General features: G+C 37.3%; 7 protein-coding genes and 1 pseudogene across 8 annotated transcripts; 7 read left to right on the top strand and 1 right to left on the bottom strand.

Annotated features, from left to right (window-relative positions):
* Positions 1-4,262: 4,262 nt before the first annotated feature.
* On the bottom strand, positions 4,263-7,045 carry LOC125467849 (pollen-specific leucine-rich repeat extensin-like protein 3). The gene has a single exon (XM_048591413.1). It carries the CDS (start codon positions 7,006-7,008, stop codon positions 4,432-4,434), a length of 2,577 nt encoding a protein of 858 aa, XP_048447370.1. The 5' UTR covers positions 7,009-7,045; the 3' UTR covers positions 4,263-4,431.
* A 1,468-nt stretch (positions 7,046-8,513) lies between these two features.
* LOC103943323 (MACPF domain-containing protein CAD1) lies at positions 8,514-13,086 on the top strand. The gene is made up of 6 exons (XM_009353606.3): positions 8,514-9,055; positions 10,233-10,471; positions 11,094-11,289; positions 11,466-11,649; positions 11,856-12,010; positions 12,155-13,086. The coding sequence occupies exons 1-6, from the start codon at positions 8,771-8,773 to the stop codon at positions 12,779-12,781; spliced, it is 1,686 nt and encodes a 561-aa protein (XP_009351881.2). The 5' UTR covers positions 8,514-8,770; the 3' UTR covers positions 12,782-13,086.
* Positions 13,087-18,123: 5,037 nt separating this feature from the next.
* LOC125480499 lies at positions 18,124-20,472 on the top strand (annotated as a pseudogene).
* A 2,153-nt stretch (positions 20,473-22,625) lies between these two features.
* Positions 22,626-24,008, top strand: LOC103951208 (oil body-associated protein 2A-like). Its single transcript, XM_018648414.2, is given in 5 exon segments — positions 22,626-22,773; positions 22,775-22,976; positions 23,104-23,301; positions 23,495-23,578; positions 23,581-24,008. Coding segments are annotated over 5 exon segments (744 nt in total). The 5' UTR covers positions 22,626-22,683; the 3' UTR covers positions 23,751-24,008.
* Positions 24,009-26,805: 2,797 nt separating this feature from the next.
* Positions 26,806-29,011, top strand: LOC103951326 (cyclic phosphodiesterase-like). Its single transcript, XM_048591443.1, has 2 exons — positions 26,806-27,385; positions 27,488-29,011. The coding sequence occupies exons 1-2, from the start codon at positions 27,076-27,078 to the stop codon at positions 27,499-27,501; spliced, it is 324 nt and encodes a 107-aa protein (XP_048447400.1). The 5' UTR covers positions 26,806-27,075; the 3' UTR covers positions 27,502-29,011.
* A 586-nt stretch (positions 29,012-29,597) lies between these two features.
* Positions 29,598-31,190, top strand: LOC103951210 (cyclic phosphodiesterase). Its single transcript, XM_009362517.3, has 3 exons — positions 29,598-30,021; positions 30,119-30,173; positions 30,780-31,190. The coding sequence occupies exons 1-3, from the start codon at positions 29,710-29,712 to the stop codon at positions 30,983-30,985; spliced, it is 573 nt and encodes a 190-aa protein (XP_009360792.2). The 5' UTR covers positions 29,598-29,709; the 3' UTR covers positions 30,986-31,190.
* Positions 31,191-32,836: 1,646 nt separating this feature from the next.
* LOC103951209 (integrin-linked protein kinase 1) lies at positions 32,837-36,972 on the top strand. Its single transcript, XM_009362516.3, has 12 exons — positions 32,837-33,304; positions 33,431-33,505; positions 33,660-33,755; positions 33,975-34,060; positions 34,154-34,274; positions 34,728-34,807; positions 35,012-35,074; positions 35,330-35,439; positions 35,619-35,704; positions 35,913-36,034; positions 36,324-36,435; positions 36,554-36,972. Exons 1-12 carry the CDS (start codon positions 32,978-32,980, stop codon positions 36,656-36,658), a joined length of 1,383 nt encoding a protein of 460 aa, XP_009360791.2. The 5' UTR covers positions 32,837-32,977; the 3' UTR covers positions 36,659-36,972.
* Positions 36,973-50,716: 13,744 nt separating this feature from the next.
* LOC103951212 (floral homeotic protein AGAMOUS) lies at positions 50,717-59,022 on the top strand. Of its 2 annotated transcripts, none has more exons than XM_048591173.1 (9): positions 50,717-50,941; positions 51,395-51,633; positions 55,827-55,908; positions 56,743-56,804; positions 56,889-56,988; positions 57,143-57,184; positions 58,229-58,270; positions 58,405-58,574; positions 58,734-59,022. In XM_048591173.1, the coding sequence occupies exons 2-9, from the start codon at positions 51,404-51,406 to the stop codon at positions 58,735-58,737; spliced, it is 732 nt and encodes a 243-aa protein (XP_048447130.1). In that variant the 5' UTR covers positions 50,717-50,941; positions 51,395-51,403; the 3' UTR covers positions 58,738-59,022. The 2 variants fall into 2 exon arrangements, with proteins under 2 accessions (XP_048447130.1, XP_018503931.2); XM_018648415.2 differs by having other exon boundaries at positions 50,719-50,941; positions 58,661-59,022.
* Positions 59,023-64,471: the final 5,449 nt, after the last annotated feature.

Raw genomic sequence — 64,471 nt, 5'->3', positions numbered from 1 at the left:
TATGTATATTCTCATCCCTACCTAACACGAGGCCTTTTGGGAGCTCACTGGCTTCGGGTTCCGTAGGAACTCCGAAGTTAAGCGAGAAGGGGGCTAGAACAATCCCATGATGGGTGACCCACTGAGAAGTTGCTCGTGAGTTCCCAAAAACAAAACCGTGAGGGAATGGTAAGCCCAAAGTGGACAATATCGTGCTACGGTGGTGAAGCGGCCCAGGGAGTGGTCCCTGCCTGGGCTGGGATGTGATAATTTGGTATTAGAGCCTAACCTTGGCCGCGTGAACAATATCGTGCCGGGCTGGGATATGACAATTGGTATCAGAGCCTAACCTTGGCTGCGTGTGTGCCGACGAGGACGTCGGACCCCTAAGGGGGGTGGATTGTGACATCCCACATCGCCCAGGGGAGTGATCCTTATATGTATATTCTCATCTCTACCTAACACGAGGCCTTTTGGGAGCTCACTGGCTTCGGGTTCCGTAGGAACTCCGAAGTTAAGCGAGAAGGGGGTTAGAGCAATCCTATGATGGGTGACCCACTGGGAAGTTGCTCGTGAGTTCCCAAAAACAAAACCGTGATGTGAAGAATGATAAGCCCAAAGCGGACAATATCGTGCCGGGCCGAGATATGACACTATCCCCCTCCTCATGGGAGCCCAACTCGTCCTCCTTCTCGTTGAAGCCCAGATCGGAAGAATTCGTGTGAAATCCTATCCCCGAATTTCACTATTTAAAATTACATATTTCGTATTATTATTATTGACGCATTTATATTTGCGAAGCATAAATTTATTTCAATAAAAGGACGAAAAAGCCATTAATGGACTAAACGGAATTTTTAGGACGTATTTGATTTGCATATATTTCCTACTTTTCTTTACGCATTTGGATAGTACTCATCAATACGAGCACGTGAGCGAAAACGGAACGTAATTTGGAGCTATAACGAATAAAATATAAACGAGCAAAGGCTAGGGGTAAAATGGTAATTTTGTTCCATTTGCCGGAAGGCTCCATAAAATTTGGGAGCCTTCCCGTCACTTTTAAGACAGTTGGAAGGCTATGATTGGAGGGGAAAAACTACCTAATCAGAAGAAAGGAAAGGAGAGAAAGAAGGGGGAAATGGTGGCTAATAAGGAGGAGAGAGGGAAGAGAGGGAACCATTCAAAAGAGAAGAAATGAGGGAAATGAGGGAAGGGAGAAAAAGGAGGAGTACCGGATCACCCTTGACCCAATTTCTCTATGCGACCCTACCAGGTTCCCTTCACCCTCTAGACAATTTTCGTTGGTTTTTACGGCGAACTATGTCAAACAAACACCTGAGAAACACTCCACAACCTCCCCTCTACCAATTACAACCCAAAATTGATGGAAATTGGCTTTGATTTAGTGAAACCTACACCGGTGGGTGTAGTGTCATCGATCTACCAATTCTGAAAGGTTTTCCGTCAACTACCACCATCCTCAGGTGTCTCTTAAGTCCAGGAACAAAGCCCATTGGTGGGTTAAGGCATATTTCAACAATAACACAACAGGGTGGTGTTATCTAGAAGGGGCATTGGGGAGAGCGAAATGTGTAGTCGCGCAGGGCCCCAAATTTGAAGGGATCCCAAAATTTTTGCCATCTAATATTATGTAATAATGTTATATATTTGAAAATTTATTTTTGTTAGCACTTTAAAATCTCATTGTGCACCCTTTATAAGAATAATTTTTTTTTTCCTTTCTAAATATTAAAATTTGGAGTACAATGAAATATTTTCAGTGTCAATAATAACACCCTAAAAACAATATTTTTTTCAATTTTATTATAGAGAAAATTAGAATGTCCAACCTAAGCATTTTTAAATTTATTTTAATTAGATTTTTTCTAAATGAAAAATGTTATATGTTGATTTCCTACTTAATCTTTTTAGTTAATAGAGGTTTTTTGGCGTGTTAGAATTTATGCCCCTATGTTGGATAATTAATAGATATTAACTATTAAATCACCAATATTATCTCTTAATTTTTGAATTTTTAACATTTATTTTTCTATAATAAAATTTCATTGATCACGAAAAAAACTTACAGTAGCAGAAAAAAATGGAGATAACCAATCCAACATGATGAAAACACCATGGACGCCACATTTATCTTGTTGAGTTCTAGTGTGATTGCATAGTTGTGTAGTATGCAATAGAAAACAAGTGCTTTTAAAATATTGTAGCACAATATAATTTGCATAAAAGTTGTTGACAAAAGGGGTTAGTTGGAATGAGATTAATGTCATCCGGCATGAGATATATGAATGTGAATTTTAAATTGAAACAATTTTTAAATAGGGAAGTGTTATTGGCACTCTAAAAATTTCATTCTACACTCCTCACAAGTGTATTTTTCTTTCCTAATATAGAAAGTTTGGAGTGTAGAATGAGATTTTTGGAGTGCATAATGAGATTTTTGGAGTGCTAATAACAATTCCGTTTTAAATATATTAATTTTAATTTGAATTGTACTCATGTCATGTTGAAATGTACTGATATGACTAGAAATGTACCGATGCCAAATTGAAACGTACCAATGCTAATAGGATATGTACCCCTGCCAACTTGAAAATGTACTAACATATCGTCTAAAAATGTACCCATACCAAATTGAAACGTACCGATGTAGATATAAAATGTACCCGTGCCAACTTAAAATGTACCCACACATCAGCTAGAAACCTACCAATACTAAATGGAAACATACCCCATATAATCTACCACTACAATCTATTTTCCAAATGTACCATGGTACGAATACTCAAATCAAGAGGTTTGCATAAAATGAAAATAGAAAGGGAATGAACATGACTCAAAAAGGATGACATAAGAGAATCGACTAATGGAAAAGAAAGGACACGAAAAGACTGTAGAATGGTCGTGAAAGAAGAACATAAATATATATCACGTTAAAAGCATAAATAAATCAAATTTGATATGTTTTAGATTTTTAAAACATACGTCTATTAGATTTTAGGAGATATGGATAATCATTAGCTAATTGGTACATTATATATATGGTAAATTGTGTAATTTTGCATTAAAAAAATGCTACTTATAATATATTTGGCACCGAAAATGTAGGAAATTGTTTAAAAAAAATTCTAAAAGGAATAGATGTTTAATCTAACAAATAGAACAACGAGGCATTTAAATCTAAACGCCCCTTTATTATATGATAATGTTATATATTCAAGTGAAACTTTAAAGTTTGAGTTTTGAAGATTTTTTTTTTCCCATGTTTGGTGATTAAGATTGAACTGTTTTTTTTTATTATTTAATGAAGGTTATGTTTGTAGCTTTTTTACTTATAATTAATGACATTTGTAAATTTGTAATCAGTGAGTGATAAATTTTGTTTTGATTTAAGTGATTGTTTTTTAGTATTAATACATTGTTCTACTTTTTTTGTAACCATCTTAAGTAGGGGTCATTTCATAAATTTCGCACAGGGTCCCCAAAATCTCAGAGACGGCCCTGATGTTAGCTACACACCCTTTTTACCTTCCTCATACTCATCTCAATTTGACCGTCGGATCAAATGAATTAAAAATGCTTAAAAGACAAAAATTACAAAATATGAGTGAAAGATTAAAAAAAAAAGATGTGTGGAGAGCACCACCCAACACAAAATTGAACTACTCCTAATAAGTACTTTACAAAAATGGACATGTATCAAATCATGCCTTGCAAGGATTGCGAGGTGTAACCCATCATGTTTCAATTGTTTTTGCAAAAGGTTCACAAACACCATCATAAAACCTATTTTCTGGCATTAACACCGCACTATAAAACTTCTATAAATTCATGTAAGATATTAAAGAGATGTTTTGGCCGCCAAAAATCCATTATAGCTGTCAAAAATCGATTGTAGGCCCCGACAACTAGTATTTTATTGTATTTTGTTTCCCAACTTAAAACCCCCTACTTAAGAGTTAAATGGTAGCTTATATTTTTTTCTTTTAACACGAACATAAAAGATCTTGAAGACACTCAATCACATTTTTCCAAAAAAATGTGAGCTAACATTCATTTTACGACGGTCTAGAAAACTAATCAATATTATAAGGTAATATAATAAAATTATGGAAAATGCAAGGAAGACTATGATCTCTCTAGAATTACCCCAGAATTAGATGTAGTGGTGCTTGATCTTTTGTTGTAGTATGCATTCACACACATCAATCAAATTCTTCAAATTAAACAAAAGAAAAAAAAATGGATATGAAATTTGCCGATAACGTCCTTTTATTGCATTGAATAGCATATGAAAAGATTTACACTTTGATGTCATGAATTACGAGCTATGGTCAACTAACAAAAGTGGGTGTATTTTTGTGAGGTTGTAAATATTTATAAACAAAGTTTCATGCAGGGCCGAGCAACGAGTTTGATATCGTAGTGCGCTTAGTAGCCTGGGAACATTGGCGGAGGTGGAGATGAGTATTGGAACCCGATGGTCGGTGGCAAGACGAAGTCTGGAGGGGGTGGTGAGAAAATGGGAGGAGGAGGTGACAAAGATGGAGAAGCTGGTGGAGGTGATTGGACTAGAGGTGGCGGTGAGTGAATCGGTGCTGGTGGTGGGGGTGAGTGCACTGGTGGCGGAGGAGAATGGACTGGTGGTGGGGGCGAGTGGACTGGTGGTGGGGGCGAGTGGACAGGTGGTGGAGGGGAGTGAACTGGTGGTGGGGGTGAGTGCACTGGTGGTGGAGGAAAGTGGACTGGTGGTGGGGGTGAGTGCACTGGTGGTGGAGGGGAGTGGACGGGTGGTGGGGGTGAGTGTATTGGTGGTGGAGGTGAGTGCGGTGGAGGTGAGTGCACTGGTGGTGGAGGGGAGTGGACGGGTGGTGGGGGTGAGTGTACTGGTGGTGGAGGAGAATGGACTGGTGGTGGGGGTGAGTGCACTGGTAGTGGAGGGGAGTGAACGGGTGGTGGGGGTGAGTGCACTGGTGGTGGAGGGGAGTGGACGGGTGGTGGGGGTGAGTGTACTGGTGGTGAAGGAGAATGGACTGGTGGTGGGGGTGAGTGCACTGGTAGTGGAGGTGAGTGAACGGGTGGTGGGGGTGAGTGCACTGGTGGTGGAGGAGAATAGACTGGTGGTGGAGGCGAGTGCACTGGTGGTAGAGGTGAATGGACTACTGGTGGAGGTGAGTGCACTGGTGGTGGAGGCGAGTGCACTGGCGGTGGAGGTGAGTGGACTGGTGGTGGTGGAGGAGAGTGAACTGGTGGTGGGGGAGAATGAAATGGTGGTGGGGGTGAATGGACTGGTGATGGGGGAGGAGAGTGAACTAGAGGTGGTGGCGAGACTACAACTAGTGGAGGGGAATGAACTAGTGGTGGTTGAGGGTGGATTTGAATGACAGGACTTTGCCCAAAGGGTTCTGGTGGAGGGGTTTGAACAATTGGTGGAGGGAAAATTGGAACCACCGACTCTGGAGCGGGTGCTTCTTCTTTAGGCGGTTGTGCCTTGGGTGGTTCATCCTTTGGAGGTTGTTCTTTGGGTGGCTCATCTTTTGGAGGTTGCTCCTTTGGTAACTCCTCTTTGGGAGGTTGCACCGTTGATGGCTCATCCTTGGGAGGTTGTACCTTTATTGGTGGCTCCTCTTTGGGAGGTTTCACTTTTGGTGGCTCCTCTTTGGGCGCTTGCACCTTTGGTGGCTCCTCCTTTGAAGGTTGTTCCTTGGGTGTCTCTTCTTTGGGTGGTTGCGGTTTGGGTGTAGGAGTTGTTGGAACCAGTTCAGGTGAAGGCTTTGGTGTCTTTGGGTTCTCAACCGGAGGCTGAGAAGGTTTCGAAGGCCCATGTCCACCGCCACACTTTGCCTTATCGCAATCCACTGGCTTGCTCACCACCGCATAACATTCTTTAGCCGACTTTTGTTTTGGCCTGCCCAGTAAACAATTGCTCGCGTCATTAAACACAACATCTTTCAAAGAACCTGGCACGCATTTTTGGGCCTTTCCATTGAAGTAGTTGTACGAGAACGTGAAGTTCCCTAAGTTTGGCAACATACATATACTCTCAGGAACAAACCCAGTTAGCATGTTGTGTGAGACATCCAACTCCTCCACCTTTTCCAAGCCCTTTAAAGTTTTCGACATAATCCCACTGAATGTGTTTGAACTAATATCGAAAACCGTCACGTTTGCAAGTTGTCTGATTTCAGGAGGCAGGCATCCGGTAAACTTGTTGTTGGATAATACTACCTCATTTAAGGTGTTCACCATTTTTCCAATGCTATTGGGGATGCAGCCTTCAAGATGGTTGTTAGCAACGACAAGAACCGAGATGGGGGAGTTGCCGAGATTTTCAGGAATGGTGGATGTGAATCTGTTGTCATTCAAGAACAAAGCATCCAGTTCCTTGTTGAAAAGCTCAGGAGGCAACTTCCCTTCGAAATTGTTGAACCTGAGGTCGAGGTACTTGAGGTTGGGAATTTCCAGGACAACGTCGGGGAATGATCCCACGAAGCGGTTGTTGCTAACATCAAACTCGTGGAGAAGAGTTAGCCTTCTAAAGCTCTTGGGGATGATTCCACAAAACCTGTTGGAGTTGATGTGGAACAAGGCCATGTCCGTCAACAACCCTAATTCCGCAGGAAGGTGTCCGGCGATGTCTGCGTGGTTGAGATCAATGCCTGCCACCACCTCAATTTCCGGATCATCAGGAGCCGGAGCGCAGAAAACTCCAGTGTAAGCACATACATTCTTGCCAACCCAGTTTTGGGTTGTTTTCAAAGGGTCCGAGTACACGGCCTTTTTCAAAGCTTGAAGCCCAATGTATGCGCGTCGAAGCCTGGTATTTGGAAACTTCAGATCAAGCTCAACCTCAAATTCATAGTTGTCAGGAATGTCGCCGCCCTCTGGGAGACTGACGAGCTGGCGATGTGCAATAAATGACACTTCGGCATCGGTTAGGGCGGAGGAAAAAGAGGAAAAATAAGAGAAAAGGAAAAAACTAACTAGAAAGCAGCCATAGGCCTGCATGATTTTTCCACTGCCTCCTTGGTTTTGCCCAAGGCTGCTTATTAGGAGATGGGGGAGAGAGCGGGAGGAGGCAGTGTTATATTGAGATGGAGGGCACTTTGGTTAGGTATCTATGAGAGGCTGTGCAAAAATTTCTCTGCATGTTTGGTTCGTTCCAGCAATTTGCTGATGCTTTTTGGAATGATGTCTAAAATTAGGGTTTCTGTTTGGTAATGGGCATGATGAGTTGTTCGAAACTTTTGCCTAAATTGCATCTGATGGCTAAACGATTGACCGACAATGACTAGGTCTCATTTTCATTCGTTCTTTTTTCTTTGGTTGGGTAAAAAATTACGTTTACGTTTTTTTTTTAATTATCGTATACCATATGAGTCACGTAAAAAATAAGATAGAGAAATAAGAAATTTTGGGTCCTATAGGTAATGTAATGGATGAGAATGAGAGATGAAAAACATAATTTCATTAATGTAATAGTTATACAATTAAAGTGAGATGAGAGATAAGATGTAATACCAATCAATTTTTTGTCAAACATATTATTCATGAGATAGAAAGATAAGATGTAACTCAGATATTATAAAAATCTCTCCAAAAAAACGACTTCAAAACTTTTACGTTGACTCAAATCTTGAGCTAATATGGCTGTGATCCGAGTCTACTGCTAGAGTTTAGCCAAAGATCAGTGCTTTCAACCACATGGCTTGAGGGCCGGCCACCCAACAACTCTAAAAATGAACACAATAATATTTAGGTCCAACTTGATGGCCCTTCCCAAAATTCTCTGTCTCAAATTCTATGCTCAATCCACCAAATAAAGGAAAAATAAAGGAGACAACTCTTTGTTTGTTTTAATTACCTTTTGGTATGGTTAAATAGTTGTGTTTTCCTAAATTCATTTGGAAGATGTATCCTTTTATTTTGTTTCTAAATTTTTACACATTGAAATGCTTATGATTATTTGAAGCATTTTTAATAGTTCCAAAATGCTTATGATTATCTGAAAGCATTTTTAATAGTTGCGAAATTTGAGATCGGTAAATTTTTTTTTTGTCAATGAGATAACTACATAAGTACCCAAGTGTGACTTATAAACTAATATTTGTTCAAAGTTACAATTTTTCTTTTTGAGGGAATTCAAAATTACAATTTTAAGGGTAAAGAAAACTTCCATCTCGAAAAACTTTAGAATGTGCTAACGCAAAATCTATCTGTCACACCATTAAATCTTCGACATTTACGAGTTATAATATACGTGAATATATTATTACTTATTTAAATGACACTAGAATTAACAAAATGATATGACAGTCAAATTGAAAAATTTAGCAGCAGCAGAATCTTTAGTTTGATCTGACTTTTGGGTAGCGGTTTGACTTAAAATCCTTTTACAAGGAAGACCAGTCAACTGAGAATCCTCTTTAGTTTGTGCGGTTCCATACGATATACCAATTTGTTTTTGTACTTAAACCACATTATACGCGTTTTGAGCCCATTATTACAGTCAACAGCAAGAGCTGCCCTCCTTCCTTCGGCTCTTTGGTACAAAGAGGAAGAAGAAGAAGGCCAATCCCCACCAACTCTTCTTTTAGCCTAAAAGGCCGGCCAGCCAGCCAGCCAGCCAGCCAGCGGAAAACCCCAAAACAAAAAGCACTTTTGTATTTCAAATGATTCCCCCAACAAGCTAGAAAACACCAACAACGCCATCGATTTCTTCTTCTCTTCGTTCCCATCGCCAACGGAAGACAAAGCCGCTTCTCTCTCTATGGAATCCTCTGCGGCGGAGGAAAGAACCTCCAGCTCCGCCGCGCTTACCACCACCCTCTCCAACTCAATCCAAGCTTTGGGTCGCGGCTTTGACGTCACTTCCGATATCAGACTTCTCTACTGCAAAGGGGCACCCGGATCGAGGCTCGTGATTCTGGAGGAGGATCAGGGGAAAGATCTTGTTTTTTCTGATGGGGTTGTCGTGCCAAATGTGCCTGTCGACGTCGAGCGCGCGCCGGGGAAGAGGACCATTGACAAAGTTCATGCCTGCAGCTTCCATGAGGTGATTTTTCATCCAATTTTGGTTGATGGGTTTTTGTATTTTGTGAGTTTGGTTTTGGATTCTGTGATTATTTTGTTGTATTAATGTTTTCAGAAGCTTCAGTTCAGTATTGGACCTGCTGGATTTGAATTTTCTTTGTTTGTTTTGGCTGAGTACAGAAAGTTATAATCTTGGTTTATTTTAAGTTGGATAATGTTGCTTTGCTGGGTTTTTATGGTTCTGGGATTGATTTGTTTGCGAAATCGTTGGTTCCGATATCGTAATTCATGTTTTTGTGCTTTGTTGGATTTCTGGGAGTTGGTTAAATTGAATGACCGTACATTGGTTGCTTAAAGTTATTCAATTTTGTTTGTCATTCAATTGCTCTTGTGTTGCGTGGTTTGAAAGTTCGAAATGATATTGTCTTTCTCTTCTTCCGGGCTTTTGAGTTGTTTTTCTCCATATATTATATATTCTCGTAGGTAAGATAAAGCCTTATTTTCTGTAAGCATTATAGGCTAGGTTATCTTGAATTGTTTTGTGATATGCAGAGAATAGATTACTCATCTCTTACGGAACAGTGCACTATGAGCTCGTTACGCTAACATTCTAGTGAATGTTTATTTTCCTTCACAAGCAGCAAATTAATCGTATGGGATATTTCAGTGTTGGTTTTATATTTTGGTTCTGGATTGTACAGTGGGTTACTAGCCAGTGTAATTAGTCAATTTACCACGCAAAACATGAAGAAAACTGGGAAAATGTTGCATATCAGACAACAGATAGATGGCTACATAAAGAAATCTGGCATTAGGTAATTGTTTGAGTTCAACTGTTCGCAGAGTTTGCTAAAACTATTCGGTGCATTAGAGAATAAAATTTTACTGAGAACATGCTTAAACATAAAGTTTGTTTGGTTACTACAATCCCCAAAAAGCTTGAGCAGTTAGGATGTGAGCAAGCTGTTAATATATATTCTAACACTAGCTAACTCTAGATCTGCAGTTTCTTAAATTACATTTTCTCTTTGGAATATATCGTCCCAGTTATGGAATGAACAGTATCTCCTGCTACTTGGTCAGGATTTGGTGCATGCAGTTGGATTTCCAGTTGCTTCACCTAATTACAGAAAAACATTTTACCTTGTTGTTATACGACATTTTTTGTGACCTGATGGCTTTGATGCTTGAAATTTCAGATGGCAGAATACTTCAACAAGAAAGCGGGTATTTCAGGGCGCGTTCCCCTTGGAAGCTTCAATGCCATGTTCAATTTCACTGGTTCTTGGCAAGTTGATGAAGCAACAACCAAATCCCTTGCCATGATTGGATACTTCATTCCCCTATACAAAGTTAAACTAGAAAAGGATAATTTAGTTTTGCATGAGGAAATTAAGCGTGCTGTTCCGTACTCATGGGATCCTGCAGCCTTAGCAAGGTAAGCAACTAAATATGACAGTATAAACATGAATCTGTGTTTTTTCAATTATAATCCTCTCAGTAAAAAATCAATTATCAACAAAGTTGATAGGCTAATACCTACAACTCATTTCCTGTCTATACCTTAAACTAATAGATCTTCTGGAGGCAACTTGGCAGTACCTGATTACTCAGTCTAATACTACTTTCTGTCATATTCTGTTTCCTACTTTGATCAGTGGGTTATAAAATACAACTAAAGAGCTCGGTGAAAATTTGAATGATTAACTATTTGACCTTTGTATGCTCAAAGACAAACTAATGGTGAGATACTTGATTGAAAATTGTCTAGATATGTACTTAAAGATGCTAATAACTGTTATTGAAACTAAACTTGATATGCACTAACAAGAAGGATAATCAATCAAAATTCCTTAAGTTGGGCAGTTCTTATAGTTACATGGCGCCCCATCAATTCATATCGAAATTTAAATTCAAAATGCTCCAAACTGCATTGTTTGATGTTGCATACCGCAGTGTGTTTTCTTTGTTAAGGTTACTAGATCTGTTGGTCTGTAAAACACCAGAATTTTTTATACAGAATTTTCTTCTTCTTCTTTCTCCTCTTGTTCATTTTTCAGTTTTATTGAGAGTTATGGTACCCATATCGTCACGTCTGCAACTATTGGCGGAAGAGATGTAGTTTATATCAGGCAGCACCGGTCATCTCCTTTGTCAGAAGGGGACATTGAGGATTATGTGAAAGACATAGGTGATCATAGGTTTGTGGACTCAAAAAGCCAGTCAAATCCAGGCCCTTTAAAATACAAGGATAAGGTTTGTGTCATAGGCATATTTTTTTCTTTTTTGTTGCGTGTGGTTTTACCAAGGAATTCAATCTGGCTATCACTGTTTTGTCTAAAAGTCTCACGAAACTTTTCTCTCATTCTTGAAATAATTCTTGAGGAAATGGATTTGCGTGTGAATATCCTTAATTTTGTGTCCTCCTTCAGGATGTTACAGTCATATTCAGGAGAAGAGGGGGTGATGATCTTGAGCAGAGTCATCCCAAGTGGGCCGAAACTGTACAACTAGCACCAGATGTGATTAACATGACATTTACACCCATTGTCTCTTTGCTTGAAGGAGTGCCTGGAATAAAGCACTTGAGTCGCGCGATTGAGTTATATTTAGAGTGTAAGAACTAATACAAAAAGCATTTTGTTAAAAATGTGACTTTTATTTCAATCTGATGACAGATAAATCATTTCAATTATGGTTGGTTTGAATTGTTTGTCTAGAACCCGAAACTTTGTTATATAGTTAGAAGCATGCTTCTCCATCTATTCAGGTCTCGGAGGTGTTTTTAACATTTATTATATGTTTGTCATTGTTTATACCAGACAAGCCACCAATTGAAGATCTGCAGTATTTCTTGGATTTTCAAATTGCTCAAGTTTGGGCCCCGGAGCATAATAATCTTCAAAGAAAAGAACCTGTGTGTTCATCACTTCAGTTCAGCTTGATGGGACCGAAGCTTTACATCAGCCCGGAGCAGGTACTTTTGTTGGTTCTCATTAGTTCTTTGATGACTTTTATTATTAAATTATTGTGTGGGAAAAAAATGATGCTTTCATTTCCTTATGTTCGTAGTTTTCCACTTCCACCTCACCTTAACTTAAAAAGTTTCTTGACGCTGCAGGTAACAGTAGGCCGTAAGCCTGTCACAGGGCTTAGACTAAATCTAGAAGGCAGCAAACAGAACCGACTGGCTATACATTTGCAACATCTAGTGTCCCTTCCAAAAATTCTTCAACCCCATTGGGATGCGCACATGGCAATAGGTGCACCCAAGTGGCAAGGTCCGGAGGAGCAAGACAGCCGTTGGTTTGAACCAATCAAGTGGAAAAACTTCTCCCATGTAAGCACCGCACCGATAGAGCACGTGGAGGCTTCTATTGGTGACCTCTCCGGTGTTCACATTGTCACAGGGGCTCAGCTTGGTGTATGGGATTTTGGTGCCAAAAATGTATTGCACCTCAAACTCCTCTTCTCCAAAGTACCAGGCTGCACTATCAGGCGGTCTGTTTGGGATCACAGCCCAGCCACCCTGTCTTCTGCACAGAGGACGGATGGTTCTTCTTCATCGCATTTGAACAACAGAAGCTCTGACGATAAAAAAGACAAACTAGCAAAACTAGTGGACTTGACAGAAATGTCAAAGGGACCGCAAGATATACCAGGTCATTGGTTAGTCACCGGGGCTAAGCTTGGAGTCGACAAGGGAAAGATTATATTGCGCGTAAAATATTCCTTGCTGAACTACTGATCTTCGGCCTTACACCACACCACCGCCACACTCCCCACCCCCCCCCCCCCCCCCCCCCCCCCCCCCCCAAACAAAAACAAAAGAGTAATTGTAGGCTTTTTTACTAAAATTTGGTAGTCCAGCATTCTTTGCACAGGGGACCCCTGTTCTGTACATTTTCTTCTTCTTGTTTCTGAGCTATCTTCAAGTGACATCCTTATTTGTCTGAGGGGTTTTCTTCTAGAATCGGTTGAGAAGACAATGTATGTTTCCGAATAATTATATACTATTTTTACGTGATATATGAAGTACTATTTTCAGTGACATCAACCCTTGCATATGATTGTTGACTAGAGAGCTTGTATGCATGTATCGTTGGACGAGAGAGTTAATACTTTAGAAATTGAGGGTATAATATTGCATTGTAACCGTCATTGCGAAATTAATATTCGTATCTCTTTAGAAAACTTGAAAGTTCTTTGATTGCTTATAAAGTTTGCATGCATGTATTTATATGTTTTTCAATCCCATCATGAACAGTTTCCGTACTTGGAAATATTTTTTAAGTCTAGCAGGTGTCACTAATTTAGTCACTGTGATATCGTCGGACGAAAGAGTTAATATATCATGAATTGAAGGTATAATATTGTAGTGTGGCCATCATGTTGGAAAAAGTACTATTCATATAACTCTTTAGAAAACTTGAAAGGGAAGTTCTTTGATTGCTTGTGTGCAATGGGACAATATATAGTAACCACTAACCACAGCCTAGTGCTGGAAAGTATGTACTTCAGAAAACTTCTTGTGAAATATGCAAGTTGTTGCATCATGAGACAATAGTTGACTTAGGCCTGGTTTGATATTAAGGTGATTATGAAAAAAGCTAAGAGCTGTTTTTGTATTTGGTAAATATTCAGCTTCAGCTTTTTTTTACAATTTTGGATGAAAAAAAAGCCAAAAACCCAGCTTTGAAAAACTGACTTTTTTTCACATCTGTTTTACATAAAAGTTTACCAAACACTATAATACTGCTTTTTTTTTTTGTCAAACAAAAAAGTTTACCAAACACTCTGCTACTTTATTTCACAGCTGCTTATTTTCACAGCAGAACAAAAACAGTTTTTTTTTCAAAGTACAGTAATACCAAACCAGCCCTCGCCTCACTGAACAAAACTGTCATGCATTTACTTATTTCACTTATAAATTTGTCTGCTTTTACAGTACCGTACAAGCATCAAAGATGCCAAACCAGAATTAATCTACCTTAAAGAGAAAAGAGATAAATCAGTCACTTCTACTGACCTGTACTTAACAGTAGTCCTTCAACACAATCTTATTAACACAATTGGATGTTGGATGAGTTTGCAATCTCAATAACAGTTTTTATGCCGTATGGGAAAATTATTGTCTGCTCCAACATATGACGTCGACGTGAATCTAACAGTTGCGAGAGAGATTGCATCAGAAATTTCTTACCAAATGAACGAAATTGCAGAAATCATCTGGTGTGGTGTGGACTTACTCCTGTGGCGAAAAAACTTCTTTATGATGTCTTCGTGATTAAACGAGTTATTAAATCTCAGTCATATGCATGGGCGGAAGGGTCCTTTCAGCTCATGAAACGGGTTTAACCGCGGTGGTCGAAATTGATAGCGGGTTTAACCGCAGGCGATGTTATCGAGAGTTTTTTTCATACAACGTACGTAAATTGACATATGACCTACGCCGCAGGAATCATTGGCGCAGAGCCATTAAATATTCTAGCTCAGGGGAGACTGGAGCAGGCAAAGTCGCTATGCTTGAGATTATATGAGATTATGCAGCCCCACATATGACTTAATCATCCTCACCATCATACGTTAATCAAAGTATTAAGCAGTGTTTAACATCTAACCTTTTATTATAATACAGCGTGAACCATTGAGATATGTTTGTTCCAGTATCTGTCAGCTGTCTGTTTTGACCATTCTCCAATAACAACATGCAAGTCCTGTTTAATGCTAAGCCCCACACTTGTATAGTCTGACAATTTGCACTAATTAAAGGGTTTTCTAATTAGATTTCACTAATCATGTTTACGTGGAAACTATGATGCTCTTGATGTGGATGATTAATTTGCTGCAAGAAAGAGGCAGATAGTAGGGTCCAAAAACAAGGATTCTCCAACAGCAAGTGTCTAGATGCGTTTTGACATGGGTGAAATGCAAGATACTTCTTCCTGTAATGTTTCATTTATGATTTTTTTTCTAGAATTAGAACTGGAACGTACCCCAAATATTTTGGATTGCACTCAATCCCTTGTTGAATACTTTCTCCATATGCGTCTGCTCATTTGTTTTACCTTCCTTTCTTCGTTGACAAGGAAGTACTAACCCGGTAATATTGAAATTTAGGGTATAGTGATTTATACATTCTTATTTTCTTCCTATGCAACTCTTCATATTTTTCTTGTCTTTAAATCGAACAAATTAGAGGAGAGTCTAGAAACCAAAAAGGAATAAAGTGAAAAAGGCGAAAAACGGTGTCTGAAAATCATTGCCATAATTCTTTTTTCCATGACACTACCTATTATTTAAACAATGAAAACTCTGGCACATAAGTTGCTTAGGCTTTTGGAGTGTTGCATTGAGAGATTTTTCAATGTGATCTGCACATGAGGTGGTACACCACATGTTATTATATAAATGATGGAATATGTGAGTTAAAAAATTAATAACTTAAAAAATAAAATTTCCCACCACTTATATAAAAAACATGTGGTGTACCACCCGTATTCCCGTCACAATAAAAAACTTCTTTATTGCATGCCCGTTAGGGCTGTCATGTTTTAATCCAAGCAAAAATTGAAAACTCAATCTTTTATAAATGATAATATTAGGAAGACCAAATTTTGTAAATCAAATGATGTGTCTCCAATAAGAAACGAATATGTTAATCGACATTTAATTAATAATTCAATTATCTACAACCACATGATTTGATTTAAAAACTTTGGTCTCTGTAATATTATCCTTTTATAAAAGAGAACGAGGATTAAATTTTCTTTATTGTGAATAAATACGTCATCATTTGAACTAAAAATTCAATTGTCCACTTCATGATACCAAGAAAAAAGAAAAATTAGCTTATTTTATGCTTTAGCAGTAAATTCGAGCTTATTCATATATGTTTCCTCTTGGACAATCTGGACATGTCTTGGGAATCTTACTCAAGAAGGTCGGCTTATACCAAGGAGGTATTTCTCGATTTTTCTTAAAATTTATAAGGAGTGGTCAAATTTTTTCCTAAATTTTAGTTTTGTCAATTATCCCTTGAACTTTATAATTGACAAATTTCCCCTTGAATTTTATTTTCTAATTACAAAAAGGTAATTTCATACCTAATTTTAAAGGGCATTATGGGCATCACAAATGGTTGTTACACAACTTCCACTAAGTCCCCAGTGGCGAAGCTACATAGGGAGGCGGCCACCTCTCCGCTCACTAGAAAACAAGCTCAGGAACGAGTCTTAAGTCCCTTTGCTTCGGCCGGAAACTGGAAAAGACGATGGCTCTTCTCGTTCTCTATGCCGCTGCGCAGCTCGCCTGCGCGCAGGGTTTGATTTTTTCTGATTATACCCAGGCAAAAAATGACATCAATTTGGGCTTCGGAAAATTAAAATTAAATGAAACGGTGCGTTCTTTTCAAAGGCATACCAAACGATTGAGACAGCGGTGGGTGAAGAGTCCAAACGCAGACAACACACAGAACGCTCCACCATGAAAGTAAACCAAGATGGGGAGCTTCTAGGTTTTTTTTGGATGGATGTATAGGAGGTAAAGGCGAGTCAAGATGTTGGGATTGTCTGAGATCGTGATGTCTTTAGAGGAGACACCAGTTTTGCGGATCTTGATTAGGAGATGGGGGCACGCATGACTCTAATTCCATGGGTCGCCGTTTAATTGTGTCATCATCATGGATTTTGAGGAAAGGTTGGCTTTTAGAGGTGAATTCAAAGAGAAGATGGACAGATTATGAAGATGTGTGAAACAAGAGGGAGTGAATGTACCAATTAATACATTGAGCATTTTGCATTAACTCATTGAAAAACAAGTAAAGAGAGATTGCATGTTTGACACTTGATTACCATGCAGTAACATCAAACCAATTAGCCGCTAGGTGTCTTCATCTAGCACTCACACCCATCACATTTTTTATTTTTTTTTCTTTGGATTTGTATCACAAATAGTGACGTTTGACTAAGTTATTTTTTGTGTTTTTCGTTATGAATTGTCAAACACCATTGCATTATAAAATGAGAGATTAATAATTGAATGATAGTTTGGTTGTTTATATTGAAAAATATGTTTTGTATTTTTTTTGTATATGAGCTTCGTATACGACGTTTTCATGACATAAAAGTGATGAAATATTGACGACAACAATCATAACTTGTTTGTATTAATAACTTATGAACGACATTAATATTGTCTACTATTAAAAGGATTTGGTTGTTTACATTATTTTAAAAAAAAATTACCCTTTTATATTTCACCCCTCCCCTCAATAATTCCTGACTTCGCCACTAGTTACCAAGTCCATCTGTGTCAAGTTCCTATATATACAATCCTCAGTTTCCATTAGGCGCCACTCATCCATTTTCTAAAATTCATATCATCATCTCCTCTCTTTAGTACCAGAGAGAGAGAGAGATCACTGCATCCTCGTAGCTAGCTATGGTAAATTTAACAAATTAATGAGCACATTTGATCTTAATTATATTTCTTTCGAATTCGATCTTGTTATTTATATTCACTTTGATTTATTAACCTGTAGGAAAAACTTGAGCTTGTTGAAGGGAAGGTTGATTGGAAGGGAAGGTCAGCTGTGAAATATAAACATGGAGGAATGAAAACTGCTGTGCTCATACTAGGTACTCTTTAGTACACATATCCTATACATAATAACTTTCTTTTTCTTCTAAGAAAACCATATTCCAAACTGGTCTAATGTACGATAAGAAGAATTCTGGCGTGAGAGGGGGGACACCCTGTCCTAACTAACTAGCATAATCTACATATGCTTACATGATCACCATAAATGCATATCTAATCCTGGACACCATAAATGCATATATCTAATCCGTGACTAATTTACCATTTTGAGTGTTGTTTTTACATGTTGCAGGTACATTGGCTTTTGAGAGCATGGCAAGTCTTGCCCTGGCTGTGAACTTGGTTACCTACTTCAATGAGGTCATGCACTTTGAGCTAGCAGATGCAGCTAACGAACTCACCAACTACATGGGAACTGGCTTTATTCTGTCCATTCTCATGGCCATCCTTGCAGACACCTTCTTTGGCAGATTCAAAATTCTTCTTATTTCCGGGTGCTTCGAGTTTGTGGTATGCACAAAATACTCAAATTACTCACATAAATCGCAGAAAATGCACAAATATAACGAGTTATGAACCTTTAATGAAATAGAACCGGATGGATGCTAAATAGACAATAAAATAGCTCTAAATTGTGTTGGATACAACTTATTGTCTGTTCAATGACCCTCGGTTCTATTTTTCAATTCAAAGTTTGTAAACAGTTCTATTTGTGTATAATTTGCAATTCAATAGTTTTTTTTTTTTTTTATGCATATACGTGTTGTAAATTTTCATTTCAGGGACTAGCACTAATGACTGTGCAAGCTCACTTCCCTAAACTCAGGCCACCAGTCTGCAATGTCTTTGATCCAACTGCTAAATGTGAGAAAGTTGAAGGTGGAAATGCCGCCCTTCTTTTTATTGCTCTCTACACGATGGCTGCCTCCGCTGCTGGGCTGAAGGCCACGTTGCCATCACACGGTGCCGATCAATTTGACGAATCAGACCCGAGAGAGACAGGGCAGATGTCTAGCTTCTTCAACTTTCTGTTGCTATCTGTGTGCTTGGGTGGTGTAGTCAGTGTAACCCTAATTGTGTGGGTTCAAGACAATAAAGGATGGGATTGGGGATTTGGGCTCTGTACCATCGCCATGTTCTTGGGCGTGGTTATCTTTCTTGCAGGATTGCCGGTGTATCGGATACAAGTTATCAGAGGAACTAGTGCCATAGTTGAAATTGTACAGGTTTGTTTCTTTTGTCAACTCTATAAACACTAGTTCCAAGTCTGTCTTTCTTTTCTCCGTTTTTTTTTTTTTTTTTTTTTCTTTTTTGCTTCATACAAGCGAATACTAAGGTGGGGGAAATCAAAAACAAGATTTGGGTGTAAAAACCTTACTAAGTCACTACGTATATATTTCTTTTTCCTATTGGTGTTTATAATTAGTAAGGCCGGTAAAAGGAAGATTCTTAATGATTGCTTCCAAATATACTTGTTAAGATCAAACGTTAATCACAACTAGCTGAGTTGTTGCTCATGTCCGTTTCAGGTGTATGTTGCAGCCATCCGTAACAGAAATCTTAGCCTTCCAGAAGACCCCGCAGAATTGTATGAGATTAGTAAAGACAAGGAAGCTTCTCTTGAACAAGAATTCCTACCTCACAGACCCATTTTCAGGTACCTTTTAAATTTTTACCAAAACATAAGATCTTCACCCTTTAAAGGACACCAATTGTGAAGCTTCAATTTCACTACTAACTTCCAGATATCTGATATGTTATGTTATCGGTTCAACTGGATTAGGACCGAGCATTCAGTCAAATTTAAACCTAATCTTCAATTCTCATTCAGTCTCACAATAAAACATGCCAACTTGTTTGGTAACACATAATTGAATTTCTATTCCCGTCATAAGAAAACTTCTTGTTATTAGTTCCTTGCCTAACACATAATTAAATTTCTATTCAGGTTTTTGGACAAAGCATCCATCCAAAGAGGGGAAGTTGATGAACAACAGCCTCCAAACCCATGGAAACTTTGCAGAGTCACACAAGTGGAAAATGCAAAAATCCTCCTAGGCTTGGTCCCAATATTTTGCTGCACAATTATAATGACTCTATGCCTGGCACAGCTCCAAACCTTCTCAATCCAACAAGCTCTCACCATGGACACGAGCATCACCAAACATTTCAAAATCCCACCAGCCTCACTCCCCATCATCCCCCTGGCCTTCCTCATCATCATAATTCCTGTCTACGACCGTGTCTTCGTCCCCATTGCAAGTAAGTTCACCGGTATACCCTCTGGCATAACGCACTTGCAGCGCATAGGGGTAGGGTTAGTTCTCTCATGTGTTTCCATGGGTGTGGCTGGAATCATGGAAGTTAAAAGAAAAGATGTGGCAAGAGAGCACAACATGCTGTTGGCAAGGCCGGTCCTGCAGCCATTGCCAATCAGCACATTCTGGCTGTCTTTTCAGTACTTCATTTTTGGAATCGCCGACATGTTCACTTACGTGGGGCTTCTTGAGTTTTTCTACTCGGAGGCTCCCAAAGGGTTGAAATCAATTTCAACTTGCTTTTTGTGGAGCTCCATGGCACTAGGGTATTTCTTCAGCACCATTTTGGTTAAGATTGTGAACAATGCAACAAGGGTAACACAAAAAGTGGAGGCTGGTTGGCTGGGAACAACATTAACTTGAATCATTTGAATCTTTTCTATTGGTTGCTTTCATTGATGAGCTTGATCAACTTCTTCATCTATGTGTTTGTTACAAAGAGGTACAAGTATAGGCCCCTGGGAGCCCCATGCTAGTTTCAAAGAAGAACAAGAAGGAAATTGAGGTTAACGAGTTCTGAGAGGATTCGAAAAAAAGGAAAAAAAAAAAAAAAAAAAGAAAAAAAAAGAAACAATAGCAGCTATTATATACATATGGTTTAATGTAACGTGTGAAAATCGGATAATACATCTTCAATCAAAAATGCTAAGGAGACTCTTAAGATTGAAAAAAATTACACAAGGTACATTATGTTGCATCTGATTTGAATGGGAGGGAAATCAGTGGTCATAATTAATCTAAGGTAAAAATTGAAAAAAAAAAAAAAAAAAAAAAAGGGAATTCTTTTATTATTCCATTAATACCCAACCATCTTCTTCATTCCCAACACCACATCATACCACAACTCAAAATCTATTTTTACTACAATCTCCTATTTTTGTTTTTTCACTCTTCATATTTTTTAACAAAAAAAAAAAAAAAAAAGAGTGAAAAGGCAAATTGAGTGTTGGGTGTGTGTTTCTCAAGACCCAGTCATGGGAAATGAGATGACGGAAAAAAAAAATATATGGAAGAATATTCATGCACACTTTGTCGATAGTTCATACATAATTCGACGATGCAAAAGATTAAAAAATTCATGTGCGAATAGTCCCTACCTATCTAGAGTTGCACAAAGACAAATATTATTTCTAGTGAATGATAAAGACGTATTACGTACCCTTACTTGCATCTATCCTCCTCAAACGAATAGAATTGCTCTTGTATTGCAGGCCAGGACGATAGAGGTAACGGACCCATTACATGTACCTGGATCGTAGCCATTTGTACATTCGTGCCCTTTTAGATCAAAGAGCACATATAACGTTTGTGACTTTCCATGGGTATCCTTAAAGCATTTTCACTCCTAACAAATGTGCTAGCTCAAAGTCTATTTTTCAGACCAACACCCCCTCCTAAAAACCCACTTCACCCCACCCAATAGGCTGGCCCAAAGTAGAGGCCAGCTTTGAGTCCAGCACATAATGAACTGAGCAAGAGGCTGGCCTACATGACGTCAGGTTGACGTCAGCCATGTGATTTTTTTTTTTTTTTTTTTTGCCATTGGTGTGTGGGATACACAAGTGTATGAGCGTGCGTTCTAGCATTAAAAAAAATGTTAGAATCTTACCGTAGGCCATCTGTTCACTTTTGAGCTGTTGGATTTAATCATTTTTTAAATCTAATGGTCCAGATTAATTAACTTAATAAAAAATTATAAAAATGTTTAAAAGACAAAAAAAAAATATTAAAAGAATTATATATATATATATATAAATACCTAACCATCTTTCACAAAAATTATACTTTTGAAAAATGACTACATGATGTGAAAATATTGGTTAAAAATTCTATCCGAAATTAAAAATAAAATTATTTTTTATTATTTTATAAAAAAATTTAATAATATTTTAATACGAATTGACTAGACTCTTGCTCAACTTATTTTTTAGAAATATAAATACATTTGATCAATTACTGTTCATTAGAGTTAATTACAATTTATTTGAATGAATTAAACGTACTTTGAGCCAATTCATATTTTAGAGGTAGAATTACTCTTATAGTGCGATTTTTAATACGACCCACGCTTGTTTAAGGTCAGCCTAGCACGACTCAACCCGAAGACAACCTATCCTTTTGGATTGCATCAGACCGGACCGGACCGGACAAACCGAATCAAAGATTCTGACCGAACACAAGTACCAAACGAACTGTACAGATATCAGTGTTGCTCCACTCTTTAAGCTCACCTCAATATATTTAGAAGCCACCAAAGCAACCTAAGTACTTAGAAGCCACTGTGATTTGAAAAAATTGCAAAACTCAAGGAAATGAAAAATAAAGACTTATCGTATACTATAATCATCATTTAATTAATTAATTTTTCTTAATTATTAGTTTATTAAATAATAAACTAAATTTAAAATTTTGATTAATTCAAATAATGTAGCTGTCCATATTAAATTCCACCTAAGATGATATGAAAATGTGGTACAAAAACATGATATGAATATCATTCCTCTAATCTTCCACATTTGGCAGCCTCAACTCACAAGCCTCGGCCACCTCACTCCTCCCCATGCAACATGCAGTTCCACGTGGAAGCCTCCCAAAACACCCACGTACGTTCCCATCCACTTATTTATTCCTCCTCCCTCTGAACTCTGGTTATTTAGCAGTTATAACCAGAGATACACGCAGACTAGACTGTATATTTGAGATCAGAAGCAAGACACAACGTCGTTTTGAGATGGCTTCAAGTGACAAGACACCGACTCCGAACCCCGCCTCCAGGCCGGGAGATCAGCCAACGCCTCCGGGGAAGCCGATGACGATGGAACAGCACAGTCCTGGACAAGGGCGCCGAGATGATGCAGTCCCTCAAGCCGGTGAACCAGATGAGCCAGCACGTGTGCACTTTTGCTCTCTACAGCCACGACATGACTCGTCAGATCGAGACCCACCACTACGTCACTCGCCTCAACCAGGACTTCCTCCAGTGCGCCGTCTACGACTCTGACGACTCCCACGGCCGCCTAATCGGTAAGATTAATTGACAAGTAACAATCCAATTAAAACCAAGCCAATTCGTTTTTGGGCTTCTTCTTTTCTATTTTTGGTCGATTAGGGTTAACTAAGGCTTAATTTGCAATTTGTCATGTTTGTGCAGGTGTAGAATATATTGTGTCTGATAAGATATTTGAGTCGCTGCCTCCGGATGAACAAAAGCTTTGGCATTCACATGCTTACGAGATCAAAGCCGGCCTCTGGGTCAATCCTCGGATCCCTGAGATGATTGGCCAACCTGAGCTCCAGAATTTGGCCAAAACTTACGGCAAATTCTGGTGCACATGGCAAGTTGACCGAGGTAAGTCACAAGATAACGCCGCTTGGCACATGCGCTCAAAACTTAGGGCACTTGTGTTCATAAGAGCTGGAGATAGAATAATTTTTTGTATAGAAAGAATAGTTACTTTGATTAGGTACATGTTTTTTTCTTCTAAAAATTAAATTAGTTACTTTGATTTATTATTGATGAAGTTGTGGGTTGTTACAATTAGGTGATCGACTTCCACTGGGAGCACCGGCCCTTATGATGTCACCTCAACCGGTGAATTTAGGCATGGTGAAGCCGGAGTTGTTGAAACGAGGGATGCCAAATACAACATATCAACGGATGCCTTGAAGACATCGAGGGTGGAGATTGCGGAGCCAGAGTGGATCAATCCGCAGGCGGACTACTGGAAGCTGCATGGCAAGGGTTTTGCGGTGGACGTTAAGCAAACCGAAATGAAGAAAATCACACCCTTTCCATAGACGAGCATGCATGGTTTTAGTATACATAACTAGAAGAGTACCGCCATGAATAAAAGAATAAAATGTGTGAATGCTGCCTGGCTTTTGTATGTACAAACTGTGGATCTGGATCTGTGGTTTGGCTCTTTTGGGTTGTGTGTAGCCTGTACTGTTCTTATCTATACATTGAAGTTCCTGTGCATTAATATTTTCGGCCTCTACGCTCTTCGAGCATGTAGCCTCTAATAATTGTTGTAGGTAAAATAAAAGTAGGGTAAAACTACAGTACGTCTAAGTTTTGACTTTAAAGTGATTTTTCAAATACCATAAGGTTTCATTTTCTCACTTGCATCATAAGGTTTTGTAATTGTATCGGTTTAAATCTTTGTCTATTTGAACATCTAATTTTTCATCAAATTGATGAGGCTTTAGTCAATTTGGTACAAATATAGCTCACATGTCAACATGTCGCCAGTTTAATTAAGATTCAAATATTTTTTTAGACAAAATGCATAAGTTAGTTCAGTTTTTAAAACCGCAAGATGTAATGTGTGAAAAAATTCAAACTTCATGACTCAATTTGAAAGTCACGCCAGACCTAAAATATACAGTATGAACAAACAATGCAACATTTATTACTTCTCTCTTTTATTCCATTGGAAAATTTTTAACCCTAATGGCATATTCCTAGTATCCGCTTTAGATTTTGAGCCCAACAGCACGGACCACCTTACTCATGCCCTTTAGTTTCTGCTTTGGGTGGGGTAGGCTCATGCATCCTCATCGCAACAGCAACTTACTCTCACCGCATAGTGGCTTACTGAGGCCATCTTCAATAGACCCGATCAAAAGGTTATAGGGCTAAAAATAGTTTGAAATGACACGGAAACCGTCTCTAACCGAGGGCTAGGTCAAAAGGCTCGTGGGCCTCACCGGGCCAAAAATTGGAAAACATGCCAATCGGCTGGCCCAAAGGAGCCAGCCAGCCCGAGTCGGTCTAAAATTCAAAAGCAACGGTTAGCTGACGTTATGTTACAGTTGCATTTGAAGAAAAAAAATTCGAACAAATTTAAAAAAAAAAAAAAAAAAAATTTCTAATTTTTTTTTCTTCCTATAAATACCTAAGCCATTCCTACACTATTTCTTACATAATTTTCACCATTCCATACTATCTTCATTTTATTTCAATTCTTCACATTCTATTCTCTTACCTCTTCCAATAATCTTTTTCAATAATTTTCAAATGACCACATCTGTAATTAAAGGAAGGGCTTGGACCTGAAAAGAAGATGAAGCTCTTTGCAGGGCTTATAGATGGATCTCGGAAGATAGTGTGAAAGAGAGTTCTTAAACAAGTGAAGGTGTTTGGACTCGTACGTCCAAAAAGTACTATGAGTTCTAGAAGGCCCCACTCCACCGAATTCCCAAAACCACGAGAGTTGTTCTTCAAGATGTAAAAAACCATCTTCATCCAAGTTTGATAAATGGCATCAAGCAGTGTTAAAGGCCAGAAGCTGACATGAAAGCGGAGCCAATTACTTCGACGAAGTAAGTGTTTTCACAAGTTATTTTAAATATTAATTATATTACGTTTAATTTCATAAATTAATTTCCCTTAATTTTTGTAATTATATCTATAGGTACGCCAAGCGGAGGAATTGTATATGGAGGACAACTCGAAACCCTTTAGTCATCATGGTTGTTGGGAACTTTGTAAAGGGTGGGTGTTATTTGAAGATCCATCTCAAGAAAGATTTGGTCCTACGTCGGTGTTCGGAAATGTTTCCTCAAATGCAGTTGGGGATGAACATGGATCTCCTACCATTCAAGAAATAAGGGTAAAAAATCTGTTTCCAGGTGAAGCTTCCATACCTAGGGCTACAGGACGAAATAAGGCCCGAAAATTGAAGGAAAAGAGCAAGGCAATGGATGATCACGCCTTTCAAAAGGAAATGGCGTCCTCATTGCGATTAATGGTGGAGCAAAATACACTTGCCGCGGAAGAAAGGAACTGTAGGCACGAAGAACGGGCAAAACAAATACAAGAAGAGAGAGATGGATGATAAGAACATGCGAAGGAACACTTCAGATTACACTCCAATGAGTAAGACATACTTTGATAGAAAAAAGAGGGAAATTATGGCTCGACGGAAGTTGTTTAAATCTGACTATACTCTTACAATGGCGAATGAAGATGATGATTATAGTCTTTAAATTGAAGATGTTGTAGTCTTTAATATTTGAGTGGTAGTTTTAAAATTTAAGTTGTGTTTTTAAATTTGAGTTGTTGTAGTCTTTAAATTTAAGTTGTAGTTTTTAAAATAAAGTAGTTGAAGTTGTTGTAGTTTTTAATATGTCCGAAAACCTTATGTAATAAGGTAGTTTAATTTAAGTAATCATATTAATTCAATTAAAATAATAAATTATGTTTGACCTATAATCCTTTGGTCCTCTCGGTTAGAGATGATTTTTTGTTACATGGCTATGTTTGACCTATGACCATTTGGCCCTCTAAGTTAGAGATTGTATGAAATATGACCTAACACTGTTCATTAAAATATAATTTCTTGGATGGCTATAGGGTTAAAGGGAGCCCTCTAACCCTCCTTCGGTTGGAGATGACTTTACCTCCTCTTAAGTTTTTAATACGACTTCGTTATACGATCTGTCACTAATATGTAATGATAGATAAACCAATTGTTTAGACTAAATTTATAAATCATATAATGTTTCGCCAATAGAAAATAAACACGTTAATCAACACTTCTAATAATCTAATCATCAACAATCATATGATTTACAGAATTAATTAAAAGTTGGTCTCCCTAGCATTACCCTTGCACTAAAGGGTAGGGAAAATAAGTTGGCTACGAACTCGCCATTCACGAAATTTAAAATTAAAACTTCTCACTTACAAGTGAAGATAAATACTAGTAGTATTAACAGATACTAAGTGGGGAAAGAGATCCTCTCCTGATCTCTTCTACCAAGGCCACCAGATCAAGTGATTCGGGCCTTTGAAATTTCATCCAACGGCCAAAAATTATTATAGCCTTTAAGAGTTCAAAACAGGTGGGTTGTAGAATGAAATTTCAAAGGTCCAAATCACTTGATCCGATAGCCTTGGTGGAAGAGATCCGGAGATGATCTCTTTCCACTAAGTGGATACCCCTCAAAGTCTCTCTTTATATTTTTTTTTAATCCAATGTTTATCAAAACGCTTTACTCTAAACCATTATTAATCCAAGCAATCAACACCGAAAAAAAATGAAATAAAAAATAAATAAAAATCATAACAAGTGTTTTCTCTCTTCCTCTTCATCCACTTCAGCATTCCTCAGTTTCCATGGCAAACCCACAAACCACATCTACTGCAGCGGAAGTAAAGAACATCTACGCGGTGGTGGCCCTCCCGCCGGATGGCGTGACCCCAAGACTGAAGAAGCTGATGCAGGGCCTCCGTGCCGAGTTCGGTGGTCCTCTGTTCGAGACCCACATCACCGTGGTGAGGCCCATCAGCCTGACCCTGGAAGACGCCCTCACGAAGTTCCGATCGGCTTCTGAGGGTTTCAAGGCCTACGACACCAAAGTTGATCACGTGGCCACAGGCACTTTCTTTTACCAATGTGTTCCCCCTCATAAATCCGACCCCTCGGGTATTTATTTATTTAACTTTTCCAATTTCTTCCCTTTTTCTGGGTTTAATGGAAATTTAATACGAGTTAATAAAATTTGTTTCTGGGATTTTATGTTCTCAGGTGGTGGAAGCTAGTGCTCACTGCTCTGGGCATTTCGGTTTCAGAAGCTCAACTTGTAAGTTCTAATGCACTAATTTATTTTTCTTGTTAAAAAAAAAATACACAGATTTATTTTAATATTTGTTAATTTGGATTGAGATTTGAGAGCAAGTGAGAGAGGAGGAGAAAATAGATGGGGGTTCCTGCCAATTTTTCTTTTTCTGTTAATTAAAGTTGCCAAAGATTAAGTTTGAAATCTTTATGCTTTTGATCAATAGTTGGTGTTCTCTTTCAATTGGCAAGACAACGATTGAAAGCATAAATGTGGCTACTTATTATTAGTATTATCCGTGAAAAGTAAAAACGAAATGGTTATCAAACATTTACGTTGTCAGAAGAAGATAGTTGGCATCTCTCGAAAAGGTTACATTTTTGTAAGTATTAGCCAAAATAGTTGAGTTTGACATAACTATCTTCAGTTTGGTCCCTGATATTTGAAATCAAGATCCTTGAATTCGTCCGAAATCCATCATTTTGGTCTTTTCGTACCAAAATTGAGGATTTTTTTTTTTTTTTTGAAACGCAAATGATTGACGTTGGACAAACTTGAGGATATTTTTGTGATTTTAAAGTTTTTAACATAAGGATCAAAATGATTAATGTTGGACAAACTTAGAAATAGTTCTATCGATTTTAAATCATGCCAATCTCATAGACCATTTGGCTAAAATGCCTTACTTTTATAACCAAAAGTATTATTCTTGGTTTCCTGGATGGTATTCTATTTGGCCTGCAGCTTATATGCCACATTTGAGCATCCCTTATGGTGATCTGACCGACGAAGAGAAGAAGAAGGCGCAAGAAAAAGCTAACACTCTCGATGAGAGCATTGCCAGCCTGAGCTTCCCCGTTACTCGCCTTGCATTACACAAAATCAACGGCGATCACGAAGAGAAGATTGCTGAGTGCACCCTCGAATCGAACTAGTTCTCTTACAGCTGCTTATATATGAATTAACTATATAAGTTAACTTTGCAATCAGATTCTGCTTCAGTGTCCCTGTCATGTCTCGATCTTCTTCTCTTTTTCTTGGGCAAAAATTCTCTTGCGCTGGGGCATTTTTGCCAGCTTGTGTTTGTTCCTTAAGTAAATGCTTAGGGTTGGTGACCATTAATCCACTGTGACTTTAATACGTTCCCTGCTGTTTTTGTGTTTTTATTTTTATTTTTTATGAGGGTGGAGATTGCGAAGCCAGAGTGGTCAATCCGCAGGCGGACTACTGGAACCTGCATGGCAAGGGTTTTGCGGTGGACATATGAAGAAAATCACACCCTTGCCTTAAACGAGCATGCATGGTTCCGTGGACGAGCATGCATGGTTTTACGATAGATAATTAGAAGAGTACGTACATATATATGCACAGTATAATATAATTACTTTTATTTTTAATGACAACTTTCATTGAATTATAAAATGGATAACATCTAAAAAAAATTTGATTGAAATATCGTACTTTTCTTCAACAAAAAAAATTCTCATTAAATTATTGAGTATTTTTAGTTAATTTGGTACAAATATGACTTACATGTCAATCCAAAACGAATTTTATTATACAAATATTCGTAAGACAAAATGCATAAATTGATACAATTTTAAAACCTTAAGTGTAATGTGAAGAGCTAAAATCTCACTCCCCAATTTAAAAATCACTCAGCGTAAAGATACTACAACATTATTCCTGCTAGTATTAACAAACAATGCAACTTTTGTTAGTTTTCTCTTTTATTACGTGAGAAGATTTTGAACGTTGTTAATATATTCTGTCTAGTGGCTTTTCTCCTCTAAGTTTTTGGTTCAACGATATACTATATAGAAAATAAATTGATTGTGAATTCGTCATCTACGAGATTTAAACTTATATTTTTTTATTTACAAATAAAAAAAAAATACCATTCAATCGAATAGTAAGTGACTAACTTCTCAAAGTTTAGATTAACCAAGACCGTTGATCTAAAGAGTCTTAAGTCTTTTTTTATATTTTTGGACAGAATCCAAAGTCTATCATAAAAACTTTATTCTAAACCATTATTTATGCCTCGAATATGTGACCACAATATTGTATTTATTTTGCTAGAATGAGCAAATCAATACCCAAAAAAACAAAAAAAAAATCATCCCCAAAATCCTAGCAAGTGTTAGACCCTTGGGCTTCTCTCCTCCTCTTCATCCACTCCTCAGTTTCCATGGCAGACCCACTAACCGCATCTACTGCAGCGGAAGTAAAGAACGTCTACTCGGTGTGGGCCCTCCCGCCGGATAACGTGGCCGCCAGGCTGAAGAAGGTGATGCAGGGCCTCCGTGCCGAGTTCGGTGGTCCACAGTTCGAGCCCCACATCACCGTGGTGGGGGCCATCAGCCTGACTCTGGACGACGCCCTCGCGAAGTTCCGATCGGCTTCTGAGGGCCTCAAGGCCTACGACGCCAAGGTTGATCGCGTGGCCACCGGCACCTTCTTTTACCAGTGTGTTTTCCTCCTCATAAATCCGACCCCTCAGGTATTTAACTTTTCCAATTTCTTCCCTTTTTCTGGGATTAATGGAAATTTAATACGAGGTATTAATAAAATTAGTTTCTGGGGTTTGATTTTCTCAGGTGGTGGAAGCTAGTGCTCACTGCTCTGGCCGTTTCGGTTTCAAAACCTCAACCCGTAAGTTCTAATGCACTAATTTATTTTTATATTTGTTCATTTGGATTGGGAGCAAGTGAGAGAGGAGGAGAAAATAGATGTAGGTTCCTGCTGATTTTTCTTTTTCTGTTAATTAAACTTGCTAAAGATTAAGTTTGATATCTTTATGCTTTTAGTCAATAGTTCGTGTTCTCTTTCAATTGGCGAGACAACGATTGATGCATAAATGTGGCTTTGTGAAAACTAAAAACGAAATAGTTATCAAATTTTCACGTTGTTAGAAGAGGATAGTTTGCATCTTTCGCAAGCTACATTTTTGTAAGTATTAGCCCAAAATGGTCTCTGATATTGTATTAGTCCAAAATGGTCTCTAATATTGGTATAACTCTTCACTTTGGTCGTTGAAGTTGTCATAACTCCTTATTTAACGGAGATTTTTCACAGAATGATCAAAATGATTGACGATGGACAAACTCAAAAGCTAGTTCTATCGATTTTAAATCTCAGGACCAAAGTGATGAGTCAATCTTGGGAACCAGGCTAAAAAGCCTTATTTTTATCAAACCAGAAGTATTGTTCTTGGTTTAGGATTGATGATTCCTGGATGGTATTCTATTTGGCCTGCAGCGTATATGCCACATTTGAGCATCCTTTACGGAGATCTGACCGACGAAGAGAAGAAGAAGGCGCAAGAAAAAGCTAACACTCTTGACGAGAGCATTGCCGGCCTGAGCTTCCCCGTTACTCGCCTTGCATTGTACAAAACCGACACCGAAGATATAACTCTCAAATCCTGGGAGAAGATTGCTGAGTGCACCCTCGAATCGAATTAGTTCTCTTACTGCGTGTTTATGATTAAGCTTGTAATCAGGTTCTGTTTCTGTGTCCCTGTCATCTCTTGATCAAGAACATTAACAAGTTGGAGGTTTTGTTGTAATGTCAATTGTCAAGGGCTCAAAGCTGTCACAGAGGATGGGGCTTTTTAAGTAAACGCTTGGTTTGGTGATCACTAATCCACTATGGTTTTAATATGTTCCAGTTTTATGTGTTTGTTTTATGAGACTTTCAACTTAGATGTGGGTTCCTGCTAATTTTTCTTTTTCTGTTAATTGAAGTTGCTAAAGATTAAGTTTGATATCTTTATGCTTTTGATCAATAGTGGGTGTTCTCCTTCAATTGGCTGAGACAACGATTGATGCATAAATGTGGCTACTCAATATTATTTGTGAAAACTAAAAACAAAATAGTTATCAAACTTTCACATTGTTAAAAGAAGATAGTTTGCATCTTTCAAAAGATATATTTTTGTAGGTATTAGCCCAAAATGGTCTCTGATATTGTATTAGTCCAAAATGGTCGCTGTTATTAACATAACTCTTCACTTTGGTCGCTGAAGTTGTCATAACTCTTTATTTAACGGAGATTTTTCACAGAATGACCAAAATGATTGACGATGGACAAACTTAGAGGCTAATTCTATCGATTTTAAATCTTAGGACCAAAGCGACGAGTCAATCTGGAGGACCAGGCTAAAAAGCCTTATTTTTTATCAACTAAAAGTATTGTTCTTGGTTTAGGATTGATGATTCCTGGATGGTATTATGTTTGGCCTGCAGCTTATATGCCGCATTTGAGCATCCTTTACGGTGATCTGACCGACGAAGAGAAGAAGAAGGTGCAAGAAAAAGCTAACACTCTCGACGAGAGCATTGCCGGCCTGAGCTTCCCCGTTACTCGCCTTGCGTTGTACAAAACCGACACCGAAGATATAACTCTCAAGTCCTGGGAGAAGATTGCAGAGTGCACCCTCGAATCGAATTAGTTCTCTTACTGCGTGCTTATGATTAAGCTTGTAATCAGGTTCTGTTTCAGTGTCCCTGTCATCTCTTGATCAAGAACATTAACAAGTTGGAGGTTTTGTTGTAATGTCAATTGTCAAAGGCTCAAAGCTGTCACAGAGGATGGGGCTTTTTAAGTAAACGCTTGGTTTGGTGATCACTAATCCACTATGGTTTTAATATGTTCCATTTTCATGTGTTTTTTTTATGAGACTTTCAACTTAGATCCCTCTCAAATTGAATGGTTGCGTTATACAACAGGTCATAAGACAAATTTATACTAGTCGGGGTCACAAGACGGGCTTGGGTGGTTGGGGTGGGGGGAGGGGGGTTAGTGTTTTATTTTTATTTTACATATATGAAGGGAGAAGGAAAAAGGGTAAAACTTTCAATATTTTTACAACGATCATGTTTTAAAATGAACTCCCAAAAAAATAAGGGTAAAATAGTAATTTTGCATTTATTAAACGAATCTTCAAACTCGTGTTACTGCTGGATAAGTAATAACGAAATTTTTTTCAATATGCTAGGAAAACGATTTGGTACATTAAATATAATAATAAAATATGTTAATAACCTAATATTCCCTCACGATCTCCCCCGGAAAAAGGGAAAAAACCCTGGTATTCCCTTGCGGCACACTCGACAGTTCACACTGCACCCCCAACCCCAACCCTAATGGTCCCGTGGACAAGTTCGTTGGTGAGGCGCACCTAACACCCCAGCTCACTTTAAATAACCCTTCTTAACATGCACCGTCTTCGCCGTAACGTCGAAGTTTCCCTCCACGCGCTCGCCCCACGTGAAACCCACCACCAGAAAATATAAAGATGAAAGAAAAGCGTTAGAACTAAAAGCACTTTTCCTACAAATCCGTCGCGTGTATAGCAAATTGCTGTACAGAAAGCACTTCTGCTGCTACCACAGAAAAGCACTTCTGCTGCTACTACAGCAAAGCAAAATTCCAGCTTGTCTGAGAAGCTGGCAATGGACTTGAAGGCGACGCCGTTGAGATTCCCACTGGGGAGGCAGTCGTCGCTGGCGCCGGAGCGTGAGCTGGAGGAGCGCGTGGGGGAGGGGCTGGAGGATGATCCGGAGGGGATCGATCCCGGAGTGAAGCTCATGTATTTGGCCAATGAAGCTGACTTGGATGGGATTAAGGAGCTTCTGGATTCGGGAGTGGATGTGAATTTCAGGGACATCGACGATCGGACGGCTCTCCATGTCGCCGCGTGTCAGGGGCTCACCGACGTCGTTTCGCTGCTGCTTGACCGCGGAGCTGACGTTAACCCCAAAGACCGATGGGGGAGCACCGTAAGTGAAAATTTTATATAACTAAAATAAATAAATAAAAACCCCGATTACCAATGTGAAATTGAAAATTGGAGAATTAGTGTGTGTTAATTAGTGATTTGTAATAATCTAACGTTGATTAAACAGCCTCTTGCAGATGCTATTTACTATAAGAACCACGATGTGATCAAGCTTCTGGATAAGCGTGGGGCAAAGTCTCTGGTACCATTTTGATTAATTTAGCTGATTTGAACTTTTAATATTGGAAAATTAAACAAACCCAATTCATCTCAATGTGTTTTATGATTTGGGTTTTGTTTTAATTTTGTATATTATGCTTGTTTTATATTCTAATTTGTATGAATGTAACATTCAGATGGCTCCCATGCACGTTAACCATGCCAGGGAAGTCCCAGAGTACGAAATTGATCCCAAAGAACTGGACTTTACCAACAGTGTTGACATTACTAAGGTAAAATTTTTGTTTTTCGATAACTTGGGTATACGGATTTGCCATTTCTTGTTTCCCCTGTTATCAATTACCCATCTTGGAGTTGGAACCATCTTATCTTTGTATGAATTTGGGTGTTTCATAAGCATTTTTCGATTAGTTGTTTAATTGGATGTTGTGCCTTTTTTAGTATTGTTACTCGCCTTATTTGGTTCTGTTCAACCGTACGTTGCTTCACAGGGAACGTACTGTATCGCATCCTGGCGGGGAATACAGGTTGCTGTGAAAATGCTTGCGGAGGAAGTGCTTGTTGACGAGGATAAAGTGTGGGTTGACTGTAAACTATTCATGGTTTTTCCACTTCATTATTTGTAGCATTATGGTCTTTTGAATTATAAATCAATTTGGTCTTTCTTCAGGAAGGCATTCAGTGACGAGCTTGCGTTGCTTCAAAGGATACGACATCCAAATGTAGTCCAATTTCTGGGTGCAGTGACACAAAGCAGTCCAATGATGATTGTAATAGAATATTTGCCTAAGGTATTTTCCATTCCATTGGTCTTCTTAACATGGAATATTAATGCCATGGTTTATATAAGTTTCGGTTATTTCCTGAGTTCTTATTGTTCTGTATTTCAAAATAGTACCAAGAGTATATTTCATAATCTTTACTAGTAAAAGTTAAGGTTCCAATCTTATAGTGTGAAGTTGAATTTGTTACTGTTAGAACACCATCCTCTTTTGCATATGTTAGTCCTCAAATTTGGTTTTAGGCTTCCATTGAAAATTGCAGAATCAATTAGGCATGACAGTGTTAGTGGCATAGTTGTGTGAATAATAGTACTCATAGAACTTTTTACTCTGTTCAGTTCGCATTCCTCCTCCGAGGTGTGCGGAGAGAAAAATTGGAGAGGAGAACAGTCAAATTAGAGATTAAAACAAATGCAAATTTAGAGTTTTCTTTAGATCTTTATTTCTGTCTTTTTATTGCAGGGAGACCTTCGTGCATTTTTGAAAAGAAGAGGAGCGCTAAAACCAACCATAGCTGTAAAATTTGCACTTGATATTGCAAGGTGTGGTACTAGTTTGAATTGGCTTTGATTATCTTGTTCTGTATTTCCTTCACTAACAAATGAAGAGAGACTATGTACTAAATGAATGCTCGATTATTAGAAGCTACAATGTTGAAAAGTTGGTTGCTTGATTTGTGTTGTGAAAGCAAAATCATGTATTGTACTTCGATATTTCCTCACTACTTATCTTTTGATATCTTGCAGAGGAATGAGTTATTTGCATGAGAATAAGCCAGAACCAATAATTCATCGCGATCTTGAGCCTTCGTAAGTTTCTTGTTCTTCTTCAGTGGCCTTCTCTTTTACTTGGCAAGAATTAAACCCATGACAATCTAATCCCATTCCACTGAGCACTTAAGTGATTTAAATGCCAAGTGCTCTCCCTCTCCCCCATGTCCTCATTTTGCTTGAAGCATATGCTCATATTATCATTGAAATTCCAAAGAGATGAATCATTGTTACCCATAATAGCATGGAAAATTCGGCGTTTTAACTTTAGGTTGCTTACGAGTAAGATTACAGGAATATATTGCGGGATGATTCCGGGCACCTGAAAGTTGCGGATTTTGGAGTTAGCAAGTTGCTGACGACAGTTAAAGAGGATAGGCCTTTGATTTGTCAAGATACTTCATGTGAGTATTGTTTTTCTGGGAATACACCATTGTGGTTAATATGTTGCATAGATCCTAGCCAAAAAATGTTCATAGTTCATGTAGTTTCCTTGAAAAAAGATTTTATATTTTTGAGTTCGTACATAGTTTTCCTTTGCTTATATAGTTTTTGAGTGGAACGTGTTAATTGTCATTGACAGGTCGATACATAGCTCCTGAGGTTTTCAAGAATGAAGAATATGATACCAAAGTGGATGTTTTCTCTTTTGCGCTAATTCTACAAGAGGTAAATATGATTCATTTTTAAATCTGGACCAACAGTGTTTATAAAGTTGTTTGTATGCCATCATAGTGCATACACCCTCGTCTAAGTAAACGTTTGTCTTTAGTAGTAAGTTATTGTGGAAGAGCATAATATCAAATGCATCATGGATATACTAAGTTATTACTACCTGATTTGGTTTATTAGTGACTTTGTAAGAGCTGTATTGTAGATGATAGAAGGCTGCCCACCATTTGCTGCCAAGCAAGATAATGAAGTTCCGAAAGCATATGTTGTAAAAGAGCGCCCACCTTTTAGAGCTCCAGAAAAGCTTTATAGACATGGTCTGAGAGAGTAAGTGCTATATGGTTCTAAGAACAACCTTGTTCAACTTATCCTATAGTAATTTCAATTTCTGAGTTTCTTTCCTGGGAATCCTTGAATGCTTGTGGGATTTTGTCACGACTTTTGGTGTTTTCTCTTGGGAGTGCAACCAACTGCCGTTTATTTGTCAAATTCTTAGCCAGTGATTTTGGGATGCAAATCAGAATTCACTTTTTTTCAGAAGAACTTATATTTTAACCTGTGTGTATTGGGGTCATAAAACCTTAGCTAATTTTGTTAATGTGATGCCTGCTCACAGGTTGATTGAGGAGTGCTGGAACGAGAATCCAGCTAGAAGACCAGCATTTAGGCAAATAATATTGAGGCTGGAATCTATGTATAACGCTCTTGGTCATAAAAGGCGTTGGAAGGTGACCTCTTTGCTATTGCTTTGTTAACTTACACATCCCTGCATGACTAGTTACTTGCATAGCTGAATATTTCCTTCTCTCTTCGTCTCCCTCACCCCCCTCCATATAACATGTACAGGTTAGACCGTTGAAATGCTTTCAAAACCTTGAAGCCATGATAAGGAAGGATAATTCTGGTCGAAGCGGCAGAAGTCGTTCATCACGTTCTACCAGCAGCATATAAATGGGAATTGTTTCTTCATTGTCTTGACAGCCAACCAACCGAAGTTACTCATTCCCTGCTTGGTGACAAAATTTATTTTTTTGTAACATTGCTTCCTAATTTTTTTCACTCTCCCCTTGATATCCTGATATATATTCTGGGCTGAGACTGAAACATGTTTCGCATGAAACTACAGTTTGTTCGTGAGTCTTGACACCGGTAATACGGTCAACTTTGTGCTCATGCCGAGCTTTTGAATTTGTAAGATAGATAAAGGTTGCTTGTAACTTTGTATAACCTTTGGATGGTGAATGATATTGTTTTGAATTTGATTTTGTCCAAGTTTTACGTTGTTTATGTTCAAGACATTGTGAACATGAATCAACGAATCAACTAATGGTTGTTACCATCCTTATTTCTTTACACCGATGGGAAATTTTTCTAGAATGTTTTTATATTCTTGCAACGTCAGATTCTAAATTATTCTAATCTATAAGGAGAGAAAATCAAATTTTGATGCGACGAAGTGGGCATATTATCCTGGTCAACTCATCTTACTGAAAATATCTAGACTAAATAACTAATTTTGCATAGTGTGAAAGAGAGACGTTTGAGAGACAAGCCACATGCAGATTGGAGCCTTGTTCCCCGGATACCCCAACATAAGTTTGGTGCCTCTTTTGGCATTGCATGTATTGTGGTCACAAATTGGTTAGCTTATACAACAAAATCTCTTAATTTTGTGCTTTGGTAATGTAACTTTGTGTAAGCGAAATCCATTGAGAAGAGCTTATTCTCATATCATGGATCAAACTAGCCGTTGCACCTAATTATTTTATGGCTCAATTAGGCAAGAAGAGATAGTTGGACCAATTGACCAACGTAATGAAATGAGCTCATATTTTGTATAGGGTGTATTTTTCCTCACTACTCTCAAGTGATTGTGATGCTCACCACTCCATTTATTATCATTGAATGAGTTTAAATTTTGAGATATATGTAGTGGATAGACAAATTTCAAAATTTAAACTCATTCAACGATCACTTGAGAGTGATGAGCAAAAATATTTCCTATTTGTATTTCCAAATAACTCACTAGTTGGACCAACCAAATTACTTATACAAGATCTTTTGGAAGGTATCTTTTTTTTTTTTAATGATAATTTAGGAGAGAGAAAGCTTTAAACCCGGGACGCAAGGGTAAAAACTCAACACTAAGATATTGGACCACATGCTCTTTTGGAAGGTTAAAATTGGAAGAAAAATTGAGGCCCTAAATTGTCCAATTGCTTTTTCTCTTTTCTTATTTGACCTAGTTTTCAAGCAACCTAGATTCCTAACACCATGTTCTTGTTGGAAACCATTAAATTCTAAAAACAAAAGTGAAGGCTACTTCGGTAGCAGACCAACTAATTCCGCTTATTTTTCGATGTCTGCCTGTTGAGTTGTGCAGACCTCTGCTGAATTCTCCCGATAGTTTTGGTGCTGGCCGGCCGAATTCATCCGCGACCACGATGCAACCAAACAAGTGGTAAATCATGGAAAACTCAATTAAAATCAATTCATACCCCCTTTTGAGGCTCCAACTTTTGAACTCGAACGCCATCCATTCATCAACATGAACTTGGTTTCCGCTATGAAAACGTCTGAATATAGTTGGTGTTTAGTTATTGTAATAGTTACTGCAGACGTTGGGTCTACTGAGAAGTTTTTACTTGTTTATGTTAAATGCATCGCGTAACAGGGTAAGAAAATAATTCATATTTGAATTTTTATGATGAGCCTAAAGAAACAAATGATGAGTTCAAATAAAATTTTTCAACACGGAAATGGTTTAAAAAATAAACAAACGTGTTATTCTACAAACACACACACACACACAAACATATATATATATATATATATATATATATATATATGGGTGATTTTCTGAAAAATTAATAAAAAAGTTACAATATTAACAATAAATCAATAATATTTATGTTAATTATAAATAGGTCAATCATGTATTGTGATACTTAAACGCATAAAAAATAAACAAAAATTACAAAATCTACAACTACAACTGGCATCCACTTTAACTAACACACCTTTTTCATAGTTTTATATTTGGAATAAGTCAATACGGATCAAACACGGTAATGCAGTGTCTGTATCCTGATTTTCTTTTTACATTTGGATTCAGACATTGCGTTGCAGTGTCTATTTATTGGTTTCATTTTTTCCATCACTCACACGCCTCCTACATGTTCCTTTGTACATTTGGATTTAGACACTGCAATGCAGTGTTCGTTTCCTGTTTCGTTTTTCACTTTTAGATGCAGATGCTGTGTTGCAGTATCCGTTTTCTGGTTCTATTTTTTCCATCACTCACTTTCTCCTACACTTCACACCTCATGAGATTCTTGATTTTTACATTTAGATTCAGACACTATAATGTAGTGTCTGTTTCCTAACTCTATCTTTTACATTTAGAATCAGACATTATAACGTAGTGTCTGTTTCTTGGTTCTGTTTTTTTATACTTGGATTCGGACACAGCAATGATGTGTCTGTTTCCTAGTTCCCTTTTCTTTTCTTTTTTAGTTGAGTAGACTCCTTCATGTAAATGAAGGGCGAGAGAGAAAGAGAATGATAAAATATACATGTTGTAACTATTTATAGGATTAAGATCCCTTCAAGATCAGTTCCATAAGAATAGAAATCCAACGGCCAAAGCCTCTTCCTCCGCCTCTCCTCCCCCTCAACTCCTCTTTCTCCCCCACACGGCCCCCATACCCCAGCATTGTTAACAAAACCCCAAATTCAATTGCAGTTCACTTGTTCTAAGTCTGATTTATTTTTTTTGCCATCCCTTACTGTTTTTTAGCTTTTTATTTGTCATCTCTCTTTCTTCTTCTTCATCTTTTAGATTTCTCTCTCTCTCTCTCTCTAATTCTTCCATAGTTATGAAAAAGATATTTGCAACGAAAAGACATTGGTTTGCACAACCCCTATCTTTGTTGTTTCGTTAACATCGGCTGAGATTGTAAGGTTAACGGATTTGGAATTGAGGGATGTGGTGGTGTTGGGGCTGATTTTTGAGAGGTTAAGGTGAGGGAGCAATTGGTGGTTGTGGGTTGGGTGGGTTGTGGCGATGTTGTGGCTGATTCTAAGGTGAGGTTGAATTTAATTTGGAATTTAGGGAGTTGGTGGTTCTAGGTTGAGAGCTTCAATTAGTGAGGAAGAAAGAGAAGAGTTGAGGGGAAAATAGGAAAGATAAGAGATTTTGGCTATTGGATTTGTATCAATGGATGAGACCCATCGGCCCGGAAGATCTCCACAATATTGATCTGGGGAGAATCTAAATCCGTATTTATAATAACTTAAGCTTATATGATAATTATGGAGAGAGAAAGAAAGAGAAGGATAGAATAGTCAAATTCTAACTAGTTATAATGACTTAAAGCCCATGTGGCGTTCATCATTGAACATATGCCTAATTAATAAAAATATATCATTGATTAAGTCCAAAACAAAAATATATCATTGATTAAGTCCAAAACAAAAATATATCATTGATATATGGCTTAATAGTAAAGTTTTTATTGACTTTTGGTTAAATTACCTTATATACCTTACACACACACACACACACGTTGAACATTATCATACAATTAGACAGTACTTGACCCTAAAAACTTAAGTTTCTTTTCAAAAATATAACAATGATTTATATCAAGCTAACAATTCTAGCTGCAAATTTTCATTTAACGTAAAATTGGATTTTATTTTAGAAGACATTAAACAACGTCGCAACATCAAACGGAACGTCCTAAAATTTGACAAGGAAAAACTTGTTGGTAATTTTTTACCTTCTTTAGTGTGCATCGTGGGTACTAGAAATTTCCACAGTTGGAAATTGAAAGAATACCAAACCACCCAAAAGAAAATGCAATCATGATTGTCCTTTGGACTCTGGATTCATAAAGCAAAAATATCAAATACTGATTACATGTCACCTTCGTTAGAACAGGGCTACTGTCATGTTTGCAATCTCACTGAGAAGGATTACAATATAATCCTGCTGGCCAAGGTTTTTAAAATTAAATTAAATCACCCAATCTGGAAATTTTTAAATGTGAAAGCTTCATCTTCTGCATGGCAATTTCTACTTGGGCATGCATGTATGTCATCAACGTATAATAGCAAGATCACCATAGAACCGCCAACAGATGAATTTGCATATGTGGATTTGAACCTCAAAGATGGCAGAAAACTAGTGAATCTCTCATTTCATGCCCTTGGTGTCTGTTTCAATCCATATAAGGATTTATCTAATCGGCAAAAATAGTCTTCATGTTTGGTATCAACAAATCTAGGTGGTTGTGCCATGTACACATCTTCTTGCAAGATGCCATGTAGAAAGACATTTTTCACATCCAATTGTCTTAGTGTCCAACTAAAATGTGCAGATAAAGCTAGAACTAATCTCACTGTTGTTGGTTTAACAACTGGGCTAAATGTCTCTCCATAGTCAATACCTTCTTCTTAATTAAACCCTTTAGCCACCAGTCTTGCCTTATACATCTGAATTGAACCATCAACATTCTTCTTGATCTTAAAGACCCATTTACAACCTACTAATCTCGCTGAAACAAAATCCATGGGCATAAGATCAAGAACTCACTCGTTGTCATGAGGAGCTGCATGCCACCGTTGTCGATTACTGGATAAACACAACCGGCCATGGAGGCAGAGATCACCACCGCAAGCAGGGCACCAAGATCACATAGCAGCCAAGCAAAAATCAAATCCCTAACATAAGAGCTAACCTCTAATAAGGTAGTTTTGTAGAACATCAATAATTAAATTTAATAACTTAATGTGTCACGACTCACAAGGATGTGAATAAAGGCAAGTGTATATAGAATTTATCAAGAATATGGTGGATAATAATTTCAAAATTATTCTACAAGCCTTGCGACACTAAACTAAGAAAAAAAGCATAAAAAGATCAATGATAAGTCTATAGTTCATATTACATTGTAAATATATCATTGCTAGCTGCCTTGTAGCAAGGCTTAAACGTCGGCAGATCCTTTAGCTAAATTTGGTAAGCTATTGAAAGAGTCACCCATTGGTTACTGAATGCATCACTTAAAGTTGGGCCAAGGCAACTGTATTAGGTGGACATTCATTGGACAAATATTAATTATATTTTTTTTTATGTTTATGTTTATTTTTTTTATTTTTAATACACACAATTTGTTTTGAACTGACCATTAAAGAGAATTGAATTAAGACATTTTACTTGCAAGTCAAGAAGAATACTACTAAATAAAAAAAAAAAAACAACAAAATTCAAAACTGTGTATTTTTTGTTTTTTTTTTTTGGGGGGGGGGTGTGGGGGGAGGAATCACCGAAGTTAAATATAACCATCTTGTACAAGACCCTTAGCAATGTTCTAAAAATCTCATGCTAGCGCCGCTATCCCAAAGGAAATCTTAATGAAATGCTTCCGGCATTGTTCACTTTTAACAAAAGAGACATTTTTACCTTGAAAAGTCACTCTCAGTACTATTCACTTGCACATTTATTTTGTCATTTTCATTAAAACTAAAGTTTTTGAGGACTTTTTGTTAGTTTTTCTCTCGATGATTAATACCTAAACATTGACATTAAGAAAGAGTGCCTAGATCTGCCTATTCACTCGTCTAGCACTTGCCTAGGTCGCAACTCTCACATAAATAGAGAATAGATAACTTAATTTCATTTTGCGTTTATTTATTTTTCATTAAATCGTAAGAAACTTGTTGAATACCTTGATAAACACTTATTATATGCTTGTTCCCTATGCTTTTAATATGTTCCAATACTTCACTCAATTTTGCAATTTATACATCACAATACAATTAATTATGTATTTTTTTTTAAGTAATAGTAGACATTTATTATTATGTTGTATGATAAATTTAACTAAAATTAAAAAAAAAAAAAAATCACCTAGACGCTAGAGCCCTATCCGCCGCCCCTCTAATGGCTGGTACCTTTTAGAATCATGATAATTAGTTCACAAATTAATAAAAACTACTGAAAAATAATAATAAAAACTACGAAAAAATAGAACCCTTCAAAGCAGTGAAAACTATGGTGAACTGCAATTGACTATGAATAATCTATGATGCATTTATGGTATTAGGTCTTGCATTGAAGACATGAACCTCTCAACATCATTTGAAACAAATGTATTGTTGCTTTTGTGGTCCCTTTGTCTTTGAAGAGAATATAATTAGTTTCATTAGACTTGGACTTGGATTTACTTATCAATATTTCGAATGTGTTTAGATATGTATACGGCAAATTAACTTAATTAGTACGTTAATAAACATATATATGTTAAGTGGTATTGTACAGAGGTTAATTATCATCTATGAACTAAACTATTTTCTATTCCCTTCTTAGCTAAACAGTTCAAAGCTGCCTCGTTTCTCGATTTACAAAGGGTTGATCATGTTTTCGTGAAACATTACTAGTATATATACAATGAATAGTAAGAATATGTGTGAACTGTTAGAAAATTCCCTGGAGTCCTATCAACTGAATTGGGGAATTGAATTACAAGATGTTCAGTTAGTGTTCCTTTTCGCAATGTCAACAAAGGGCTATATATCGTACCAGTTTTTTACCAAAGTCTCTTAGGGTTTAATTTTTCCACTTGTTTTCGACTGTACTATTCACACTAGGATCGCATCCAAGGTGCCGATAAAGAAAGCCGAAATCACACCCAAGATTTACCATGCGTGGATGGATATGTATGAGTAGGGTTTTATGGTATAGGTTGCCCTCAATGTGGTCCTCATTGTAGATATGGGGAGATTTTCTTGTTGTGAACAGAGTTTTGACCTGTGAGAACATGGAGAATTACCATGGCCTTTCTATTTTAGAACTAAGAAAACTCAAACATGAAGCAATGAGATAAGAACTTGGATTGGAACGTTTTGAGAAAGCTTATGCACATATATATTGACAGAGGAAAGAAAAAGAAAGAAGAAGATAATAATCGAATCACGGCAAATGATTGAGGGTGATGTTTCACTAAAGATTGATCATATAATATTTATGGCGTCAGCACAGTAACATACGTACAAGGGACAACAAGAACATATATATGCATTGAGCAATACCTATACATACACATACATACATGCATACATATATATATATATATATATAATATAGTGTTAATTTGTTATGTGGCATCTAGGATCGATCTAGCGTCAGTGATGTGTTATTCATGTATGGACTCGTGGTAAAAGAAATTTTTGGGCAGTGGAAGTTTCGAGATTAAGGTGAAATGATCACATAAACAACAATGAACGAGAGATGAGGAAACCAACAATCAAGACAAAGCCAGGAGTTGTTGTATGGGATCAAGTAAACCCTAATTTATGTTGATCTTGGAGATTAGTTGGCTAAAATTTATGTTTAACACATTTTCCACACATTGTCATGTTTGCTTTCATTGAATGAGTAGTATCCTTGACTTTCTTGCGTTTATTAAAATATGTATATTTAAATTATTCTGTTTTTTTAACTTTTTATGTGTTAGTACACATTTGAAATTTAGAAGAAAAATGTGGATACATTAAAACTCGTAATCCAATTCCTGAAAGAAGGCAAAAATCAGAAGTCAAGTCAACTGGGGGCTAGTTGATGGCACTACCCGTTCATTTTTTCTTTTTCCTGATTCATGATTTCAAAGTAAGTAAACATGTCAACATGAACTTAAGGGGGATTTTTATTCATGTGCATACCAATAATGTAGTCTATCTTATTATAAGATGAATGCTAGATACATCCTTTATCATACTTTCGACATGCTCCTCTAGCCTTTTTTTTACTTAAGCGATATAAGCAAGCATATTCCCCTACATGACAGCCACAGACAACACACCACACAAGAATCAACGGTGCACATCTGCTACAATAATAGATCAGTGGTGACAGATCCGAGATCAAAAAACACATAGATCCATCACAAAAGTGAGAGGATACAACCGCTAGGTGGCACAAGTAAACACAAGTTACAACTAAGTCACGAAGGAAACCACTCATTTCCATGGCGTAAAACAGGGCAGCTCTTTCAGGCCATCAACAACGTCATTGTACCTCGAATGATCCGCAATACAACAACCAAGGCAAGGAAACCCACTGCAAGTTCGGCGGCCATGGAAGGCTTATTGGCCATAGATCAAGCTTTGGTTAAGATGTGGGTTCACAAATCACGTCACCATTGAATCTAGATGGATCCGTATCAATTATGGCCCAAACAAGGTGAATTCAGCTCAGAACTGGATGTACGATGTAACAACTTGTCCCAAATAATTTTACGGATTTTAGAATGGATGAGTATTTTGGTAATTTCATTGGGATTAGGCTAGATACTTTAAATTGTTGCTTTTGGGTCTTAATTTGTGTGCATGGTGGGGCCCACTGGTTTTGGTTCGTCTTCCCCCGACCCAACCTCTTTTCCTTTCTCTCTGTTCCATTTCTGTCTCTCTCCCTCTTGGACCTCTCTCTCTCTCTCAACTTTTCCGTCCTTTTTTTCTCTGTAACACAAAGAAAGTCACCAAACCTCGACGAATCAACGCTCCAACCACCACCACATCCATCCTCTAGACCTTACGAGCTCGAACCCGAGCTTTGTTACGTAGGAAAACTGAGCCTAGAGGCTCTAACTCGAAGTTCCGACAAGAACAAACTTCCCCGACGTCATTTCGACGGATTTTGTAATTTTTCCAACTTGGGTAAGCCTTAAAACACTCCAAATGTTTCTCTTTTCATCCTTGTAGTACATTTCTGACCGTGTTGGTATGTGTTGGATATCGAAACTGCAATGAAACCACCTTGAAAGGCTTTTCCCAAATTCCGGCGAGAACCCGTGGGTTTCAGACAGTTTTCCGGCCAACTCTGGCCACCACTCACCTTGAAATTGGTACGAATCTCTTCCTTGTTCCTTGGGCTTTATTTTGGTATTTTGCATGATAGGTTTTGGTTAGGTTTTGGGGTTGAACGGAGCTAGGATAGCTCCAACTTTCCTTTTCGTCAAAGCCGGCCAACCCGGCTTGGAGATGGATCAAACCCGACCGGCAGAACCCAGCCAAATCCACTAGTCCAACCCAAACCTTGGGCCTATGTAACCAAGCCTAATTCGCTTAGCCCAGGCTCCACCCACCTAAACCTAACCCAAGCCCAAAACCCCTTGGCCCAATCCAGTTACCCAAAACCCAGCCCCTTGGGCTGGCACGTGGAGCACACACGCCTCCACCGGAGGTACTATGCTCCACCGCCATCCACGGTGGTGACCACGATGGCATTAGTGACCTAACTTGGCGATTGGCCATCCGTGGTGGCGCGTAAGGGTACCCGAGGTCTCCCGTTATGTTTTTCGACGTCCTAAATCCGTTTATGTCATCCGTTTCTTGAAATTCAATCATTATGATAGAGTTTTATTAATTGGACCCTTTATATGCTTAGGTGTAGTTATTTATGGCGTTTCCGTCCACTCTTGTTTGCATGACTTTTCGGCGGCGAAGTATCTGTGAGTGGACCCCTTCAAAAATGCATATTTTTATTATTAGAAGTGCATACATGAAAAGCATGATTTTATGTCTACATTTTATGAAACGGTTATGAGTAATTTGGTTTCACGCTTTATGAATTATCATGCTTATTCGACTTTACGTTCTTTGTGGTATGCATGATTGATGACTATATACCTACTTATAAACTTGGTTTTACGATATAACGTTTTAGTTACTGAGCTTCGATTTAATATATATAGATATATATATATATATATTAGAAATATTATGTTTGTAACATCCTACATCGCCCAGGGGAGTGGATCCTGTAAGCCTTATATGTATATTCCCATCTTTACCTAGCATGAGGCCTTTTGGGAGCTTATTGGCTTCGGGTTCCATAAGAACTCCAAAGTTAAGCGAGTAGCGCGCGAGAGCAATCCCAAGATGGATGACCCACTAGGAAGTTCTTGTGTGAGTTCCCAGAAACAAAACCATGAGGGTGTGGTAAGGGCCCAAAGCGGACAATATCGTGCTACGATGGAGTTGAGCCCAAGATGTGGTGGGGGCCCGGGCCGGGATGTGACAATTTGGTATCAGAGCCAATCCTTGAGTGTGCCGACGACAACGTCGGGCCCTTAAGAGGGGTAGATTGTAACATCCCACATCGCCCAGGGGAGTGGATCCTGTAAGCCTTGTATGTATATTCCCATCTCTACCTAGCATGAGACATTTTGGGAGCTCACTGGCTTCGGGTTCTGTAGGAATTCCGAAGTTAAGTGAGTAGCACGGGAGAGCAATCCCAAGATGGGTGAGCCACTGGGAAGTTCTCGTATGAGTTCTCAGAAACAAAACCGTGAGGGTGTGGTAGGGGCCCAAAGCGGACAATATCGTGCTATGGTGGAGTTGAGTCCGGGATGTGGTGGGGGCTCGGGTCGGGATGTGACAATGTTAATGTTTTTATGTGCTTACTTAGTGGTTATTCATACGATACTGCCTACGGGCGAATGGTCCTACCTACGGGCGAATGATACTCATATATCGCTTCGGCCAAATGTGTGTAGGTGGCTTCGGCCAGAAAATATTTATATATGGCTTCGGTCGGAAGAGTTTTATTTGCGTTCAGGCGAGTAAGGATTTCTATATGCCTTCGGACGAGAAATGATACCACTACTAAGCACATTATATGATATATGTTTTATGAAGTGGCACACCAGGGTTTTTGGAAAACCTATTACATATTATACTATTGAGTTTTCATAAATTTTGGGGGTTAGTACGTTGATGAATAATTGTTTCCATATCACTTATATATCAACTTCGTCCACTCATGTTTTGTTTTGTGCCCCATTAGGACTTAAAATCGAGGCGTACAATCCTAACATCAAGGCACTCCCGCATTGGCATCTTCGAGTCCTCTCGATCTAAGACCCATCCCTTTATTCATTCAATTTAATATTATTCATTTTTAGTGTCTCAAATTAGTTGTATGCTCTAAATACATTCCACAATTGCATATTCATTATAGTTAAATTTGCAAGTTTTATTTATCTTAGTTATTTCTTTCTAGTTCTCATGCATTCTAATATGGCTTCATCATCTTCAGGTGTCAGCCAGCACGTGCCTACCTTGGTATTTGGAGGATATTAGGGTTAGGCGTGTCATACGAGGTGGCTCAGCCACTAAAACGGCTGAGGAGCGCACAACCACCATGAAAACAAGCAAAAGAAGGTGGCTTCGACCCACCACAAACATAATACCACCCCAAAACCGTATACTTGGGATGAAGCTCCATTAAACTATGGAGGTTTGTTCCCAAATAGTGGGTGAAGAGATGGGGAAAGGGGAGGCACATGATAATGTGTGAAGGAGAAAAAACGTAAATAAGAGGATTGCTGCTGACCCTAAGCCATGGCAAGGAGCCAACAACTGGAGGAGAAAAGTTTTAGAGTTTTCTTTTGGATCGCAGGGGAGGAGAGAGGGGAGACATCCAGCCCAAAAATCAATTGGTAATTAGTGACATGTTCATAATCTTTTGATCTATTGATGCAAGGCTTTCATATTCAACCGTGGAATAATACTCTAAAGAGTGAGATTGTTCCATATATACGGTATATATACCAATCTTAGTAGATGGCTCCTAGGAACAAATTCACATCCATAAATCAAATTATATACATATTAATTTACCAATTAGTTAATATGGCACATAAATGAAAGAACCTCCGATGATTAATTGGGTAGGATATAGTAGGTCGAATTATATGTAGCAATAAGAGAAAGATGGATGGTGTTTTCCAATGTCGATCGAGCATGGCCAACATTACACCTTACCTCGCAAACTTGTTATCATCCCTGTGTTTGCAATTAGGTGGGTAAGGAAAATGTCACATGACATGGCATAACAAACAAACAGGAGTATACGTACAGGGTGAGCGATACCCCTTTTGCTAGGTCTAATCAGATCGAATGGAAGCCCCGATTTACGGTTAAAAGTGAGAAATTGGATTGTTTTTTTTTTTTTTTTTTTTTTGAAAAAAATTAGAAATGTCACGAACTGACACGTCTTGTTTTACTTTGCCCTCTAAACTTTCAATTTGGTTTCATGTTAGTGTTCTTCTCGTCGTTTATTTTGTTATTATGTGAAGGCTTGCTAATTTTCTCATACACTAAGCTTCCAATCATTTGTAGTAGCTAAAGCCAAGATAAGCCTCGCAGTTGTGTGTCTAACAATTGGTCTCCTCATAGTCCAGACCTAACTCTTGACAGGTGACAAATTGAAAGTTTAGAAAGACTCAAAGCTAAACGAAAGGTTCGGAGGAATATATGCTGATAATATTTTTCAGTAAAGTTAAGAATGAGTGTGACTAAATCAAATGATCATTGACGGCTGAATATTTTTCATTTCGGACCAAAAATTGGGACTTGGTTATGGAAAATGTCAAATACATGCTAGCTATGACCAGGCCATCACATCAACAAATTATTGGTCACTAAATAGTGATCAAGGCTCCCTGTATTATAAATATACTCGTTAAGGAGCTGCATATATGGCTGGACAATATGGCAGACAAAGTTATACTTCGAATTAGCTTATTAGCAAACCATCAACGAACTCAAATCCAAATTTTAATATATTGATTAAACCAGAAAAGTTCTGTACTCGTATGCTATTTTTTCTTGGGAAATTATTAAATTGGGTTATAGATTGACATCATATATGGTTCATGTGGGAAATGGGGATATATGTATTCTCTCAGTCCACCAGGACCAACTACTTTTTCTATTTCGTAAACCCCTTGTTATCTAGATTTAGGGATATATATATGTAACTTACTAAGCATTCCAATTTAAGAAACTAAATTCAAATAATTATTAGAAACAAACATTAAATGAAGTTTGACCTATACTTTACATAAAATTAAATAAATAATTAAGAGTAATAAATAAATAAAATTCATCAAAAAAAAGAAAAAAAGACATGCGGTTAATTGTTCTAGTAGATAGGACTTGCCAAGGCAGGCGTAAAATGTGGTGATCTCGAGGTTGCGTGGTTTGAAGAGCGCCCAGACTTATTAGCAAATATTTGGATGGATGGTATTTTTATTCCAAGTTTTGTAATGATGACCACTTTTTTCTTTGAGGCCGGATTAAAAGTCCGACGAATTTTTTTTCCAAAAGTTCACTTCTTTTTTTATTTCTATCGTATTATACGAATTATTTGCGTCTTTAAATACAAAGAAAAGTAATGAAAAAAGTTTTAAATTTTTGTATTTTAACAAAAAATCATCTAATAATTTTATTTAATGATAAGGACAAAAAGAAAGAAAAAACAAAAAATATAAACATGTGTGCCGTTAAGTTTCATAAACAATGTAGTACCGTTAAATTTCATAAACAGTATAGTACCATTAAGTTTCATAAACAATGTAGTAAGTTTCATAAACAGTGTAGTAAATTTCATAAACAATGTAGTACCGTTAAGTTTCATAAATAGTGTAGTAAGTTTTATAAGCAGCATGTGTAAGGATGCGTGGATCCCGCTTTTCATTTTTTAATTTATTTTAATATTAAAATTATGTTTTTTTCATTAAAATTTAAGTTCTTGTCATTTTTATTAAAGTTTAAGAGTTTTTCATTAAAATTTAAAACTTTTTCATTAAATAAAGTTATAACATTATTTTTAGTTAAAATAAACTTAACTCAAACTCTTTTTATAAAAGTTCCCTCAAATATAGTGTACTCTTTATAAAAGTTCCCATAATTTATTTTATTTCTCTATTGTTTACATGTATACATTTTGTAAATATTTTAACCTAAAGGGAGGTGTGCTAGCAAAGCCGCTTAGCCAAACGTCACATTCACACCATTAATAATCGCTTTCAGAAAGTAACCTTTCCCTTCTCTCCCTCCCTATCACCTCTCATCTTTCACAGGCATGAAAAATATATTAATAATAAAAAAATAAGTAATAAATAATAAATAAAGTGAATGGTTGATGGAGTCTGAGTCAAATGAGTGAATCCCATTTCCCATGTTTTCTCTTTTGCTTCATCTCCATTGCATAACTAGCCAGTGAAAAATATATAAAGTTGTAGAATAATTGCTTTGGAAATTAAAATGACTGAGAAAATGTCGTTTTTTCTTTTATAAATACACACCTCTCATCCCACCTCACTTCCATTTTCTGCATATCTCCTTGTTTAGATTTGTGGAGCTGTGAAAAAATCCCAAAAGGTGGAAAGAAAGAACTCTCTGTTTCTGTCCTTAATTATCATCATCTTATGATCTTTTTCTTGCCATGTTTCACTGAGCAAAATACTCAAACACCATCTCCTAAATCTTCTTCATTTGCTTCACTTCTTTTAGCCCCATCAATCTTTTTCACCAAGATCATCCAAAACAAATATAAAAAATTCAAACTTTAGTTCCATCAAATCTCTTCAGCTCACAATTTCTTGAAGTTGGGATTGCTAGCTTAATTAGTTACTTCATTATAGTTTAAGCTCCCTAGTTGTTGTAGTTGAATTGCACCAAGTTTTCATAATTTCATTTGTTTCTGCAAGTTTCAAACTTTTTGTTGGTGATCTAGAATATAGTAATTAATTAAAGTTCTGGGGTGTTTTTTTTTTTTTTTTTTTAATTAGGAAGGTGCTTAATTGATTGATCTCTTTGTTCTTATTGATTCAGCTTCCAACTATGGCCTATGAAAGCAAATCCTTGTCCATGGACTCTCCCCAGAGAAAATTGGGTAGGGGAAAGATCGAGATTAAGCGGATCGAAAACACGACAAATCGTCAAGTGACCTTCTGCAAGAGGCGCAATGGGTTGCTCAAGAAGGCCTATGAACTCTCTGTGCTCTGTGATGCCGAGGTTGCTCTCGTAGTCTTCTCTAACCGTGGCCGCCTCTATGAGTATGCCAACAATAGGTAATATTATTGCTTCAATTTACTTGCAGTATTTTCCTCTTCTTGTTCTTCGTTTAATTTTTTAATGAAAGAATTTTAGAAAATATTTCAGACCCAAGTTTTGTTTATTTTAAATTTACCTTTTAATATAAGTTCTTTGTTCTTGTTAAAGTTCTTTTCTTTTTCTTTCTTCTTTTGTGCAAATTTTGTCACAAATTTAGCATTTCAAAAAGTTATTGGTGTTTCAGTCCTCAAGATTTTTGCTTCTGTGACATAGATCTTTGAGTGGATTTAATCAGGAATAACATAATCATTGTTATGGTACTCAGTTGAGTTGAGATTGAGTTCTCTCTCTCTCTCTCTCTCTCTCTCTCTCTCTCTTGTTCTCTCTATCTCTCTATATAACTTATAAGATTCACTTGTCTTTCTTTCTTGTGTTTTGTTTTTTTTTTCCTTGTATGTGCTTTTGTTGGGCATTTTTTTTAATTTAATATTTCTTTTCTGTTTATGATCATTTTCTTAGCTCTTGGTTTGGTGGAAACATAGATCTGGTGTAATAGATAGAAAAAAGTAGTGGTTTTGGGAATGTATGCAGGCTTCTGAGATCAGCTCCTTACCCTCCCTCCCTCCATTGCTGTTAATTTTCTGTTCCGCTTTCTCTTTTTAATCTCTCTCTCTCTCTCTCTCTCTCTCCCTCTCTCTCTACATGACTCTCTATGTCATCTATGAAGCTAAGCAGGCCTTTAACACACAAGCTGTCGTGCCCCCATTAGCCAAGCCCCCCATCTCTTTGACACTTCCTTAATAGCACGTCAGTTGTAGACATCACGAACGTAAAGTACAATTTTAATATAAAAAAAAAGAATTAAATAAATGTATTGACAGGACCTCTCTGCAAAATAAGCACAAATTAGGGTTCCAAGACACCCAAATGTGTTTTGCTTGAAATATGAAACAAACTTCCCTGTAGATCCATATCTGGCTACAACCACCAAAATCCAGAAGCTAAAATTCCCCAAATCTCAATTTCACCACTTGGAATTTCCCACAGAAAATTAAAAACCCTAATTTCCCAGATTAGGGTTCATAAGGAACAACATGGGGTAATCAGTTTGTCCAAAGACTTGTGGTGGGTAACCCTTATCGAGTAAAGGAGACATTTTTTCCACTGCCAATCAAAACCCAGGTGTCAAAATGTCAACTTTTTCCTTAAATTTGACATTTTTTGGGAATGGGATGTGGTCTAGTTAGGGTTAAGGTCTGGGTTTTTTTTGTTTCGTTTTTTCTACTTTGTCTTTGGTTAATAGAATCTTTGGTCACGTCACACAAGATTTTTTGGTTCTTGACTTCTGACAAAAGGCGTTTGTATCATGATTCCTACACTGTCTTCTCTTCCCCCTTTCCCAGTTCTTCAACCCTAAATTTTTAACCTTGCTGGTTAATTTTTTCTACTTGGATTGGATCTCACAAAGTAATTTCTTTCATAATTTATTTTTCCAAATTATTAGGGAGAGATAGTGTGTGTGTGTGTGTGTGTGTGTGAGAGAGAGAGATCATAGCTCAACTGGGTCATCAAAATTATGGCATCATAGAATGGTTATTGCATTTGCGGAAGATCTTGCATAGATATATTTATGCAAGTTTTATTTAGTGTTTGAGAGATACGGTGAAACAGAAACAACGTACGACAACTGCGAGCCAATGGGAAACGTCTGAGCGTTTGGCTTATATGTCAGCTGCCTTCTCTGCTGCTGAAAACAGACGGTTTTGATGTTCTCATCAGAGGTTCAGTCTTTCAGACAGAAAAAAAAAAAAAAAAAAATAATAATAATAATAATTTTTTAGGGTGTTTTCATTCACAAATATCCATTTACCTTCTATACATATCTCTCAATTTTAAAAATTTATTTACCTTTTATACATATCTTTTAATTTTTAATCGTCGATTTAAAAAAATTTAAGAGAATTTAAAAATAGAAAAATAGAGAGTGAGTGGTGTAAAAAAGGGTCGGTGTAAAAATACACAAGGTACTCGAGGTGGGTAAAAGGGTAAACTCCGGGCAATATCCCTTGTGTAATGAGTGGCAAGAGGTACGGCCCTTAATCTAGTTGAACCAATCATATTGGGGAGCTGTGCCACCGTGGCACAGGGAACCAATCACAAGCTCGACGATTTTAAGGAATCGGTATGCATAGGAAAACGTGAGTCTTTATTTTTTAAGAAATCAATGATATTTTTTATTGATTTGTATAATTATGATATTGATATATGGTTTTGTATTCACATCCGTCAGTTGAGAGACTGATTGATATAGGTCAGCAGGTCTAACTGAGAGAACTGAGTTTTCTTTTTGGTGTCAAGGAACTGAGATTTGATTTAGTAATTAGGCTCAGTTAACAGAAAGAGTTTGTTCATTTGACCGTTAGTAAATTGCCTTATAATTCAAATTTAGTCATAAAATCTCAGATTAAGTCAGTAGGATTAGCACTTAATGGTATGTGATGCATGTGTGCCTAAGGAAATGAATAGAACTAGGCAGAAAGGCTAGAGCTTGGGGAAAGAAATTCAAATTTTAGCACAGGCCGATTCTGACTCAGAAATTCTGCTGAGGATAAGCAGGCATTTTGCAGAAATTCTGCTGTGTGGTTGGGAACTCCCCTTACATGTTGTGTTCTTCTGTAAATCGACATGAACATCAGCAGCTTTATATATAATTAACCCAAGCGTTTATATCAAGTTAATTAAAACGCACTAATTTTCGTGCTCATTCATTTTTCTAGAAACTATTTGTGAAGAGAGCTCCACTTATAATTGCAAGCACCAAGAGATGACAAGAGAACCCAATTAGAACTGTTGGTTAAACTGAGATTGGAACCCCTACATGTATAAAATGCTTCCTTACTTTGGATCAGAGAAGCTAGTAATTAAGTTTCTTTTGTATAGTTATCCCCAAGATGTTAATTAGTTGAGAAAAATATTCAAAGGGGTAAAGGTTGAAAAAATAAAAATGTAAAGCCTTCCATTACTTCAAGCAACTTACTACTTTTTTTATAATTTATTATTATTAAGGGGAGAGGAAAGAGTTTGAAACTATTATAATAATGTAGAGAGAGAATTTCGAACCCGAGATGCAAAAGTATAAGAAACCCAACACACTATATTGAACCACATGCAACGACTAACTACCTAAGGCAACAGAAAATGGTAGCATCTTATTGTTTCCTAACCTTTTGCTTTCTTTTGCCAATTCTCAAATTTGAGACCTCTTTAAACATTGGAAAAAAAAATATCATGACTAAAGAACTAGTTGGTAGTTCCACTCCACACCATGTTCTTGAAGCTTACCATCTTATCTCCCTAGATGCTTTAAGATAAAGGTTGATTAATTAAGATCTTGTTCTTTAGTTTCACAGTATTTTTAGGGTAGAAAAGGTTTAGGAACTTATTTCATACCCGTTCATGTTTGAAAGTATGATCTGATAAGCTAGACAGAGAACCAATCTTTTGCTAGGTAGCTTTCCTCAGGGTATGCCTTTCATATTAACTGTCACAATTTTTCAGACCGTATATTTCTTAACATTATTAAACTGTGATGCATAAGCAATGCTATAGTATATATATGTAGCTTGCTTATAATTTGAGGATTTGGTACTTGCATTAATTTATATTGGTGTTTTTTGCTTTTGAGCACTGGTTCCATACATATTGGTTGGACTATGGGTTTGTTTGGTGTTTAAGTTAAATTGGATTTGATAACTCACCATATTGAAGGTGTGTTAAATGAAGAAATGAAGAATTTTGTCCAAGTTCAAGGTAGAAGGTAGATTACTCATGAAAAAATCTTACCCCTTTCAATCTCCTCAAAATTAATGGTAGGGTTAAAAGAGAAAATTTTCTTCGCATCTAATCCCTTTCTTTTTTTTTTTTTTTTTTTTGGGTCAAACATCTAATCCCTTCTAATCCCCTTAAAATGAAAAATTAGTTACCTCTCTCTACCTTCAACATACTTCAATTTTATGAGTTGTCCAATCCAATCTAATCTAATCTTAGTGACAAAAAAGAGAATGTCTAACATGGGGTATCAACGCATGAAGGTCTTTTCTGGTAGCTAAAAGTGTTATTAATTTATCACTTTAGTCGAATCCTCCTCATATTTCAGTGGTCCCTACATATATAGATTCATATATTAATACTATGAGTGCATACAATGCAGTGTTAAAGGAACAATTGAGAGGTACAAGAAGGCATGTGCAGATTCTTCAAATACTGGATCAGTTTCTGAAGCTAGTACTCAGGTACACTTACCCTGATTGTAGGTATTATTTGGCAGAAAAGTTCATAATTTTGGAGTTTGATTCTAAACGTTAGATTCAGTTTTTTTTGGGATTTCATTGTCGTTTTTATTTGATATCATCTAGGGGACCATGAAATATGAAGTCTTGAACTACTCAGACATTGATTTCAAGACTAGTTATGTAGGTCTTGAACAAAGCCAATCCATGACCAAGACAAGTCTTTTTTTCCTTTTTGGATGTCTTTATCAAACTTTAGGCTATATTATTTAATCAATCAATATTTCCAATATAAATCCGGAACTTGGGTGAGCATTCAAGATCCATTTTAAATTCTCTGTTCATTCACATTGCAACCAAAGATACCGGTAAAGCGAAAGCATTTTTACAAGAATATGCTTTGGTAATTGTAGTTAACCTGTTATCTTGATTAATATAATTGCCTTAAAAGAGTGGTTTCACACTCTCATATTTGATACAAAGATATCAAGTTCTCAGGGAACCAACAGTTAATGAAATTGTGTAAGGTTTATTTTTCCTAACTTGTAATTCATGATAGGTATATGGAGCCGTAATTATAATAATTATGTGGCTGTGTGCGTGTGTGTGTGTATTACACACATATATATACACATATACTAATGAAACTTTTCTTATATTTACACATTATGTATGTATTAACGTATAAAGCCCTAATTAAGAAGCAAACATGTGAAGGTGTACGTACCTGTGATATCTTAAAGCATGCATCCTGTTAAAGCAGTGTTTGTATGAATTTTTATCACAGTTTTAATGTTCAGATGTTTTAACCTATTGCTTTATTGATGTAAATCTCAGTACTACCAGCAAGAAGCTGCGAAATTGCGTGCGCAGATAGTGAAATTGCAGAATGACAACCGGTAATATTCTTAAAGACATTTAACCCTAGCTATACCATAAGCTTGGCAGCCTTTTCCTTGACAATATATGAATGTCGTTTCCAGGAATATGATGGGTGATGCATTGAGTAGTATGCCTGTCAAGGACCTGAAGAGCCTGGAGAATAAACTGGAGAAAGGAATTAGCAGAATCCGATCCAAAAAGGTATCTAATGAAGCTATTGATCCCTTTTTTTTTTTTTTTTTTATTTTATATGATTTTCGCGATCTGAACTGTCTGTTGTGATCATATTTCTAGCTTTTGCATAGCCATTGACACGTTTTTGTTTTCTTTCTTTCAAATCTTTAACTCTTTTCAGAATGAGCTCTTGTTTGCCGAAATTGAGTACATGCAGAAAAGGGTACACCACTTCAACTCAGTTTGCCCATTTTACAAAATTACTTTTTCTTATGATACACACACACACACGAAACCTTTATGGGAAGGGATCCCCATTTTTTTTTTATAAAAAAGGGAATTAGTTGTATGGTCAACAACACATCGAACTTTAACGATCCGAATCATCTATTTTTCAAGTTACACCTCATAGATCATCTTTGCAAAATATTAGCCAAATCCGAAATGTTTAAGATATCTAATTGAGTTCAAAGAAATTAATGAATACTTTATTATATAAAAAACAATGAAATTTTATCTTGATAATTAAATAAGCAAATGGTTTCAGATTGAATTGAATTTTTGTAAAGATGATCTATGAATCAAGACTTATAAAATAGACGGTTCGGATCGTTAAAGTTCGATGTGGAGTGGGCCCCACACCTAATCCCTATTTTTTTTTTAAACGGGAATTCCTTTGCATAAAGGGTGTATATATATACGCTTTATTTCTGAACATATTGTAAATGTGTTTCATCTGCATTTGGAAAGCTGTAGGCCGGCATCAAACTGTCTTAATCAACTTAATCAGTCCACGCATGGTAGAAAACATGATAATCTGCAATTCATTGTTATAAATCATCATTCTTTTGATGAATTGAAAACTAATATTTTTCAAGATTACTGGTGAAAATTTGATTTATACTTCAAAATTTTTGTTAGGCTTTTCTTTCGATTTATGAGAGACGCCTCTCACCGTTCTTATAGCTTCTATGTTGACTAACAGTGAGCTCTTAGTCTTAGATGTTAGTAACGAGCATTAATAATAGGTGACGATTTTCACACTCCTACATATGTTATATATCTACCTTGGACTCCTCTCTCTTATTTTTGTGCTTTGGTAATTTAGTAAACAAAGGGGAAATTAGAAAAACAAAGGGAGTGCGAATGGTGAATTATCGCAACAAGTTGTACGTTCGTACTATTGAAATCATCATATAACTAATGAGTGTTCTACTCATCAAACTGATATTTTTTGGTTTCATTATTGTCAAAATTTTCCTTGCAGGAACTGGACTTGCACAACAATAACCAGCTCCTACGAGCAAAGGCGAGTTCTCTCTCCTTCTCTTTAAAAAATTTGTGTGGTTTTATGTGCTCGTGCGCATATTGTGTTTGTGTTTATGTGAGTATGCAGTACGTATTTAGCTAGAACTCATGGGAAATTATGAATTGGATATATAGATAGCTGAGAATGAGAGGGGCCAGCAGAACATAAATGTAATGGCTGGAGGAGGAAGCTATGAGATCCTGCAGTCTCAGCCATACGACTCTCGGGACTATTTCCAAGTGAACGTGTTACAACCCAATAATCACTACAATCCCCGCCACGATCAGATTTCCCTTCAATTAGTGTAAGTTCATGAAAATCCCAAATTATCAAACACATTTTCACATACTACTATTCACATTGTTTTGATCATCGTTTATTCGTGCGCAGTTAATATATATGCTTGGTCTGCATTGCTTCTGCTGATTTAGTTTATTGTGGTGGGCGTGTATAATAACACCAGATGAATGACCAAGATTGCTTTGGGAATGAAGACCGTTGGTACCAAGTACGTAGGTATACGTACGTTACGTATTTTAGTATATGAAAGCGGATTTCTTGTCTGTATGTTTATATTTATGCCTGCAGCAATGTGTACTAAGATTTCTGTGAGAAATTACCCTAACAAGTTCCTCCAACTTACATGTGATTGAATCTTTCATAATGTTGGTTTGAGCATATTATATATGTCTGATATATAAATATATCCAAGGCTGCATGGATTATTTATTAATATATGTTTGATTGTGTGATATTTAGTCATGATTATAGGCTGAGTTTAACCAGTTGTGATATATATATATATATATATATATATATATATCGGATAAGTGTCCAACCGGTCGGAGAACCTGTATGTTCTTCTTGCAGAGTCTATATTGGAGGCCTCAGTAGGATGGAATGAATCCCATAATACATACTCACTCCTATCCTGGCATGGAAATGGAAAGGAGCACATAGACCTAATTGATTTACCGGACAGCAGCCCGGAATCAATGTTACTAACAGAAATTTAATGTACAAGCTAGGTATTTTAATTTATCTGAGCCGCCCATCGTTTTGGAGTTTCTTTTCCCAACATATGCACATTGGATCTTGCTATTCAACAGTGAGTCGTCTCACATACAAGTTTCAAGAGGAACGTCACATATGTCGGAATTATGGCATGTAAAACAAGTATTGTAACGAAAAAAATCACAGATGTAAAGAGAACGATATATCCCAAACCAAATGTATACTTGATACCAGAAGAAGTTGAACGTGTCACTAAAGAAGTATTGACATAGATGAACTTTGCATCTTTCAGATCGGCGTTGAGCAATGCGAGTTTCTGGTTAAAAGCACCACTAGCAAATGGTATATCTGATACTCCAACCAGGGCAACCTTCCTTACTCCATATTTGTGCATAGTCTTTAGTTAAAAGCAACATAAACAAATAACTAATCAATTAAAAACACTTCATTACGATCAATAACGTTTGTGATTATGTTTGACCGGAAAAAATGTGTTTGTGCTCAAGAAAGCGCTCCTTTCATCTTCTTCTTCAGGAATAAGCACTTACAGAAACACCTTCAGCAAAATTGTTTATGAGTAGATGTGCTTTCATACAGAAGCAGTCCCGCACGGCCACTAATCAGTTAGAAAATTTATCACTACTTACTAACCATGATTTTGTTGGAATTTTTTAGATCGACGCCCCCTCACGTATAACCCCATTTAGTGGTTCACACGTGGAGATCCACACATCGGAAAGTCTCTTTTAAAGATGTGACTCTTAAGAACTCAAAGGCCGGCTCTATGTTAAGAGTCCAAGGTTGTTTTCAAGCCCACACTTCTTGGTGACAAGCTTTTGGCTTGCACAGGCCCGTAACCGTGGGCTCTGATACCGTGTGTCGGGTTTTACCACAAAAAGTCTCAGTATTAGTTGGAGTGGGGTAATCCTATTTAAAGTCATTGTTTTTCTTTACCCCTATTAAGGGACTGCTAACACGCTCCCTCACGTGTAACCCCATTTAGTGGTTCACACTTGAAGATCCACACATCGAAAAGTCTCTTTTCAAGATGTGACTCTTAAGAACTCAAAAGCCGGCTCTATGTTAAGAGTCCAAGGTTGTTTCCAAGCTCACACTTCCTCGTGACAAGTCTTTGGCTTGCACAGGCCCATAACCGTGGACTCTGATCTCTTTTCGATGTGTGGATCTTAAGAACTCAAAAGCCGGCTCTATGTTAAGAGTCCAAGGTTGTTTCCAAGCCCACACTTCCTCGTGACAAGTCTTTGGCTTGCACAGGCCCATAACCGTGGACTCTGATACCATGTTAGAATACACCGATACTGTCCCCAACTTTACCACCTGCCCAATCCGTCAGGTGTGGGGTTTTACCACAAAAGACCTCATTATTAATTAGAGTGGGGTAATCCTATTTAAAGTCATTGTTTTTCTTTACCCCACTGACGTGGGACTGCTAACAGATTTGGCTGGAATATTGTTCAACAAGAACTGCAGCATATTGTTCAAGGGTATATATGAGACTGGTGTTAAAAAACAGAGGCTGGAAGTAACTGTTAATGTAATCACTGCTACCCTGAAACCAAAGCGTACTCTTCTAAGACTTTGCTCATTTATAAGATACAAACTTATTAAACATTATAGTGTTCTCAACATGTTTGAGAGGGTTTTTTTTTTATTTTTTTTTTATTTTTTTTTATATCAATGCGTTACCAATTCATTGGCAAGCGATTTACTTGATTCTTGTGGCTGATATTGAGGACTAAGAGGTGTGGTTTTAGAATTACGCTACTTCCTCATGCACAAATATTTTCGAAACCAAAGAAAACGAGACTAAGAGATGCCATGCGCTGATGCGCAAAGGCAAAGGCATACGGGAGTTAGGGTACGTACTCTTAGACTTTTGTTTGAAGCTGGTATGAAATCGTTAATTTATGTAGTTCTTTTAGAAACACGATTAACAGGTCCATCAGCCTATATCTTATACTTACATCAATCTCTCCCACGGAAATGGGTACAAAATACTTAGAATGCTTAATTCAACCTTATCAATCATGCTATGAATGGAAGAGGGAGATTTGAACTTAGAAACTTCTTTCAACATTGGAAAGAAATATACATCGCCAAGTGAAGAACTAGTTCATAGAAGCGTTTAATCAATGAAAGAAAAAGATTCGTAGAATTGAATTGGAGTCACGTTTGGACTAATATATTAGGAGCTTAATTTCATGCCAAATTGGCAAAAAATACATAATTATATTTACAATTATAGTATACTCTTCCTAGTTCGATCTTGTAAATGTCACGTAGCGATTAGTTTATTAATCTTTATGTACACGAGGAAGACTAATTTCAATGTAAAATATAATTTCTTGGCTACCCATGGTTATAGCCTAAGCTGAATTAGGTGACTAAGATTCATTGGATAAGTGTCCGACGAATTAGAAGAATTGTATGTCTTTCTTGCGGTGATGAGATTAGAAGCTTCAGTAGGATGGAATAAATCCCAGAACATATACTCACTTCTATTCTGGCATGGAGCTTTGGAAGGAAGACATTGGCCAGATTCATCTACTTGACAACAGTTTGTTTTGGTCACCTTGAATCCTGAAATATGAAAACAATACAAATTAATATATCACTTTAACTTGTTCTATTTATGAAAATATGGTATGTTTCAAAAAGAAGTTTCTACGACCCCTTGCTAGTTTAACACTATCCGGGTACCGATGGAGATATAGCGACTCTTGCTCGTTTATCATTGTGCTAGGGCCACACAGTGCACCACTTACATGTGACGACCTAGTTTTAGCGCAATTTCATTTCGTTAAAGTGAACATTATCGGGAGCTTTTCGTTAAAGTTCCCTACAAATAAACCAAACAACTACAAGGATGTTTTATCCTATGGTTTCTAGGCTAGATCTAAAAGAATATATGATAGGAACAAACAACTATAACAAGCACACAAAAGATATATATGGTGAACTGCCAATTTAGTCCCTGAAATATTACCTAAGTGAAATGTTAAGGGGTTATAAGCGAGAAAATGATGGTATTACATTTTAAAGTGTATGAAGTAACTTAGGTTGATGAAAAATTGAATAAAATAGCTTTGAAATAATAATAGGGATGAAATTAGCAATTTTTAATGAATGTAGGGACTTATTTTACCGAAAAAATAATTTAGGGACCTAATTTTCATTAAGGTGATAGTTTATGGACTAAATCGGCCCTTCACCCGTGTATATATATATATATATTGAGAGAGAGAGAGAGAGAGAGAAGATATGCAAGACCTAGTATGTCCACAGTGGTGCGGCCATTGCAAAATCTTCCAGTTCGTTCACCGGGAAAATCAATCCGTAGGGCTTGTAGTTAACTATAGCAGATGTCGGAAGGAGGTTATTATTGCCATTGTCCGCCAATGAATCGCCAAAAATGAAGAAACAAGGTACTTGTGGCTTTCCATAAACAGGAGGAGATTGTGATAACATTGAAACCACCAAAACAACAATATTCATTACGAAATAAATTGCTGCTTCTTTTGCCATTGTGAAAGAAGGTGGTAGTAGTAGTAGGATACAGAGAGTATATATATTACCAGAACAAATCACGATGTGAAGAAAATGGAAAAGGGGGGAGAATATATATAGAGGGGCTTGGAGATGTTACATACGTGTGTAGCCAAAGGGAGTATTAGAGGACCCAATCTACTTATAGTCCAGAATCAAAATCGATAAGTTTTCCAATTAAGGGTTAATTAGGCTCCACGTTTAAGGCCTCGCTGCCAAGGAAATTCAAAAGTGAAATAGTGAATACGTTGGACTTGAGGTTAATGAAGGACTGATCACATATTTTCTCATTTGGAAATGATGAGAAATGGTATTAAGATTATTTTGATTAGGAGGAATATCTTTTGCATTCATTCTCTCCTCAATTTCTATTTTACAAATTCACTACTTATTTCATTCTAAATATGTAAACGTGTAATTGATTGACTTATTTCAAACAAAGTGCTACTATGCCCATTCCATACTTTCATTTTTCCCACCTCATATTATATTTTCACCCTTCATAAAAAGTTTAAAAAATCAAACACTGTCTTCTCACCCATTATATTTTAAAATATCCCTAACAACTTTAAGTTACAAATAAAATAAATATAAAGAATGATTGAATCTTGGAGATATTAGGAAAATGGAATAGTCAAGAACGTCCTCGCCCAACCCAGCCGAAAGCAACCACAACTAGACACCACACATGGTTAATAAGTGGGCAGAGAATTAAGACTATGGGGTGGGCACATATCAACACTCCTTCAATGTAACAACCTATCCTAATTATTTAAACGGATTTTGAATCGGGAGGGTATTGTAGTAATTTTATTTGGAAATTGGGCTAGATATTTTATTTGTGCTTTTGGGTCTTCAAGTGTGTGCCACATGGGGTCCAATTTCTTTTGGTTGTCCCTCAGGCCCTTTTTTCTTTTCTTCTTCTCGGACCTATGAGCCCTCTCTCTAGTGGTCTCTCTCATAGCTCACTCTCCCTTTCATCTTCTTCTCCCCGAGTAGCGCACACACAGCTCTACACCCACACACTAACCTTCTCTCCCTAGGACCTCCTCACCTCCCTCGTTCCTTTTCTCCCTCTGCAACTGGGACGGTAACCCCATGAAAGTCGGTGCAAAACAGGGTGAAAATCGGCGAGTTTCACCTGTTCTTGACATTGGTAAGTTTCAGGGACTCTCTTTAACCTTCCTTGTAGATTGAACAAACTCTAGTTAGGACTCATTTTAGGTGTTTGGTGAAGGTTTATAGTGAAAACACCACGGGAAGGCTAGAACCAGTCTCCGACGAGAACCTGTGAGTTTCAGAGTGTTTTCCGGCCAACTCCGGCCACCATATATCATGAAAGTGCTACAAACTTCTTCCTTATCTCACGGGCTTCATTTTGATGTATAGTGTTGCAATGTTTGGTTGAGAATTAAGCTGACCAAAGCTGGGGAAGCTCCGACGTTCATTTTTCGTTGAAACCAGGCCTTTGGGCCATGCTAACCTAAGACCTAAAAGCCATTGTCCTTGGGCCGGGCTACTAATCCCAAACCTGAAATCCTTTAGCCCAACTCAAAGACCCAGGTCCAAATACTAACCCAAATGAAACCAGGACCTTGGGCCACAGAACCCGACCCAAAG

The sequence above is a fragment of a genome, unplaced genomic scaffold (assembly GCF_019419815.1).
Source record: "Pyrus x bretschneideri cultivar Hongxiangsu unplaced genomic scaffold, Pyrus_bretschneideri_v1 Contig33, whole genome shotgun sequence".
NCBI classification, from domain to species: Eukaryota; Viridiplantae; Streptophyta; class Magnoliopsida; order Rosales; family Rosaceae; genus Pyrus; species Pyrus x bretschneideri.
The sequence above is the reverse complement of the archived record's forward strand: the minus strand, read 5'-3'. Positions and strand labels throughout refer to the sequence as shown.

Coding starts and splice junctions, on each gene's coding strand:
- LOC103951212 (XM_048591173.1), top strand. CDS start 51,404: ATGGCCTATGAAAGCAAATCCTTGTCCATGGACTCTCCCCAGAGAAAA. Junction 56,989..57,142: donor GCAGAATCCGATCCAAAAAG/GTATCTAATGAA, acceptor AACTCTTTTCAG/AATGAGCTCTTGTTTGCCGA. Junction 57,185..58,228: donor TTGAGTACATGCAGAAAAGG/GTACACCACTTC, acceptor TTTTCCTTGCAG/GAACTGGACTTGCACAACAA.
- LOC103951209 (XM_009362516.3), top strand. CDS start 32,978: ATGGACTTGAAGGCGACGCCGTTGAGATTCCCACTGGGGAGGCAGTCG. Junction 34,808..35,011: donor TTTGCACTTGATATTGCAAG/GTGTGGTACTAG, acceptor GATATCTTGCAG/AGGAATGAGTTATTTGCATG. Junction 36,436..36,553: donor GTCATAAAAGGCGTTGGAAG/GTGACCTCTTTG, acceptor TAACATGTACAG/GTTAGACCGTTGAAATGCTT.
- LOC125467849 (XM_048591413.1), bottom strand. CDS start 7,008: ATGCAGGCCTATGGCTGCTTTCTAGTTAGTTTTTTCCTTTTCTCTTAT.
- LOC103951210 (XM_009362517.3), top strand. CDS start 29,710: ATGGCAGACCCACTAACCGCATCTACTGCAGCGGAAGTAAAGAACGTC. Junction 30,022..30,118: donor TCATAAATCCGACCCCTCAG/GTATTTAACTTT, acceptor TGATTTTCTCAG/GTGGTGGAAGCTAGTGCTCA. Junction 30,174..30,779: donor CGGTTTCAAAACCTCAACCC/GTAAGTTCTAAT, acceptor TTTGGCCTGCAG/CGTATATGCCACATTTGAGC.
- LOC103943323 (XM_009353606.3), top strand. CDS start 8,771: ATGGAATCCTCTGCGGCGGAGGAAAGAACCTCCAGCTCCGCCGCGCTT. Junction 10,472..11,093: donor GATCCTGCAGCCTTAGCAAG/GTAAGCAACTAA, acceptor TTCATTTTTCAG/TTTTATTGAGAGTTATGGTA. Junction 11,290..11,465: donor CTTTAAAATACAAGGATAAG/GTTTGTGTCATA, acceptor GTCCTCCTTCAG/GATGTTACAGTCATATTCAG.
- LOC103951326 (XM_048591443.1), top strand. CDS start 27,076: ATGGCAAACCCACAAACCACATCTACTGCAGCGGAAGTAAAGAACATC.